The 72,089-nt window shown below is 38.0% G+C and overlaps 1 pseudogene; it reads left to right on the top strand.

Annotated features, from left to right (window-relative positions):
• The first annotated feature begins 33,658 nt into the window (after positions 1 to 33,658).
• LOC122738428 lies at positions 33,659 to 57,135 on the top strand (annotated as a pseudogene).
• The last annotated feature ends 14,954 nt before the right edge of the window (positions 57,136 to 72,089 follow it).

Below are 72,089 nucleotides of genomic sequence, written 5' to 3'. Positions count from 1 at the left end.
CTTGTTTATTTATTTTTTAAGTTGAGGTCTGCTCTCGGGGCACCAGAGTCCCTGTTTTGGGCTTCTTGTGCAGGGGTATAGGTGCTGTGTGACCGGCTTTTTACTCTGCAGCCTTTATGGTGTGTGGAGATCCCCTGCCCTGCACTTCCTGTCTGGGTGCGCTCGGCCAGCCAGGTGCCCACTCCTGGCGTCCGTTCCCGCCTGACCCGTTTGTCGCCCTCCCGGCTGGTGCAGGTAGGTTTTTCCACTGTCCTTCTTGACCACCAGATTTTTGAACCAGGTTTCAGGGGCCTCAGTTGTTCGGCTGTGGCCTGCAGCTCCTGCTGACTTGCCCTGACCCCCTCGGCGCTGGGTTGCTGCCCTGCACTGGGCCTCCCTTTTGCCCGAGTCAGACCGACCTTTTCCTGAAGTCTTCTAAATTATCTCTGGTTGGGGGACTATGTCTCTCTGTCCCTTTGCAGGTTCTGTAGTTTCAGAATCTGTCCAGAGGCTTGATTTAATGTTCTCTTTGAGGGAACAGAAGGAGAGCTCAGGCAGTTTGCTGCTTCCTCTCTGCCATCTTAGCACCACCCCTGTTATGTTTCTCTTAACTCCCTTGTTTGAACTTCAAAGTTTCTTGCAACTCTGCTCTTATCATCTGAAATACTTGGAAGTCCTATATTTCATTAAAGGTCCATTTCCTCCCACCCCCAAGTTCCCTTTGGATTATACTTAGTTTTTTGGGGCAACCTCTTTTTTTGTTGTAAGCCTATATCCTTTGCTTTCTGGAATATTTTATTCCAAGCTCTCCACTCCTTTAGAGTGATGGCTTCTAAATTGTATGTGATGCTGACTGTGCCTCTTAAGTATTTGACTTTTTTCTTTCTGGCTGCAACCACTATTTTTTTCTTTTACCTGGAAGCTCTGGATTTCTTCTTTAAGCTTCCTGGAAGTTTTTATTTTAGTGTTTATTTCAGGATGCGATTGAGAGATTTTTTTTCTATTTGTATTTTGACCCCTGATTCTAAAATATCTAGGCAGTTTCAGTTTATGATTTCTTGAAACATGATTTCTAGCCTTATTTTTGGTCATGATACTCATGGAGGTCAATTATTATTTTTCCTTTTTTTCTGTTTTCTAGGTGAGTTGTTTTTGCAATGAAAAACCTTACATATATTTTTTCAGTCTTTTGACTTTATCGTGATTTTTACTTGTTATCTCATGGAGTCATCATCTTCTATTTGGGCCTAATTGTCAAAGTTTATGGTTTGTTTGTTTGTTTTTTTGCAGGGCAATGGGGGTTAAGTGACTTGCCCAGGGTCACACAGCTAGTAAGTATCAAGTGTTTGAGGCTGGATTTGAACTCAGGTCCTCCTGAATCCAGGGCCGGTGCTTTATCCACTGTACCACCTAGCTGCCCCAAAGTTTGTTGTTTGGCTAAGCTTTTAAATCCCTTGTGTCAAGCTGTTAATTCCATTTCTCTCCTTTTTTCCATAGCTCTCATTTATTTTCCAATTTTCCTTTTGTATATTTATTTCATTAATAAAATGAAATTTAATAAATTATGAGTTAATATTAATACAGTGTTGGGGCAGCTAAGTGGTGCAGTAGATAGAGCACCGGCCCTGGATTCAAGAGGATCTGAGTTCAAATCCAGACTCAGACACTTGACACTTACTATCTGTGTGACACTTAACCCCAATTGCCTCACCAAAAATATTAATAAAGTGTTATAAATATTGATAAAATTAATTTCATTTATAAAAATAATTTAAAACTTTTAAGAAAATTCCTACTCCATGTCTTCTAGGAATTCTAGTTGAATTTGTTCTTAAGATATATTTTATTTAAGGCTTTTGCTTTTTTCCCCACCAGAAGTTTTGAGTAATTCTATTCTTCTGGGATTGTGTTGTTAGCATCCCTATCATGACAATATCTCTTTATTATAGGGTTCTTTTTTTGTTAGCCCATTCTTCCAGCCTACTTTCTGACTCCATTCTTTATGTTAAGGTTGGGTTCTACATACTTTTGGAGGGGATTTCTTGCTTTCTTAAAGTATTGAATATCATATTATTTCAGGATTTCCATGTCAGCCTATGCTGGGGAACTGCAAGCTTTCATTGTTCACAAGGTAGTCTGATTTGGGGCAAAATTTGAAAACTGCCTCATTAGCCTGACCTCTGTAAGTTCTTGAACTGATTTCAAGTCTGAGCAACATTCCTGTGGGCTTGCCTTGGTTGAATTCCTATAGACTGATACTGAATTGGACAGCTATCATCTGGAAAACTCTACTATTTCATAGTGACAGAACTGTAGGCTCCCCATTGCTTTGGGATTGTTGTGCTGCTTATTCAGCTGCAGATGTCAGACTGGGCTAGAGGCTACAACTGAAACTGCACTACTTCTGGGGTCAGAGCCACACAGCCACTGCTTGCTTCTGAACCTGCTACATGAAACGTGCTTAGCACAGTGTCTGGCATATAGCAGATGCTTAATAAATTCTTATTCCCTTTCCCTTCCCTTCTTCTAGATATATCCACATGCCTATCCTATTCTTAAACTTGCCCCTCTCTAGAGAGATCTTGGATTGGCTTACTCAGTTTGCATTCCTCTTCCTGAGACTCATTGTTGGTCCTGTCCTAGTCCTAACATAACAAAAATATAATCTAATTAAAACAATATACTTTTCTGGTGTTCATAACATAGGAGTAACAGATTAGATGCTGTCCTCTGCTATTTTTGAGAGGAAGCATGTTGTAGTAGAAAGAATATTGATCCAGGAGTCAAAAGACCTAGCTTTTACCCCTGCTTATACCTTGGTATGTGATCTTGTGTGAGCTATTTCATCTTTTTGGGCCTCATTTTTGAATCCTCATTTTTCAAAAGAGGTAATTGTACTAGATCATCTGTTACATCCCTTCCAGCTTTAATGATGCTATTTGATTCTAATGATTCTATTTGATGATGTATTAGTTCAATTTTTAAAGTGAATGAAGTCTAACATACCGCTTGGATTCTGTTGCACATTAAAGCCTCTCCCTCTCCCAAAACCCTACCTTTATTAGCTTATTCCAACTCCAATGCATGAATCTTATTTGTCTACAAGATTAACCAATGGATAGACCATTCCTTAATAATTCATCTTGTATGTCTTTGATACAGAGTTCAAACACCCCTCTCTGGTCCATAGGTTTGGAACTTCTGAGTGAAAATCATAAACTTACTGGTTACCAGCATCCTTAGAGATCATCTAGTTGAATCCTCTTGTTTTACAGATGAGCAAAGTAAGGACCAGAGAAGTTAACTGACTTGCTCATCCTCACACAGCAACAGCTGGAATCAGAGCTAGCTAGAACTAAAACTCAAGTCTCCTAGGTTTTTACCCTATTACTATTTCCATTACACTATCTTGCCTCTCTTCGTTGGCAGTATCACTAAAATTCTAGCTCCTTCCTGACTCATAATCATGTGCTTTCTATTATTTCATGCCTAGAGGTCCTCTACTTTTTTGTGACTTCCCTTCCCCAAAGCAGAGTGATTTAATGGTATTTACCATTGTGAATAGGATGTTTTAGAAGTATCTTAGAACCAGAAAAAGAGTAGACCTTTTGGACAAATAAATATTTGTCTGTTTGTGTTCTTAGGGTTCAAAAGTTATTTCCCTCATTCTTCTCTCTTCCCAGATGTATAGCGTAGGAAGGCCAGCGTCAAAACCTATTAAGTCATGTGTCATACTTTTCTGTTTTTCTTGGTAAAGTCTTTCTTGGTCTTGTGTTTGAAGGCTAGTCAAAGGAAGTCTTTTTTACTGATGGAAGGTTAAAGGTCTTTGGGTTTAGAATACACAGAGCTTTGCAAAATCACTTTGTCAAAAGACTATAATAAAATATTCTCTATTTCACCAGACTTATTTCGATATTTTCTCACTCCCACTTTCTGGTAACACCCCTCCAGACTCCTCCATGAAATCCTTTTACTTTTCTCATTTCCAATTTTTTTTGCAGAGAAAATCAAAGAATTTGTTAAGTGCCTACTGTGTGCCAGGCATGGTGTTAAATTCTGGGAATACAAAAAGAGGCAAAAGATTGTCCTTCCCCTCAAGGCACTTAGAATCTAATGGGTGAGACAACATGCAAGCAAATATATACAAAACAAAGTAATGTACAGGATAAATAGGAAGTAAGTAACCGAGGGCAGGCACTAGAATTAAGAGGAGCCTAATTGTGTTATCATTTGATTAATTTACTGGCATTGCTAATGACTATATTTGTCTTTACTTTTTTTTTTGCAGGGCAATGAGGGTTAAGTGACTTGCCCAGGGTCACACAACTAGTAAGTGTCAACTGTCTGAGGCCAAATTTGAACTCAGGTCCTCCTGAGTCCAGGGTGGGTGCCTTATCTACTGCACAACCTAGCAGCCTTCCATTTCCTTTTCCATCTCATTTTACAAGTGAGAAAACCAAGGCAAAGAGGGTTTAAGTGACTTGCCCATGGTCACGTAGCTAGTAAGAGTCTGAGGCCAGATTTGAACTCAGGAAAATGAGTCTTCTTGACTCTAGGCTATGCATTCTATCTACTGAGCCACCCATCTGCTGCTGCTCTTACAAGGCAATATTTCCCAATGCTTTCTCTGGATAAAATAAATCAGTTCTCTACCATGGACATTTATGCCTGTTCCACTTCAGCAACATGGATTTGGGGGGATTGAAGGTTGAGAACTGGGAGCTATGAAGAAGAGGGATCTAGGAGTAGGAGGAGTTTTAAAAATTTGTTTTGGGTTTTAAGAAGTATGAGCATAGGATTAAGTCTTCTGAGATGGAAGGGACCTGAGGATTTCTAGTACAACCTGCTATTTTTTAAAATAATGTTTTCCCCAATTATATATAAAGCATTTTAAAAAATTCATTTTTTGTTGTTTTTTATTGCTTGGTACAATGAGGGTTAAGTGACTTGCCCAGGGTCACACAGCTAGCAAGTGTCAAGTGTCTGAGGCCAGATTTGAACTCAGGTTTTCCTGAATCCAGGGCCAGTACTTTATCCACTGTGCCACCTAGCTGCCCCTAAAAATTCATTTAAAAAATTTTGAGTTCCAAATTTTCTCCCTCCCTCCCCTTCCTTCCTGAGATAGTAAGCAATTTGATATAGACAACCTGCTAATTTTATAGACGAGGAGAATTGTCAGAGGTTAAATGATTTCTCCAAGGACACATACATAGGTTATCAATGTGAGACTTAGGTTTTGAACTCGGGTTTTCTGATTCCAAAACACTTTTCACTATGTATTGGATGCATCCTAAGGACCTTTGCTGGTAAATGTTTTGTGGCCCATGGACCAGCAGTTGGGAAATGCTAATGACCCAAGGTATATGGAAGAGGGAAGAGAAGAAGAAAAGAGAGAGAAAAGTAGAAAGATCCCAGATTCTAGTTTGGAGATTCAGTTTACAAGAGCAGAGCAAGGTTCTGGTTACCCAGAGAGGAAATCTAGAGTAATTCTTTCCATAATATTTACTACACATGTGCTGAGCAGGGATTTAGGGAGCTGGTTTAGATCTAAGAACATTTTATCCGGAAAAGATAGTGATCCCAAATGATGAAATGGAGAGGGTAAACAAGGAGTCATGTGGAATAGATTGTTTAATGATCATACATTCCTAGATTTAGAACTGAATAGGACCCTAGATGTCATCTAGTACAACTCCCGGGCCCAATTTCATAGATTAGAAAACTGAGATGGAGCAAGGTTAAATTAATGTCTGGGGCAGCTAGGTGGCACAGTGGATAGAGCACCGGCCCTGGAGTCAGGAAGACCTGAGTTAAAACTGGGCCTCAGACACTTGACACTTACTAGCTGTGTGACCCTTGGCAAGTCACTTAACCCCAATTGCCTCACCAAAAAGAAAAATTAAAAAAAATTAATATGTCTAAGGTCACATGTGTAGTAAGGAGAAAAGACAGGATTCAGATTTCAAACTAGATCCTGTGAGAATATTATTATTACCAGAGGGAGTGGTTGAGGTAGTTAAGGATTTCCTATTCTTTCAGAGACACTTGTTCTCTCTTTGTTAACTTCTAATATATATATATATATATATTTTTTTTTTTTAGGGCAATGGGGGTTAAGTGACTTGCCCAGGATCACACATCTAGTAAGTGTCAAGTGTCTGAGGCCGGATCTGAACTCAGGTACTCCTGAATCCAGGGCCGGTGCTTTATCCACTGCGCCACCGAGCCGCCCTCTCTAATATATTTTAATAAATATTTAATGTCTAAACTGTTAAACTGTTTCCCTAGTTAGCTTTCCCCACAAGGAGACAGATAGAGTAACCACACACATTTAGTTTTACCTGTCACAATCCTCAGACTCCATATTCAGCACTTTTTCACATTTGACCATTTTGCCTACCTTTAATGCTTGGATCTTAGTCAAAATAGAATCTTAGATTCATGGAATATTGCTGTGTAAATAAGTTTTTAATCAAAAGCCATAGGAGTTTCAATATTCATTAGGGAAATTGGTCTATAATTTCCTTTCTCTGTTTTTGCTTTGCCTGGTTTTGGTATCACCACCATATTTGTGTCATAAAATGAATTTGGTAGAACCATAGACCAATTTCCCTAATGAATATTGATGCTAAAATCTTAAATAAGATATTAGCAAGGAGATTTCAGCAAGTGATCACCAGGATAATACACTACGACCAGGTGGGATTTATACCAGGAATGCAGGGCTGGTTCAACATTAGGAAAACTATTAACATAATCAACCACATCAATAAGAAAACCAACCAAAATCATATGATTATTTCAATAGATGCAGAGAAAGCTTTTGACAAAATACAGCACCCATTTCTTTTTTTTTCTTTTCTTTTTTTTTTTTTTAGTGAGGCAATTGGGGTTAAGTGACTTGCCCAGGGTCACACAGCTAGTAAGTGTTAAGTGTCTGAGGCCGGATTTGAACTCAGGTACTCCTGACTCCAGGGCCGGTGCTCTATCCACTGCGCCATCTAGCTGCCCCACCCATTTCTAATAAAAACACTACAGAGTTTAGGAATAGGGGGAGCTTTCCTTAAAATAATAAAGAGTATCTACCTAAAGCCATCAGCAAGTATTATATGCAATGGAGATAAATTAGAGGCCTTCCCAGTAAGATCAGGGGTGAAACAGGGATGTCCATTATCACCCCTATTATTTAATATTGTCCTAGAAATGTTAGCTTTAGCAATCAGAGAAGAAAAAGGAATTAAAGGAATTAGAATAGGCAAGGAGGAAACAAAACTATCACTCTTTGGAGATGATATGATGGTATACTTAAAGAATCCTCGAGAATCAACTCAAAAATTACTTAACAACTTTAGCAAAGTAGCAGGATATAAAATAAATCCACATAAATCATCAGCATTTCTATACATGACCAACAAAGTCCTGCAGCAAGAGATAGAAAGAGGAATTCCATTTAAAGTAATGGTAGATAATATAAAATACTTGGGAGTCTACTTGCCAAGACAAACCCAGGAACTCTATGAACACAACTACCAAACACTCTTCACACAAATCAAATCAGATCTAAATAATTGGAAAGATATCAATTGCTCATGGATAGGCAGAGCTAATATAGTAAAAATGAAAATACTGCCTAAATTAATTTACGTGTTCAGTGCCATACCAATCAGACTACCTAAAAATTATTTTATAGAGCTAGAAAAAATAATAACAAAATTCATCTGGAAAAACAAAAAAGTCAAGAATATCCAGGGAAATAATGAAAAAAAATTCACAGGAAGGTGGGTTAGCGGTACCAAACCTGTAGCTTTACTATAAAGCGGCAGTCATCAAAACTATCTGGGGGCAGTTAGGTGGCACAGTGGATAAAGCACCGGCACAGGATTCAGGAGTACCTGAGTTCAGATCCGGCCTCAGACACTTGACACTTGCTAGCTGTGTGACCCTGGGCAAGTCACTTAACCCCCATTGTCCCGCAAAACAAACAAACAAACAAACAACCCCCCCACACACACACACACAAGAAAAAAAAGAAAAAAAAACCAAACTATCTGGTACTGGCTAAAAAATAGCATGGAGGATCAATGGAATAGGCTAGGCACAGGAAATGCAGTAGTAAATGACACAGTAATGTAGTGTTTGATAAACCCAAAGACTCCAGCTTCGGGGATAGGAACTCAGTATTTGACAAAAACTGCTGGGAAAACTGGAAGATAGTATAGCAGAAATTAGGCATACACTAAGATCTTACACCTTATACTAAAATAAGGTCAAAAGGGATACATGATTTAGACATAAGAGGTGATACCACAGGTAAATTAGGAGAGAAAGGAATAGTATACCTTTCAGATCTTTGGAAAGGAAAACAGTTTATGACCAAACAAGAGATAGAGTATATTATAAAATGCAAAGTGGATGATTTTGATTACATTAAATTAAAACATTTTTGTACAAACAGAAACAATGCATCCAAAATTAGAAGGGAGGCAGAAAGCTGGGAAACAATTTTTATGGCCAGTACTTCTGATAAAGGCCTCATTTCTAAAATAGATAGGGAACTAAATCAAATTTATAAGAACCCAAGTCATTCCCCAATTGAGAAATGGTCAAAGGATATGAACAGGCAGTTTTCTGATGAAGAAACCAAAGCTATCTATTCCCATATGAAAAAATGCTCTAAATCTCTAATGATTAGAGAGATGCAAATTAAAACAACTCTGAGGTACCACCTGACACCTATCAGATTGGCTAAAATGACAAAAAAGGAAAATAATAAATGTTGGAGAAGCTGTGGGAAAATTGGAACACTAATCCATTGTTGGTGGAGCTGTGAAGTGATCCAACCATTCTGGAGAGCAATTTGGAATTATGCCCAAAGGGCGATAAAGCTGTGCATACCCTTTGACCCAGCAATACCACTTTGGGGTCTTTTTCCCAAAGAGATCATGGAAGGGGGAAAGGGACCCACATGTACAAAAATATTTATAGCTGTTCTTTATGTGGTGGCAAAGAATTGGAAGTTGAGGGGGTGCCCATCAATTGGGGAATGGCTGGACAAGTTGTGGTATATGAATACAATGGAATACTATTGTTCTGTAAGAAACGATGAGCAGGAGGATTTCAGAGAAACCTGGAGGGTCTTGCGTGGGCTGATGATAAGTGAGATGAGCAGAACCAGAAGAACATTGTACACAGTATCATCAACATTGTGTTTTGATCTACTGTGATGGACTATATTCTTCTCACCAATGCAATGGTACAGAAGAGTTCCAGGGGACTCATGATGGAAGAGGATCTCCAAATCCAGGAAAAAAAAGAACTGTGGAGTATAGATGCTGAATGAACCATGCTACTTTTTTTCTTTTTGGTGCTGATGTTTACCTATTTTGAGGTTTGTCATCATTGCTCTGATTTCTCTCTTATAACATGATTAATGCAGAAATATGTTTAATGTTATTATGTATGTGTATATATATATACACACACCTATATTAGATTACCTGCTGTCTAGGGGAGGGGGTAGGGAGGGGAGGGAGGGAGAAAAATCTGAAATTGGAAAGTTTGTATAAACAAAAGTTGAGAACTATCTTTACATGTAACGGGAAAAAAATACTTTATTAATTTTTTTTAAAAGCCATAGGAGTGGTATAAAAATCACACCAGTAAGAACTTTACCCCTCCAGAGACTAGAAAGGTGGCCCAACTGAGTAATGTGCGGCTGTGTATTTATTATGTATATGATCATCCATCCGTCTATCCATCCCTCCCTCCCTCTCTGCTTCCTTCCCTCTTTCCCTCCCTCCTTCCTTCCTTCCTTCCTTCCTTCCTTCCCTCCTTCTGAATTTTAGATTCCAGATTTGTGTTACAGTTTTTTGGAGAAAAGAAAAAAAGCCTCCCTACTCATGTTGATTTCTCTATAGTGGTCTTGGGGGAGCTGGAGTTCTGATGGATATTTTGAATGGTAAGACTTTGAGTCTTTGATCACATCTCCTTCTGGGTGCTTTATGTTTGCATTGGGTATGAACTGTTTGGTTTGAGTTGTTGTGGTTTGGGAGTTCACTCCCCTACACTAGGCCTATAACAAAGTGTTTTCATGGCAAACTGATCCATATTTGTCTTCTTCCCTTTTTGGAAGCTACACTACAGAACAACAGAGCTAAAAGTAGATCTGAGTCATGCAAATCTCTTTAAGCCTTTATCCCCCTATCAAAAACTACTAATATCTCCTTTTGTTCAGAGGTAGATGGTAGTTGCATGTGCTCTTAACTGTATAACCCAAGAGTGATTATTTGCAGGTTATTGTGAGTTTCTTACTTGTTTGCCTTGGTATTTTCTTTGGGCTAAAATAGTGGCTGACCTTAACTCAATGTACATTGTTATCTCTAGTGCTTGTTTGGGAGGTAGGGAACCTATTACTTATATCTATGGAGACTTACACTCTGAGCTATATTTGAGATATACTCTGAGATTTTCAAGAATAATCTATGCATTGGAAAAAGGAGCTAAATAGATATTATTTTGAGGTCATGTTCCAAGGATTGAACCAGTCTATACAAGATCAGAACTTGATACACTAAATCATGGGTTATATCTCCAATGTAAAGTTATCTCTTAGTAGTGGCAATGGAAACAAATCTTCTACTTGCCGGGCTGCCCTGGACTTTCCTAAACCAATATGCTGCTAAAATAGTTATAGGAAGGAAGATTTATTTCAGCTGAAACATTCTTTCTTACAATAAGAGCTGTCAAAAAAAAAATAGAATGAGCTGCCTGCTGAGGTAATGAATGCCTTGTCATTAAGGGTATTTAAAAAGAGTCTAGAAGATTGACAATTCATCAGGTATTAGAGGTGAGATTCATACATTAGCTCAGACTACATGACCTCCAAGATCTCATGATTCCCAAACTCCTTACAACTGAACTTTCTACATGGTACCTTTTATTCTCTATTGCCTACTACATCAACATCTGAAGACTTCTGGCTAGATTTCAAGGTTCTTTAAAACATGATTCTACCCTACCTACCTATCGTTACTTCACACTTCTTTCTACAGGAGTCTCTGCCTCCCCTTTCATCCATTCCCATTATCTAAATTTGACCTGTTCTTTAAGATCCAATTCAGATCCTAGTCTCTTTCATGAAGGCTTTCCCATGTAGAAGCTTATAATTTTGGAAGTAGACAGATTACAGAAATATATAGATTTTGACCTACAGGGAACTTAGAAGACATCTAGTCCAATTTCTTTTTGGTGGGGCAATGAGGGTTAAGTGACTTGCTCAGGGTCACACAGCTAGTAAGTGTCAAGTGTCTGATGCCAGATTTGAACTCAGGTCCTCCTGAATCCAGGGCCAGTGCTTTATCCACTGTGCCACCTAGCTGCCTCCTTAGTCCAGTTTCTTTAAACTTATAGAAAAGGAACATGAAGCCTAAATTAAGTTGGGTTCAATAAACATTTATGAAGCACTTATCATTTACCATGAATTATACTAAGTGATGGGGATACAAAAAGATGCCAAAGACAAGTTGTTGCCCTCAAGGAACTTATGATCCAATGCCATGGATTAGTAGGTATCAGTGCTAGGATTCTACACTCAGGATATCTGCCTCCAAATCCTGAACCTTTTCTTCTATAATAGAATTTATTTTTAGTTCAGACTAAATTTTTTCAGTGTGGGGAACTCAACCAAAATGAGATAATACTTGTAAAGGGGTTAGCACAGTGCTGGCAGATAATAGGCACTTGATAGATGCTTGATCCCTTCCTTCTTCTCTCTCACCCATGTGGAAACTCCTTCTTCTGATGCAACTTTGATGACTCATTTGTACATGGTAGACAGTTGTCGGGTGGCAATAAGACATAAATTATTTTATGCAAGGTCACATGGCTGATATGTGACAGGGTCAGGACTTGAACTCAAATGTTCTGACTTTAAGGTCAGGCCCCTATACCATTTTCCCTTTCTTGGTGATCATCTAATCCAATTACCTCAAATTACAGATAAGGAAACTGAGGCTGAGGGAGAGGAAGTAACCCCAAAGTTATGTGAAAAAAGTTTCCTTTCATAGGATTTTTTGTTGTTGTTTTTGCATGGGGCAATGAGGGTTAAATGACTTGCCCAAGGTCACACAGCTAGTGTGTCAAGTGTCTGAGGCCGGATTTGAACTCAGTTACTCCTGAATTTAGGGCTGGTGCTTCATCCACTGCACCATGTAGCTGCCCCCTTTTCATAAGATTTGCTGCTGTAAGAGACCTTTGGGAGGTGAAGTGCACAAGGTCACATAGATAATTAGTGGCAGATATAGGATTTGAACCCAGCTCCTCTGAGTCCTAATGCAAGATTCTTTCTACTGTGCCAGTTAGGTGGTGCAGTGAATAAAGCACCTGCCCTGGATTCAGGAGGACCTGAGTTCAAATCAGGCCTCAGACACTTGACACACTCAATAGCTGTGTGACCCTGGGCAAGTCACTTAACCCTCCTTGCCCCATGCAAAACCAACAACAACAACAATAACAAAAATCCTATGAAAGGCAACTTTTTCACATGACTTTGGGGTCACTTCCTTTCCCTCAGCCTCAGTTTTCTTATCTGTAATTTGAGGTAATTGGATTAGATGATCACCAAGAAAGGGAAAATGGCATGGGGGCCTGACCTCTTAAGCAAATTAAGAGAGCATGGAATAGTTTATCTGTCAGATTTATTGACAGAGGAAGAATTTAGGACCAAAGAAGATATAGAGAGCAATATAAAATATAAAATGTATCATTTTTAGTATATAAAATTGAAAAGCATTTGCACAAATGAAACTAATGTAACCAAGATTATAAAGGAAGAAGAATATTGGGAAAGAATTTTTGAAGCCAGTATTTTTGATAAAGACCTCATTTCCCCAATATATAGAGAACTGTGTCAAATTTATAGAAATACAAGTCATTTCCCAATTGATAAATGGTCGAAGAATACAGATAGTTTTCAGACAAAGAAATCAAAGCTATCTATAATCATATGAAAAAATGCTCTACATCACTATTGATCAGAGAAATGCAAATTAAAACAATTCTTTTTTTTTCAGGGCAATGAGGGTTAAATGACTTGCCCAGGGTCACACAGCTAGTAAGTGTCAAGTGTCTGAAGTTGGATTTGAACTCAGGTCCTCCTGAATCCAGGGCCAGTGCTTTATCCACTGCACCACCTAGCTGCCCCCAAAACAATTCTGAGCTATCATCTCACACCTATCAGAGTGGCAAATATAACCAAAAAGGATAATATTGGATGTTGGAGGGGATGTGGGAAAACTGGGATGCTAATCCACTGTTGGTGGAGTTATGAAAAGATTCAACCATTCTGGAGAGCAATTTGGAACTATGCCCAAAGGGCTATAGAACTGCGTACCCTTTGATCCAGCAATACCCCTCCTAGGTTTACATCCCAAAGATATCACCCAAAAGAGAAAAAGACAGATTTTTACAAAAACATTTATAGCAGCTCTTTTTTGTTGTGGCTAAGAATTGGAAATCAAAGGAATGTCCACCAATTAGTGAATGGATAAACTAGCTGTGATATATGATGGTGATGGAATATTATTGTGCTATAAGAAAGGACAAGCAGGATGATTTCAGTTGGAAAGACTTGAATGAACTGATCTCTAGTGAAGTGAGCAGACCCAGTAGAACATTGTGCACAGAGACAGCAATATTGTTTGATGAAGAACTATGAATGACTTGACTATTCTCAGCAATGCAATGATCCAAGACAATCCCAAAGGACTAATGATGAAGCATACTTGCCACCTCCAAAGAAAGAACTGATATTGATTGAACACAGACTGAAACATGCTCTTTTCACTTTCTTTCATAATTTTTCTTTTCTTCAAATTTTCTTATACAAAATGACTAATATGGAAATGTTTTACATAATTGTACATATATAACCTATATCTCATTGTTTTCTATTTCAGAGAGGGAAAGAGAGAGAGAATTTGGAACTCAAAAGTTTAAATAAAAATGTTTATTTTGTCTTTAGCATAGTTCCTGGCACATAGTAAGAGCTATATGCATTTTTGCTATTATGACACAGATTTAGCACTTTTATTCTGTCATGTTATTTGGCTGTGACTTGTTTGCTTAACCAGGTAGTGAACTCCTTATACCCAACTTGTATTTCTACACAGTAGCTACCCCAGAACTGGGCATGTAGTGAATTCTCAATAAAGACTCAGTGGTTGGTGAATTTACCTCCAGCTCTGCAGAGAGAACAAAGCCCCAGGATCTAGTTCTCTGTACGGCCACAACTCAAAGCCTGTTAGATTTGTCTTTATTGTTCCCACCAGCATCTCATAACATAAAGTTCAGCAAAATGAGGGCAATTTGGAATATGTGACTCCCTCCAGTTGTGAGAGTTCGTGGTGATATAGGAGGATGGAGAAAGGAGATTCCCCTCATTGATAGAGTTTTCACTTTTATATGGAAGGATGAATGAGAAAGCAGATCTCATCAATTGTCTCCCCGGTGCTCAGAAAGGGGGCAGGGAATGAAGAATCAGTTGATCAGCAATACCTATTAAACATCTTCCATGTGCCAGAAATTGGGGATATGAACACAAAAGTTAAACAAGCCCAGCTCTGAAGGAGTTTATATTTTCTTGTTGGAGACAATATGTACATATAAAGGTGTTATGAGGGCCATTTTACCCTCTTTCCTCTTGATCCCATGGGTCCTGATTGTGACCCTGTGGTAATATAGTCCTGAATGGTAAAAATTACCATTTTAAAAGGAAGTAGCAAATTGTGATTTATTCCTTAATCTTACTCCTGACCCTGATAGTGGAGTGTGAGGTGCTGCATCAGTCCAATCTGATAAATATTTATTAATCACCTACTATGTGACAGGCACTATGCTAAGTGCAGGGAATACAATTAAAAGAAAGACAGCTCCTGCCCTAAAGAAGCTTATGATCTAAAGGGGAAGACAACATACAAAAAGAGGCAAAAAAACAGGGACAGTAAGGAATGGGACATCAAGGGGTACATGACATAGGGGCATCTTGTTCTGTGTAGCAGAAACCAGGCAGAACAGCAGGTACAATGTGGAGGGAGCTGTAGTTCAGTTTCAGTCCTGTATAAAAGAAGGCATTGGGAGGAGTTTCTGGCTATTCATGGGAAGATCAAACTATGAGACTCACTGGAAAAGACTGGTGTTGGGAAAGATTGAAGGCAAAAAGAAAAGGGGACAGTGGAGAATGAGATGGATAGAGATAGTGTCATGGAAACAATGAACATGAATTTGGACAAACTTTATGGAGGATAGAAGGACCTTGGTATGTCTATACAGTCATGAAGAGTCAGATATGATTGAATGACTGAACAACAACAACAAATCTGGGAGGGACTTCTTGTTTCAAATTGAAACCATGCATGGAACTGTGAACTGATCCAACCATTCTGGAGAGCAATTTGGAACTATGCCCAAAGGGCTATAAAGCTGTGCATACCCTTTGACTCAGTAATACTACTATTAGGTCTTTTCCTCAAAGAGATCATAAAAAGAGAAAAGGACCCACATGTACAAAAATATTTATAGCTGCTTTTTTTGGTGGTGGCAAGGAATTGGCAATTGAGGGGATGCCCTTCAACTGGGAAATGGCTGAACAAATTGTGGTATATGAATGTAATGGAATACTATTGTGCTGAAAGAAATGATGAGCAGACAGATTTCAGAGAAACCTGGAAGTACTTACATGAAGTGTTGCTGAGTGAGATGAGCAGAACCAGGAGAATATTGTATCAACATCATTGTGTGTTGATCAACTGTGATAGAATTCACTCTTATCAGCAATACAGTGATCCAAGGTAGTGCCAAAGGACTCATGATGGAAATGCTCTCCAAATCTAGAAAAAAGAACTGTGGAATCTAGATGCAGATTGAACCATACTGTTTCAATTTTTTTTCTTTTTTGAGGTTTTTTCCTTTTTGCTCTGATTCTTCTTTCACAGCATGACTAATGCAGAAATATGTTTAATGTGATTGTACATATATAACCTATATTAGATTGCTTGCTGTCTTGGGGAGGGGGAAGGAAGTTAAGGGAGGGAGAAAATTTGAAACTAGAAATCTTATAAAAATAAATGTTGAAAACTATGTCTACATATAACTAGAAAATAATAAAATACTTTTATGATGAAAATAAAAACTCTTTAAAAATAGAAATCATTCAGAGGAGCAGATGCAAAATGGAATTGATGTAATTGATGCTCGATTTGTGTGGGTGTGTGGGTATGGGGGTGGATGAACAGGAGGATAGTAGATAGGAACTGATAATGTGAGGGAACAGAAAATGCTTTATGTAGAAGGTAACCCTTGAGCTACCTTGAAGGAAATGAAAGATTCTATGACCTGACAATGGGGATGGAAGATGACCCAATAAAAGAGGGGATAGGGTGGGGAAGAAAACCACAAGGAGAAAAAGAACTAGGCTGAATCAGAAAACAAAGGTGAAGAAGGGAAGTTGGGTGCAAAAAAAGGGTGAAGGAAGAAATAGTCCTAGAATGTTGTCCTAGAATGACAAAAAATTCATTACCTGCCAAAATACCTCTCACATTACCTTTTCCAAGTGGTTATTTGCTTGAAGGCACAGCACTCTTACCAGAGAACTGTTATTATTTTAGATTTAGGAATTTGCAGACTAATGAGTGCTCACCTGAGGAAGTCCTTTTGTGAACCCAAACAACAAGACTGCTGATTCAATTCTGTGTTTATCAACTGGAGTGGAGAGGAGTCTTTTATGATTTGTTCTAACAGTAAAAAGTAGTTATTTATTGCTGTGCAATTGCAAGTGCAGCTGTCACATGTGTGTGAATGTTATTAGGTGCCATTGCCTGCCAAATCCAGCCCCACCCTTACCACCAATCTGTCACTTTAATCTAATTTAATACTTATTTATGAAGCACCATGATGTACAAAGCACTCTATTGTGGCTGAGGGAGATGTGAAGATAAATAAGACAGATACTCTGCCCTTGAGGAGTTTTTAATCTAGTAAGGTAGATAAGCCATGTACACACAAAAAACTATAACACAAAGCAGGGTATGATGAAGGTAAGGAGAGGTACAAAGGGTGTTCTACCACAGAACCAATAATCTTGTTGATGAATCCTCCCATTATAGCTATCAGGGGCAGCATTGGGATAATCCTCCCATCCATCATTATTCTGTCTGTCCATTTTCAAGTAACTTAAGATAATGGGGAGGGGGAGTGGTAGTGGAATGATGGATGAATTTTCCAATATAGTAACATCATTTAAATTTACAGTATGAGGGGCAGCTAGGTGGTGCAGTGGATAAAGAAGCACCAGCCCTGGATTCAGGAGGACCTGAGTTCAAACCCAGCCTCAGACACTTGACACTTACTAGCTGTGTGACCCTGGGCAAGTCACTTAACCCTCATTGCCCCACAAAAATAAAATTTAAAAAAATTATAGTATGAAAGAATTGAGAAAATGCACCTCTACTTCCCTCTTTGCAGAGTTAAGAGCCTATGAGAACAGAATATTGCATCTACTGTTATGTATTAACAATGGTTTTGCCAAATTGTTTTTTGTTTTCTCTTTCTTTAAAACAACTTTGTCACAAAGTATGGCCCAATGGATATGGCGAAGAAGAATACATTTGGAAAAGATGATGTAAAAATAAAAATGTATTAAAATAAGATTAAAAAGAAATCTCAGGGGCAGCTAGGTGGCTCAGTGGATAGAGCACCGTCCCTGGATTCAGGAGGACCTGAGTTCAAATCTGGCCTCAGACACTTAACATTTACTAGCTGTGTGACCCCAGGCAAGTCACTTAACCCCAGTTGCCTCACTAAACTTGACCCCAATTGCCTCACTAAAATTAAAAACAAAACAAAACAACAAAAAAAGAAATTTCAGTGTCATTACAACAATATTTTATTTGTATGGGATGAGAGAAAATAACATCAACTTTTAAAATGAAATATCCTTTTAGGTGGGGCAAAATCAAGATGAGTCCAATAAAACAATTTGATAAATGTGTATAATGCTCTCCTATATATGCAAGACATGTTGCTGGGTGGTGGGGATATAAAGACAATCCTCTTCCCCATCCCTATTCTGAAGGAGCTTATAATCTCCTGAGAGATACAGCATATATATTGATAGGTAAATACAAGGTAATTTGAGAAATCATGTAGTTAGAAGGGATCTCAAAGAACAGCTAGAAGGGACCAGAGAATGGTTCCAGGAGGAATTGGAAGCAGAAGCTGAGCCTTGAGAAAAGATAAATAATCTGAATGGCCGGGATGAGAAAACTGAGTTTCTACCAAGGATGCTTATTTGCAAACATGGATGAAATTCTGAGTCAAATTAGTCTAGTTTTAATAGGTCATAGGAAATATGGCTGGGAAGGTACATTAGGGAAAGAATGGTTACACCACTTCAGAGCTCAACCAATAATACAAGAGTGTGACTGTCCTCTTACAACCAGTCTTTTTACTTTTGTGCTATCTTTGCCAATCTGAGTTTGAATTAGAACTGTAGAGTGTTTTCATGTTCATTTCTATTACTATTAGGGAGGCATTCTCTAATGTGATTGCTGATAGCTTGCCTTTCTTCTTGTGAGAACTACTTGTTCCTATCCTTTGACTATTCATCTATTAGAAGAATGCCTCTTACTCATATATTTGTATCAATTTCTGATATATCTTGGATATAAAAATCTGTATCAGAGAAAATTATTGCAAAGCCTTTTCTGTTAACTGTTTCCCTTCTAATTGTAATTACAGTAGTTTTGTTTGTGCAAAACCTTTCAGTTTTCTATAATCAAAATTGTTTATTTTCTCTTTTTGATCCTCTGTTCCTCATTTGGTCAAGACCTCTTCCTATCTCTATACTTTTAAAAGGTCTTTCTTCCCCCCTCCGCCAACCCCTCTGATATGTTTGTGATATATCACTTTATATCTAGGTCTTGATTTCATTTGAACCTTGTTGTGGTGTATGATAGGAGATGATTGTCAAAGCAAAATTTTTGGTCAGACTGCTTTCCAACTTTCCTAGCAGTTTTTGTCAAATAGTAAATCCTTACCATAAGATTTGGATTGCTTACCATTATTGAATACTATGTTACTAAGTTTACTGCTGGGTTTCTTGTACCTAATCTATTACACTAATCAACTTTTCTATTTTTTAAAAAGAATACGGGGCAGCTAGGTGGTGCGGTGGATAGAGCACCGGCCCTGGAGTCAGGAGGACCTGAGTTCAAATCTGGCCTCAGACACTTAACACTACTAGCTATGTGACCCTTGGCAAGTCACTTCACCCCAATTGCCTCACTAAAAAAAAAAAAAAAGAATACCAAATTGTTTTGATGACCATTGTTTTCAGTATCATGTGAGGTTCATACTTCCTTTCCAATATTTTTTTCATTATTTTTCTTTGGATTCTTGTCCTTTTGTTCCCCAGATGCATTTTGGTATTATTTTTTCTAGTTCTGTAAAGTAACCCTTTGGTAGTATTATTAGAATAGAAAAGGATCTATAAATTAATGGTGGTAGTATTACATTTTTATTTTATTGGCATGGCCCAACCATAAGCAATTAAGAGTTCTCCCGGCAGCTAGGTGGCACAGTGGTTAAAGCACTGACCCTGGATTCAGGAGTACCTGAGTTCAAATCCGGCCTCAGACACTTGACACGTACTAGCTGGGTGACCCTGGGCAAGTCACTTAACCCCCATTGCCTGAAGAAAAAAAAGAATGCTGTGTAGTTTTATTCTTGTTTGTATCCTAGTAGCTGAACTCACAGATATTTTATACATTCTATAGTTATCTTGATTAGAATAAATCTCTCTGCTGGGTTTTGTTGGCAATGTAAAGAAAGACTGTTGGTTATTCTGGTTTTAGTTTTTATCCTGCTATATTAGAATAAAGTTAAAAGATTGAAAAAAGGGGGTGGAGCCAAGAAGGGAAGGAAAGGGAGTCACTTGCCTGAGCTCTCCCTAAGACCCCTCCAAATATCTTCAAATAATGCCATAAAACAATTCTGGAGCAGTAGAATCCACAAAAAGACAGGGTGAAATCATTTTCTAGCCAAAGACAACTAAGAAGGGCAGCAGGAAAGGTCTGTTTTACCGGGGTGAGAGTGGAGCACAGTCCAGTGCAGGTCTGCCCCAGTGCAGACCCAGTCACAAACACAGCAAACCAGGAGCAGGCCTTGGGAATCTCTGAATTAGCAGTAGAAGCAGTTGGAACTCAGCTCACAGATGGTAAGAGGGTCAAAAAATTATCCAGAAGGAGATTACAGGGATCTCTTTGCCAGCACTGAGGCAGGGCCCTGTTTTTTTGTACATACTCAGATCCAGGTCACAGTTTTGGGTGGCAGTACCAAGCAGGGGGTGGGGGAAGCACAAACACCCTTGAACTTGTGGCCACAGTGGAGTGGGACTCTGTTCACAGTTTCAGGGCAGAAAAGCAGACTTGTGGTTGCTTGCAGACCACAGGCCACCAGGGTAGTAAGTATACTTCTCCTTAAATCATACCACCTTGGAAGAACTAAAAACATAAATTCCTAGAAGTATCTCTGAAAACAGCTACACAAACCACCTGAATTTTGACACAGTATGTCCTCTATCCTGGTGCCTCACTTTAACAAAGAGTTAAAAATCAAGAAATAGGATGGAAAACAAATGAATAAACAGAAAAGATGCTGACCACAGAAAGTTACTATGGTGACAAGGAAGATCAAAATATATCCTCAAAAGAAGATAACAAAGTCAAATCTCCTATGTCCAAAGCTTCCAAGAAAAATATGAATTGGTCTCAGGCTATAGAAGTGCTCAAAAAGGACTTTAAGTATAAAGTAAGAGAGATAGGAAAAAATGTAAACAGGAATAAGAGTGATGTAAGAAAATCATGAAAAAAAAGTCAACAGCTTGGTAAAAGAGACACAAAAAACTGAAGAAAATAACACCTTAAAAACAGAGTAGGCCAAATGGTAAAAGAGGTACAAAAAGCCAGTGAGGAAAAGAATGCTTTGAAAAGCTGAATTGACCAAGTAAAGAAGGAGGTACAAAAACTCTCTGAAGAAAATAACTCCTTAAAAATTAGGATTGAGCAAAATGCAAACTAATGACTTTAAGAGAAATCAAGAAACAATAAAGTAATATGAAAAGAATGAAAAAATAGAAGACAATGTGAAATCTCATTGGAAATACAACTGACTTGGAAAATAGATCCAGGAGAGACAATTTGAAAATTATTGGACTACCTGAAAGCCACGATTAAAAAAAGACCCTAGACATCGTCTTCTAAGAAATTGTCAGGGAAAATTGCCCTGATATTCTAGGTACAGAAGGAAAAATAGGAATTGAAAGAATTCACTGATCACCTCCTGAAAGAGATCCTAAAATGAAAACTCCAAGTGATATTATAGCCAAATTCGAGAGCTCCCAGTTCAAGGAGAAAATATTGCAAGCAGCCAGAAAGAAACAATTCAAGTATTGTGGAGTCACAGTCAGGATAACACAAGATTTAGCAGCTTCAACATTAAAGGATCAGATGGGGCAGCAGCTATTTAGTACAGTGGATAAAGCACCGGGCCTAGTTTCAGGAGGATTTGAGATCAAATCTAGCCTCAGACACTTGATACTTACTAGCTGTGTGACCCTGGGCAAGTCACTTAACCCTCATTGCCCTGCAAAAAAACAAACAAAAAACATTAAAGCATCAGAGGACTTGGAATATGATATTCCAGAGGGCAAAAGAGCTGGGATTAGAATCAAGAATCACCTACCCAACAAAACTGATTATAATCCTTCAGAGGAAAAATGGGATTTCAATGAGAGAGAGAACTTTCAGGCAGTCTTGATGAAAAGACCTGAGCTGAATAGAAAATTTGACTTTCAAATACAAGACTCTAGAGAAGCATAAAAAGGTAAATAGGAAAAATAAATCATATGGTATATTAAAACGTTAAACCGTTTACATTCCTACATGGGAAGATGATACTTGTAACTCATAAGAACTTTCTCATTATTAGGGCATCACTGTGGAGTATATTTAGAGGACACAGGTGTGAGTTGAATATGTAGGGATAATATCTTAAAAAAAATTAAATTGAGAGGTGAAAGAGGAATTCATTGAAAGAGAGAAGAAGGGAGAGGTGGAATGGGGTAAAGTATCTAACATAAAAAAGCAAGAAAGTGGTAGCTAGGTGGTATAGTGGATAAAGTACTGTCCCTGGATTCAGGAGGACCTGAGTTCAAATGTGGCCTCAGACACTGGACACTTACTAGCTGTGTGATCCTGGGCCTTAACCCTGATTGCCCTGCAACCACCCTCCTCCCCCCCCCAAAAGCAACAAAAAAAGAAGCAAGAAAAAGCTTATGGAGTGGGGGGGAAGATGGGGGAAGTGCTGGGGAGTGAGTTAACCTTCCTCTCATCAGGATTGGCTCAAAGAGGGAATAACATACACACCCAATTGTGTATAGTAATCTATCTTACCCTGTAGGAAAGTAGAAGGGGAAGGGGATAAGGGGAGGTGTGTGAAAGAATGGAGGGCAGATTGTGGGAGGGGGCAGTCAGAAGCAAAATACTTTTGAGGAGGAACATGGTAAAAGGAGAATAAAGTAAATGTCATGAGGAGGGAATAGGATGGAGGGAAATGCATTTAATAATAGTAACTGTGAAAAAAATTTGAAGCAAGTTTATCTGACAAAGGTCTCATTTCTCAAACATGAGAACTGAATCAAATTTATTAAAGTAAGAGCCATTCCCCAATTGATAAATAATCAAAAGATATGAATAATTGTCAGATGAAATAATCAAAGCTATCTTCAGCCATATGAAAAAATGCTTTAACTCACTATTGATTAGAAAGATGCAAGTCAAAACAGTTCTGGGGTTGGAGTTCTAAACTGATTCAAACATTCTGTAGAGCAATTTGGGACTATGGTCAAGAGGCTAAAAAGCCATGCATACTCTTTGACCTAGTAATACCACTACTAGGTCACTATCCAAAAAGAGATAAAAAACAAAAATTAAAGGACCTATATATACAAATAATATTTATAGTAGCCCTTTCTGGTGCAAAGAATTTGAAATTGAGGAGATGCCCATCAATTGGGGAATGGCTAACCAAATTGTGGGAAGAGATTATGATGGAACACTTGCGCTGTAAGAAATGATGAACTCTCAGAAAAACCTGGAAAGACTTACATGAGCGATGCAAAGTGAAATGTACTGAATACAAAGTAACAGCAATATTGTAAGATGATCAGCTGTGAATGACTTAGCTATTCTCAGCAAAACAATGATCCAAGGAAACTGAAGGATTTATGAAAAATGTGATCCATCTCCAGAGAAAGAACTGATAGTGTCTGAATACAGATTGAAGCATGATTTTTTTAGTTTCTTTTTCTTAAGTTTTTTGTTTTTCTTTAACAACCTGACTAATATGGAAATGCTTTGTATGACTACACATATATAACATATTGAATTGCTTGAGTTCTTAAGGGGGTTGGGGAGTGAGGAAGAGAATTTGGAACACAAAGTTTTTAAATGGATGCTAAAATTGTTTTTACATGTAATTGGGGAAAATTGAGATTCTAAAAAAATTGAAAAAAATAGAAGAAAATGTAAGATACCTATTATTAGAACCTGATCTGGAAAACAAGTCAAAGGGATATAATTTAAGAATCACTGGGTCCCCTAAAATCCATGGCCAAGCAAGCCACCTGGATAACATAGTTCAAAAACTTATAAAAGGAAATTACTTTATTTTTATATGAATAATTTCTTACAGTACAGTAATATTTTACTGCATTCATATATCACAATTTAGCCATTACTTAATTAATGGGCCTATGAGTCTATTCTATATAGCTCTACATTTGACATTCTGGATTAGATATCTCTTGAATACATATTCAGCCAACTCTCTTCTCTTTTGCCAGAATGTTCATTGCTTGAAGCTTCTTTGAACACTGTGTCTAGGTATTTCTGGTAAGAATCACATTCTACTCCTGGTCTTAGATTAACTCTAGAGACATGATCGATCTCCACCTAGTCAATAACCATCTGTTCTTCCAATTCAATCAGATCTGAACTTCATACTTCATAAGCAGGTGACAGGGTTTAAACAAAAACATGTTTAATGTTCATTAGCATAGTAAATTCTGTTATGTGCTTTTTAATTTCTCTTACCAGATCAACTATTGGGGAGAAGGTAATCATTTTTTTCTGTTTCTATCTATATGTATATCTTTCTGTGCCCATATCTATATCTACCTATTTTTTTGGGGGGGCATATAAGTGTTTTTAATGATTATAAACTGTTCATTACTATAACACTGATATTCTCCCTTTGAGGTCATATTGATGAAAATTATGGAATTTTATAATTTTAGAAGAAAGAAAGATTATAGGTAATTTAAAAGGCAAAGGAATATTGAATGATGAGCTATACTATTTTATCAACAGTGGCATATTAAGGAGTCCTGGTTAATTGTGCTAAATGATACAACATTTAAGTTTTTAAAAGAAAAGCTTACAGAATTACAAAAGGATTTTTTTGTCCTCTTTTTTTTTAACAAGATGTGTGATTTCATTTTCTTAGGAACCAGTAAGAAGGAAACTCCCTCTCATTGCCTATTCTACAAATATAACTTTAGAGAGTTGCATGAGGCACATAGCCAGTAATGTCTCAGAGCCTATACTTGAACCCAGGAACTTCCTAACTGAATAGGGCTCTTTATCTACTATATAATGTTGACTATTACAAAAAGACATAATAACAATAATTATAGGAGACTTTAATGTTCTTTAAAGTTTGGATAAATCTAATATAAAGATGAATAAAAGAAAACAACTGAACATACTGTTGAAAAAATAAGATTGAAATATGCTGTCTTCTGAATGACAATATAAAAGAATGTATATACTTCTTAATATCATATGATTTTGTTACATAAATTGATCTTATGCTCAGAAACAAGGTAATAATAAGTAAATGTAAAAAAGAAATGCCAAAGAATCTTTTACCAACTATAACACAATAAAATCAGTCAATAGAGGTAATAAAAGCAAAAAGATACAAATGGAGACTAAGTAATGGCATCCTGAATAAAATGTGAATCAAGAAGTCATAAAATTAATAACTGTGTTAAAGAAAATGATAACAGTGACATAACACTCAATTTTTGGATGAAACTCACATAATCCCTAGAAGAAAATTATTCTTTCTGAAAATGAAATAGAAAAATAAATGATTAATAAATATACAGTGATGGAATCTAGAAGATAAACCTAGGCAATTGATAAACCCAGAATAGGCACAAAAGAAGACTTCTTGACAATTAGAGGAAAAAGATAAAGTTAAAAACAAAACTACTATAGAAATGATAAACAATATCAAAAGCCTTTTAATAAAAGATGAACAAAACTGATGAATCATTATTCAACTTGATTTTTATAAGGGGAAAAATATGTTACCAAAATAAGAGTTAAATAAAATTAATTCATAATGAAAAGAGAAAAAAATAAAATTAATTAATTGTACAAAATTATGTGCCATGGGGCAGCTAGGTGGCACAGTGGATAGAGCACTGGTCCTGGAGTCAGGAGTACCTGAGTTCAAATCCAGCCTCAGACACTTAACACTTAATAGCTGTGTGACCCTGAGCAAGTCACTTAACCCCAATGGCCTCACTAAAAAAAAAAAAATTATGTTCCACCAAAATGGATAATTTAATGTCCGTGGATATTATCTACGAAAATATTAATAAATAGCTATTAGCAATACTTAAAACATTCAATCACAGGAAGATAAATAATTACAACTATAAATGAAGTACAGAAGAAAAAAAATCCCTGATTCAAATGGATTTACAGATGTGTTCTATCAATTAATCAGTTAACACCTATGTTGCAAAAAAAAAAAAAACACCCACCCAACTCCTGTGCAAAAAAAGCAACCCAACCCTCAATCATTTAAAAAAGCACTATAACAAATGTCTTTAATGATATCCCTATAATCCTAAAACCCAAACAAGGAAGGGAATAAAACTATGGCTAAGTTTCAGAATCAAATATTGCTGCAAATTTTAAAAATAAAATCTTCATAAAAAACTAAGGCAGTATATTGAGAAAATAATTCATTATTCAGATTCATACTAGAGAGAGAAGAATGGTTCAACACTGGGAAAATAATTAGCATCATCAATGATGGAAACAACAAAATCCATATATAGATAGACATAGAAAAAATTCTTTAACCTAACAAGAGAACTCATTTTTGTAAAATATCCCAAAAAAATACAGGCATGAAAGGGATAATCTTTAATATGATCTAAAGTGCCTATTTTAAAAAGAGCTAAGAGTATTTAAATAGAGAAACAGTAGAAGATTGCCTTATATATGCAGAAGTAGAGCAAGGATGCTACCTGACCTCATTATTATTTGGTATAGTCCTAGAAATATTATTAATAGAAATAAGATAAGAGAGAAATGAAAACTATAAATATGGGCAAAGAGACAGTATTATCCCAGTTTATAGATGTCATGATTATTAAATTAAAATATCCAGAGAAACAAGAAGCTAATTAATTGCTATAGTAAAGTAGCAGAATAAAACCACAAAAGTCTTCAGCCTTTCTGTAAAGTAAAACAATAATAAAATTCATTTGGAGGTACAAAAGGTTTAGAAAATCTAGAGTAAGAATTTCCTCCTCAGCAAGTGTTCACTTAATACTTACTCTGTGTGAGGCACTGTGCTAAGCATTTGGAAATACAAATAAAGGCAAAATCGTGGTCTCTGCCTTCAAGGAGCTTACATTCTAGTGGTGGAGAAAACATACAAACTATATACAGATAAGGTAGAGACAGGATAAAATGGATGTAATGGCAGAAGCGGGAGACTAACAGTGGGGAAACTTTCCTAATTCTCTTGTAGAAGGTTGGACTTGAGCTGAGTCTTGAGGAAAGCCCCCAAAACTAGGAAACAACATTTCTGATGTCAAAAATAGTCAGTGAGAAGACATGGAATTTGGAAAGGCAGTGTCATGTGGGAGGCAAGAAAACCAGTGTCCTTGTATCATAAAGAACATGGAGAGGAGTAATATGTAAGAAGACTGGAAAATTAGGAAGGGGCCAGGTTGTGACGGGTTCTTTTTAAGCCAAATAGAGGATTTTATATTTTATCCTGGAGATAATTGGAAGATACTGGAATTTACTGAGTAGGGGGATGACATATTCAAATCTATGTTTTAGAAAGGTCACTTCATCATCTCAGTGGAAGATATTTTTACTCGAGTGGGAGAGACTTAAGACAGGGAGACCTATCAATAAACTATTGCAATAGTCTAAGGGTAAAGTGATGATGGCCTGTCTCAGGGTGGTTGGTGGCTGATTGACCAGAGAAAGAATAAAAGAAACTAGGAGTAAAGGGAGGCTGTTATTACTACATTTCAAAATACAGAGTGGCCCAAGAGTCAGTGCATTTTAAACTTTATTAAAGTATGTTTAACCTTAAAACCTCAGTTTTTATAAGGTTAAAAAAAACATTTCCTCATTTGTAAAGTGTGGATAATAATACATGTAGTACCTGCTTCACAGATTTGCCTTGAGGATCAAATCAAGTCATGTATGTAAAGCACTTTGTGAGTTGTAAAGTACTGTACAAATGCCAAATATTTCTATTATGTCTTGAAATTGAAAAGCTTATCCACAGGACTGTTTAGATAAACTTTACTCAGAAGCAATTGAGAACAGGAAGCTCATGTTTGATAACTTGAATAATACAAATTACATGGAGATGATAAGAACTACTGGGAAAACTGGAAAGTAATCTGACAGAATGTCAACTTAGATTAACATCTCGCATCACATACCACAATAAGGTCCAAATAAGATAGATGAATTAAATGATTAGGGTTACATAATAAGAAAAAATTAGAGAGAACCAAAGAGGGATCTTTCACAACTATAGTTAGGAGAAAATTCTTAACCAAACCAGAGGTAGAAGAGATCAAAAAGAAGAAAGATGCAATTCTAGTTATATAACATTTTCTAAAAAGCTTTTTCACAAACAAAACCAATGTTCCTAGAATTGGAAGAGAAAATGTCAAGTAAGGAAAAAAATCTTTTCATCATATATCTCTAATAAACAAGATATGTAGAGAGTTCACACAAATATATGAGACAAAGAACATAAATAAGTGGTCAAAGACTATTAACAATTTTTGAAAGAAGAAATACTAACTTTTAGCATTATAAAAAATTCTAGGATCACTAATGATAGGAGAAATGCAAAAAAAAACAACCCTCTAAGGTTTCATTTCACACTCAGAACATTGATGAGGTAGATAAAGGCAAAAATAGTCAACATTAGAAGGGGTGTAGGAAGACAGTCACTTGTCCAAAAAGCAACTTGCAATTGTGTAAGAAAAGCCATTATTCTATTGACCTGTGAGTTCATTGCTAGCTATATACCCTAACAATGGCAAAGACAGAAAGGTTTCTTGTATATTATAAAATTTGTGATAATACTCTTTGGTAGCAGTAAAGAACTGGAAACAATTTGTGTTTCCATAAACTGGTGAAAGGCTGAACAAATTTTGATATAGGAATGTGATTGAATGTCATTGTACCAGTAGGGAGGATGAAAGAAAGGAATTCAGAAAAAAACATGGGAAGATCTATGAGCTGAGATGGGGCAAAGTAAGCAGAATGTGGAGAATAGACACGACCACAATAACATCAATGTAAACAGTACTATAAGGAATCCAAACCAAATTTCTATGACCAATCTAAATTTCAGAGAACAGATAACACAACACACCTTTCTCTTGGTAGGGAGAGAGAAAGCATGTTGGGTTCAGATTATTGCATATGTAGTTGGACAGTTATTTTGTTGGCCAATATTTTGCCTACCTGTTTTTCTTTATTACAAATAATTGTTCAATTTAAGGAGTGAATATTTTGGAAAATGACCGTGTAGAAAAGGGCATTAAGATTTTTTTTTTAAATTCTGTGTTTCCTCAAGTTTTTCCAAGCTTTTCTTTTTTTTGTTTGTCATTTTTATAGAAAGCGGTAGATACATATGTGTGCATGGTGCTTCACAGAGATATTATGACAAGCAGCTTGCTGCATCCAGGGTCATAAGGAGTTCTTGTAGATGGGCTATCTTCCAAGATGATTTTTTGCCTTTTATGTTGGAAATAATTGAATTTGAGGTCACTGATGTTTTCTTCACTGTACATTTGTGTTACTCTCACAAACTTCTTTGGTCCTTAAATAATATGCCCTCTCCTTGAAAAATTCTTCCTTTGTAATAGACACAAGTCAGAGGGTACTCTCAAGTTCCCACATCTTAGTACATTTTATTCCTTATTAGCTTAATTCACCGACTCAGAAGTTAGTGCGTTTGAAAGTAACCTGGACAGTGAACTCCTAAAACATTATGTCCTTTGATAATCTTAGACTGGAGTGTGTCTGTGCCAGTGCTGAAGTCCATGTTCCTTGTGGGGTGTCTCCCTTGTAGATGCACAATGGATGAAGGTCAAAGCTTTTCCAGACAGGATTCTTAAATTGTTTCCCCCAGATAGCACATTAACACACCTCAGTCAGATTTACTTGCTTTTCCTTTTAAAAGGTTCTTTGTCTCATGATTCAGTCATCATTGAATCACCATGTATCACCTTTTGCCCTTGGCAGGCAAATAAAAAGTCTCAACAGAGCTCATGTTTCTCATTACTACAACTCTGAACCTTTTGGGTTTGATGCTGGGGAAAGGCTTGAAGAGTACCCTTGTTTTCAATGGTAGGATTCAGATGGGTGTGAATGCATGGTGTATAAAAGCATCCCACAGTTTCAAGGCTATAGCATGACCTCTCCCAGTGATATCCTTGTGATAATAACTTTAGATTGGCCAAAAATAACTCTTTTGTTGTTGTTGTTGTTGTTGTTGTTTTTTTAGTGAGGCAATTGGGGTTAAGTGACTTGCCCAGGATCACACAGCTAGTAAGTGTTAAGTGTCTGAGGCCGGATTTGAACCCAGGTACTTCTGACTCCAGGGCTGGTGCTCTATCCACTGCGCCACGTAGCTGCCCCCCAAAATAACTCTTAACTGACTTTTGTTTCAATAATATGTTGAATATGTAGTGTTATATTTACTGTATATAAATGCTAGAATATTGCTTTGCATCAGTAGTAGCTCAATAGATGGTGGTTGTGCATCATGAGCCCACCTCAGATGACTTCTTTTTCTTTGTCCCATTTTTCAGTCTATCACATGCTAGAAAATGATCTCCCTCAGAAGCTGGTGGGCTCCCCCCATTAGGAAGTCTTCAGGCATAGGTTGTATAACCACCAATTGGGTGTGTTATTGGGGGTACCTTAGAACAGGGGTTCTTATCCTCTTTTGTCATAGACCACTCAGGTAATCTGGATAAGCCCTTGGATCTCTTCTCAGAAGAATGTTTTAAAATTCATTAAATAACCTCCTTAGGATTACAACGTAAACCAATTATATGGAAATATAGTTATCAACATATTTTTTAAAAAGTTCTTTGATCTCAGGTTAAGAATCCCTTGTCAGGGGCAGCTAGGTGGCACAGTGGATAAAGCACCAGCCCTGGATTCAGGAGTACCTGAGTTCAAATCCGGCCTCAGACACTTACTAGCTGTGTGACCCTGGCAAGTCACTTAATCCCCATTGCCCTGCTAAAATTAAAAAAAAAAAAGAATCCCTTGTCTACCTGGTTTCTAAGTTTCATTCCAACTCTGAGAAGCTGTTATTCTGGGAACTTGCTTGATGCCGTCTGATAATGCTTTCTGCCTTTGTCCATAATTTAATATTTTTATTCAGCACTTTTATTTCATATCTTACAGTGCTTTATTTTTAATATACATTTTTATTTATAGCTTTGGGTTCCAATTTTTATTCCTCTTTCCTTCCCTTCCCTCCTCCCTCCCTGAGGCAGCAAACAATCATATATGGGTTATACATGTATGATTATGTAAAACATTACCATATTTGTCATTTTGCACAAGAAAACTTGATTAAAAGAAAAAAATGAAAGAAGGTAAAAAAATAGCATGCTTGAGTCTTTTACATCATTGAAGTGAGCAGAACAAAAAGAACATTGTGCACAGAGACAGAAATTTTGTTTGATGAAGAACTGTGAATGACTTGACTTTTCTCAACAATACAATGATCCAAGACAATCCCAATGGACTATTGATGAAACATACTATCCACCTCCAAAGAAAGAACTGATAGTGCTTTAAATTTTTTAAATACTTTGTGCATATTATAGCACTTGAGCTTTTCAACCACCCTGTAGGAATTCCTATCAGTAATCCCATGTTATCAATGAAAAAAATAAGGCTGAGAAAAGTTGTGACAACTCAGGATTACATAATCAGTATGTATTTGAGACAAAATTCAAACCTTATTCTTCCTGACTCGAAGTTCAGTGTCCAATTTAATTCAATTCAAGAAATACTTATTAAGAATCCACTATGATGGGGCGGCTAGGTGGCGTGGTGGATAAAGCACCAGCCCTGGATTCAGGAGTTCCTGAGTTCAAATACGGCCTCAGACACTTGACACTTACTAGCTGTGTGACCCTGGGCAAGTCACTTAACCCCATTGCCCTGTAAAAAAAAAAAAAAAAAGAATCCACTATGGGCCAGGCGTCATGCTGAGTGCTTGAGATACAGATAAAAAACAAAACAGTTCCCATCTTCAGGGAGCTTACATTCTACTTGCTGGTGTGGTGGAACTTCCTTGCAGGGTGGGAAGAACCTCCCTGAGATATCTTCTGTGGGCAAAAGTTTAGTCCAATTTTGGAGATACCTTAATCAGAGATATTATCTGGGTGTCAGAAGGTGATGTCAACATGTGTTTCTAAATACCTACTACTGTGCTAAGCACTGGAAAAACATGAGAACTTAGAGCTCATCTTGTCCAACCTCATCATTTTATAGATGGGGAAACTGAGATCTAGAGAGATATAATGATTTACCCAAGGTTCCACAAGTAAGTGGTATAGCTGGGATTCAAATCTGGGTCTTTCCCTCCGAAGCCAACACTCTTTTCACCACAGTACAATTTTGCCCCTTCTTCTCCCAGTGTTCTTTCTTTCTGAGCTCCCATATCACTCCCAATCTCTTCCAAATATATGCCACTTCTCTACTGCCTTGTGACATTTCTTGTGCTGAACTTTTGCCTCTTGTTTTATCCTTAAGCTTCCCATGCACTTATATCCAATCTCTCTGAGTATACTGTAAATGTGGATAGGGCAGGGGCCAAACTTTGTCTCTTTGTGTCCACCAAAGCAACAAACATAGATAGAAAGCTCAGTGATTACTTGATTGATTTCTGAATTCTGCTGTGTAGTCATACAAGACTAGTCTGTTCTAGCTAACTCCTCTTTTGAGCTAAGTATAGCAATCAGTATTCATTATGTGGTTCCTCTCTGCCTTTTCCCCTTGGCTTAGGCCAGATAACAATGTAGGCCTAGTTTTCGTGAGTCTTCAAACAAGTCTATTTGATCCTTCAGTTTCTACTTCCATCTATCTGTGTGACCACTGGAAAGTCTTTTAATCCTTTTGGGTCTCAGGAAGTTAACCTCATGCATGTTGTGACTTTTCCAAAATAGCAGAGATATAAAATTACAGAGGAGACAAGGCTTTTACCCAGGATCCCTGACTCCAAAATCCAGGACAGTCCCAGATTTCTAAAAGAATGACCCAGTAGGCCACTGGCAAATAGAGAAGCCAGATCAGAAGGGATAAAGGCTAGAGAGATACAAGATGGAAAAGAACCAATTAGTCAACTAACCATTCAATTTACAAGTATTTGTTGTGTGCCAGCTACTGATAGATCCTGGAGAAACAAAGACAAAAATGAAATAATGCTTCTTCTAGGCGATCTTCTATTCTAGGGTTGGGGCATGCGCATATATAGGTTTGCAGGGCTTTTTTGTGGGGGACTGATTTGTGATTTCATGCATTTGGGGAACGCTTTCCATTGATTGAAATTAGTACCTGTGGTTCAGTTCATTATCTTGGACAATTTGGGGGGAGGTGCTGAAAGATTAAGTGAATTACCCAGAGTCACTGCCTATATGTTTTAGAGGCAGAACTTGAGACTAAGACTTCCTTATTCCTATGCCATGATTACCATATATGATTGTCTCTCTCTCTCGCTCGCTCTGTCTCTCTGCCTCTGTGTCTCTATATTTCTATCTATCCATCCATCCATCCATCCATCACACTCACAATATTTACACACACATATGTTAATATGTGTGTGTATATATGGAATTATATATAATTCTATACATATACATATACACAACACACACATATCTATAACTATCTATCTATCTATCTAACTGACAAAATAGATATAAGATGATGGTGGGGGTAGGAAGGCACCAGCAACTGGGCATAGCTAAAGTCACAGTTGCTGTCAGGGAAAAACTAGAGACCTCAGTACTTTTAAAAAAATCATTAAGCATTTAAATCATTTTTATATAGTTCTCTCCCCACAATGAAGCAGTGTGGCCTACTGGATAGAGAACTGACAGTAGAGCCAGGAAGACATGAGTTAATTAAATGAACTAGTCTTTTAACCTCTCATTGGCCCAAGTAAATCTGCAAAACTGAAAATGGAAGAAAAGGTGCTGGCCTGTATTGATGGAGGTGAGTACCTCATCTGGAAGTTCCTTATACAAATGAAATCACAATTCTAGTCCCTAACTGGAGGCAGGAAAACCTGTGTCCAAAGACACTTCCTAGCTATGTGACTCTGGGCGAGTCACTTAACCTCAATTTTTCTCCGTTTCCTCATCTATAAAATGGGGATAATAGTAACTTTCTAGTTTTGTTGTGAAGATCAAATGAGATAGTTGTAAAATGCTTAGCACAGTGCCTGGAACATAGTAAGTGCTATGTAAAAGGTATTATCATTATCATTATCATATCTCATTTCAAAGTAGGAAAGGGGATTAGTGGCCAATTAATTGAACATGGACTTGAAAAAAAAATCTCTCTAACCCATCCCTGATTAGCCATAGCTAGCCTCCACTTAAAAAGCTCCCTTACCTGACATTTCCAGTTACAGTTGCTCTGATCCAAGACAAAAGTCTGGGGTCTCTTGTCACTGCACAATAGTAGAAAATTAAATTCTGTGTCCCTGAGGTTTATGCTTCAAGTATCTGGTTGCAAAACAGCTGATGACTTAACCCTTATCATTCTCAGATGCAGGATAATGGGAAAGAAGATAGAAAATGGAATTATTAGTGTCTGTCTCTTCCTGATGGATGAATGAGTGATTGCTATTGCTACCCAGGAGATTGAACACACACAATGAGATCATCTTGGTGGATGAAAAACAGATGCTACATTTATGGCACCAGGGAGAAAAACACACCGAGAAAACAAGGTCTGAAAGAGGCAGCTCTCTCAAAGTTTTTAATCTGAAACAAAATAAATGCATATGAACTAGTATGAAGGAAGACATTGAAAAATGGAACACTTCGTAGCAATCTAGCCATCTACCTCATAGATTTCAGGTGAGGATAGTGCTTTGAAAACTGCGAGGCATTATATCAATGAGTTATTCCAAACTGGTCAGGTACAGAATAAATGGAAATATAGCTAGGAAGTGAAAAGACCTTTGGGTTTAAGAAGATTCCAAGCTCTATACAAGCCATTGGTGTGATGGAGAAAGCCCTAAAGCTAATATTATAATGGGATGTATCAGTAGAAGTATAGTATCCAGACCAAAAAAAGTTAATACTCTGCCCTGATCTGACCACATCTGTAATGTGATGCCCAATTTCAGTTACCACATTTCTGAAGAGATGATCACAAGCTTAAACACATCCAGAGGGAAAGTAGTGAAACTGTTTCTTAAAACAGTGCCTATAGAGGCTCAGTAGAAGGAATTGGGGATATTTTTTATGTCTTTGGGCAGAGAAGCCAGCAGTGTTTAGATATATGAAAGGGGTGTCTTGTGGAAGAGGGAGAGAACTTGATCTGTTTGGGCCTGGAGGAAAAAATTAGAAACAATGTGGTAGATTTTGCAGAAATGCAGATTTTGGCTGTACTATAATTAAAAAAAACCATGCATTGTATTGGTTCTAACTACTATAGGAGAAGATTGTGTGAGGAATGGGGGAAGAGAAGGACTTCAACTGAATCAGAAAAAAAGGAAATTGTAAAAGTAATTTGGAGGGATTTGGATTTATGAAAGCTAGGGATTAAACCGGAAGAGGCAGAATTTAGAAGAAATTGAGGGAAATTTGTAGAACAATCTCTGTTCAGATTTCATTTCTAGTTTCTGTGAGAAGTTGAAAGGGAAGTCACAGGGTTAAGGAGGATTAAGGAGGACTAAGTAGTAGCAAAATATAAGTAGAAGATTCAAGCAATAGTAGTTGTCAAAGTAAGAAAAAGTAAATGTGACAAATTAAAGGGGAAAACATTGGCAGGATGTAAAACAGATAGGAAGTTAATATAGGAAGTTGTGGAGAGTAAGAAAATAAAATTGGGTTTAATTATCAAATTATTAAGAGATAGTAATCGATTGTAAAGATTTTAGGGAAGAGCTTAGGGAAGAAGTATAACCCATACAAACTCAGGAGGTCTTTATCTTAACTCCTACTCTTATTGGCAAGGTATGCTCCTGGAGCATGAATACATCTCCCCCTAAGGATTCTAGGAGTATCCCTGAGGAATTTGAGGGGGATCTCTATTGTGCCATTGGTTTGAACATTTATTCCAATCCTTGCTGCAGCAGAACATTGTGTCTCAGGATCAATTGATTGCTAGGCTGGGTGAATCACTGGTGTCTTATTGGACTTGGCTACTGACAACCTTTGTCATGGACTCTTATTTCTGTACAAGAATCTGTACAGAAATGTCTGTACAGGAATCTGGCAGCTCCTTCGAGTGCATTGTGGGCTCCTCACCATGCATGACTTCTAGCAAACACTAAAATTCACTTAAATTTCCTGGGCCTCAGTTTCCTTATCTATTAAACTAGGACTTGGGTCAGATAACCTCTAAGATCTCTTCCAGCTCTAGCTTTATGACCTTGTGTTCCACTTGGGACTTGGGAGCTTAGCCTCAAATGAAGGGGATTAGCCAACCTTTTATCATTCTTTGGTTTGTTGCCAAAGAATGTGTTGCCTCATCCCTATATCTGAGTGTGAAAAATTTTAAAAAGTTTAGGTTTTGACTCATGTATAGGATATCCCCAAAGGGGAGAGGCACTCAAAAGTATAAATGAATTAGACATGGTACCATTATTTATTATTAATTTATTACTATATTATAATTATACTTGTAACTTATTTGCTATTTTATTATTCATTATTTTATTAACAAAATAAATGTTAACCACAAAACACCAGTGTATTGAGAGAAACACTTAGAACAGGATCAGATACTTAATTTATAACTACTGTTATACTCTTTTCAAGAGGTTGATAATAAGACTCATCAGAATACAAAATAATTTATGGTACTATTCAATAGGTATTCTGTATCCACATTTTACCTCAACTCTATATATCCTTCTGCACAAGAAATATCTTCTTTTAGTCTCAGTTAGGATTGGATTCATGTTCCTGCTAGTGGTCATCTTTTCTAAGAAGTGCTGGAGTATTTGCTGGGGACTTTTTTCTCCTGAGTACAACCAAAGGACTCATAATCTCATAGGATAAAAATTTAGAGCTGGAAGTTACCTAAGGAGACCAATAAATCCAACCTGCTCATTTTACACAGCCTCTAATCTAAAAGGTAGCCTCCAAGCCTGCCCTTGTCCATTTTAGAATTGATGTTCATTCACCTAAGATTAGGAAACAGAAATAACAAAAAAGGCAGCCTCAGACCCAGTATCAGGCTCACCTATGGCTTGGCTGTGATGTCCTCATGACCATATGACAGTCTAGGGAGGAACTAAGGCATTGTCCTTCCTTTCCCCATTGTCAGAAGCCAGTCTTGACATGATCTGAAGCCAGGAAATGAAGAGAATGATAGGGGCTGTCACTCCCTTTCTAAAGTTCCACTGAGTCATCTGTTCTTCCTGTTAGGTGGCTAATAAGGGGATAATTTCATCAGTTCATAGTGCAGCTGAGTCAACGCAATTCTGAAAGCATCTAGGGGCTCATCGTGCCTTAAGCACCCAAGTACTAGAATAGTATATATGGTCAGTTAGATTAAAAAAGGGTAGCTTTGGTTACACAAGATATGACAGGGATGCTCCCTAGACTAGTATTCCTGACTTCAGACCTGGCACTGTGTCACCTAGATGTCCCATGCATGCACCTTAGATTTGGGAAAAGCAGATTTCAAATGGTTCAGAGGAAACAGGGGTAGATTCTGATAAACTAAAAATCTATAGGAGAAATCAGCCCCTGTATTCTGGATACAAAGGGAAACAGTTCCAATGTGAAGGAAAAGGGGAGTTGTCTGTACATTTATGGATGCACATCCCTAATCCAGATTCTTTTAAAATATGTATGCAGAAGTTAGAAGTAAGGGTGGGTAACAGAGGATCAATACAAGAACATGTCATGGTCCTGTAAAAACAGTGTCAATAGTGCTAAAGTGAAGAATGAGGTGATACTGGCATGGGAAGCAAAGGGTGACAAAAAGGTTGTCATTGGGAGAAAATTTGTGTATCAATGAAGGGATAGAACTGATGCCTAGAGTGGATGGGGCATTTATAACTGATGACAAAGAGAGGATGGAGGAACTCAATTCTTATTTTGCTTTTGTTTTCTCAGTCAAGAATGATTTTTACAGTGGAGACAACAGAACCAGAATGTCTAACAGAGAGTTGATACCTAAGATAAGGATGGAGAGACTAAGAGAACACCTACTTGTTCCTGATTAATTTAAGTCATCTAGCCACAATGAGCAACGTCATGTGTAGAAAAAGAATGAGCAGATGTGACTATTGGGCCACTGTGGTGATGCCTGAAAGATCATGGAAAATAGGAGTGGTATTGAAGGACTGTAGAAGAGCATATGTCCTAGTTTTCAAAAAACAGGGTCTGTGAACTAGAGGCCAGGGAACTTGACTGATTCTTAGGAAATTTTAAAAGAATGGTTAGTAAAAATCTAGAAAAGGAGGAGGCAATTGCAAAGGGAAAATATGGTTTCATCTGGAACAGGTAATGTGAGAACAACTTTATTTCCTTTTTGACAGGGCTACTAAACAAGTAAAGCTTGGGAAGTTGTAGAAATGTTGACCTAGATTTTAGCAGAGCATTTGCAAAAGCACCTTATGCTATTCTTGTGGAAAAAAGCAGTGAGATATGGTTTAGATAATACAATTAGATTGATTTTGAACTGGTTGAATGGCTGCATTCAAAGTATAGTCCTTAATGGTTCAACATAAGCCTGGAAATAGTTTTCCAGTGGAATGACTAGGGATCTCTGGGCTGTTTAACATTTTTATCAATGACTTGAACAAACACATGGTGGAATGCATAGATGAAACTAAGCTAAGGTTTAGGGAGAGCTAAAACACTGAATGACAGAGTGAGGATCCAAAACGAATCTGATAGGCTAGAGCAGTCCTGAGGGTGACCCAAACTAGATGAAAATGTAATCGGAAAATATTTAACAAAATAAATAAAATATGCTAAAACATAGATCATATTGCATTTTAAAACTGTCAATATGCCACCCATAGGGTTTTGTGAATCAGAGTCTTATGAATGGCTCTGATTTCTATTTGAATTTGTCAACCGTGGGCTAGTGCTTTGAGTTGAATTCAGTAATAAATTATTTGATAATAAATTCCAAAAAATAAAATAAATTAAAAATAAAAAATGGAAATCCAATAGAGAGAAATATATAGTTGCAAAAACAGTAAGAGGAAAATGGCTGTGGAGAGTGTACTTACATGGGTTCAAGAAATAAACTGCATAGCTGCAAGTTGGGGGAGGCATGATTAGAAAACAGTTTGGAAAAGATTGAGGGATGTTAGTAGTCAACAAGCTCAATATGAGTCAGAAGTATGGTGTGGCAGTCAAGAAAGCTAAATTGCTTTGGGGCTGTATTATGAAAGTCATAGCTTTCAAGATTAAGGATTTGGTAATTCCTCTCTACTCTGCCTAGGTTATACGAAATCTAGAGTGTCATGTTCAATTCTGGGGACCAGACTTATAAAAGGACATTCATTGATAAACTAGATAGTATCCACAGGAGGGAAAGAAGCATGGTGAAGGGCCTTGTATCCATGTCATACGAAGATCACTTGAAGGAGCTGGGGATCTATACCCTCGAGAAGAGAAGGCTTGGAAGCCATTTTTAGATACTGGAAAGAGGTCATATGGAAAGAGGATTCGATTTGCACTTCTTAGTCCCATAGGAAAGAATCAGGAGCAGTGAATGGAAGATACAAAGAGCTAAGTTTAGGCTTGATGTTCTAACAATTTAGCTGTTGAATGTCTAATTCTGTCCACCATCACCCTGTCTAAGACCGTAAGGTCATTGAATGTGTGGATTGCGTCAGATCCAGAATTTGTATCTTCCTAAGTACCTAGCACATGCTCTGTCCATAGTAGGTATTTGATAAATTTATGTTGTACCTAAGGAAATTGGCAACAGCCCTAGATTCATCTTTGTCTAGTGCTTAAGTACACATTCATAGACTTGGCTCCAGAGATACCTGCTGAGTATGCCGTAGTCCTTCAAGTTAAATATTCACGTTAAACTCTAGCAATAACTCTGGATTATGTAGACACTGTATCTTTTCCTTCTATATAAAATATATTATCTAGGTGAATTTCTAAATTGTCTGAATTAACTGATATTTACAGGCTTTCCATTCTACTCTTTTGTGTAGAAGTAGTCTCTGGATAAATCTAATTTCTTACATCATTAAAGATTAGACATTTCAACTAGCAGATGTAGATAAGTAAGCTGTAAAGCTCTGTGATCAGAGACTAGTATGGTGCAGTAGAAAAGTTGATGACTTTGAAGGGAGAGGACAAGGGTTCAAATCTGGCTCTGTCACTTACTACCTTGGACTAGTCACTTATGATTTCTCTCATTCTCAGTTTTGTCTGTAAAATGAGGGTGTTGGACTAGAGAGCTTTCAAAGTTTCCTTCCTACTTGAAATCTGTGATCTTATGTTCTTCCCTAGATGAGAACAATTACAAGAGTAAAAGAGAGACCATAGTCTCCTATGAGCATATATCATCTCTGTGAAAGCAATTAAGAGGTAATTAGACAGATTTCCTCCAGTTGGTGTGGGTAACATGGTAATGGCCATGATCCAAAAGGGGAAATCAGAGCTCTCAACGAAGGTTTATCCTGTACTGGTAATATGACCATTGAAATCATATCACAGAAAAGATGGTTTTGTTGTTCAGTCATTTCAGTTGTGTCTGACTCTTCATAACCCCAGCTGCAGTTTTCTTGACAAAGATACTGTAGTGATTTGCCATTTCCTTCTCCAGCTCATTTTACAGATGAGGAAACTGAGGGAAACAGGATTAATGACTTGCCCCAGGGTCACACAGCTAGTAAATATCTGAGACTGTATTTGAACTCAGGTCTTCCTGACTCTGGGTGCAGTACTTTATCAACTGTACCACCTCACTGCCATAGGCGGATTCCTATATTTGGAGGACAATGCAGGGGTCAAAAGAAACCATAAAGGTACAATGAAAGGTTCAGACATCATGGGGTTGGTTGCCAAGGAGTATACTCACTTGTGGGCCAGGATTGTGCTGAATGCCACCAGCATTGCTTGATTCTCATGAAGAAGTTGTAAAAATACCTTATTAAAGTATCTGCCTCTCAAAAAAAAATGTGGGACCTATCCACTTTAGTTTTGTTTCTTGATGTCAGCTACACACCTTTACCACACCTACAGATTATTTCTTCCACAATTTCAATCACCTTCACTGTAGGAGGTGAATTGTTTTACTCTGAAACATTAAGGCTTCTGTATATTCCCCTCTCTATTTTCGGTAGGTCCAATTGGATTCTAAGCTTCTTTGTTGTTCAACTTCTCCCAATGACAAATGCTACCATAGTTGACCTTTCTAAAAGCCTTAAGGCTTACAGGATATTTCACACAATAAGGATATCTCACATTTCTATAAGGCTTTAAGGTTTGTAAAGCCTTTATAATTATTATTTCATTTGATCCTCCCAACTCCCCCCCCCCCGCTGTGAGATAGGTCCTATTAATTTCCTGACTTTGCAGATAATGAAACTGAGGTTCAGAAATGTTAAGTGGCAGAGGGAGGATTAAAACCCAGATCTCTGAATCCAATATCATGAAGATTGTAGAGAGCCTTAAATTCTGGGTTAAATAATTTTTATATATTTTTTATCAATTTAACAAATATTTGCTAAGGTCTTGCTATGTGCCAGATACTGTGCTAGGTGCTAGGGTTACAAAAAGCAATAAGAAGTAGTTTTGCCCTCAGGGAACAGCAACATACATACACTTAAGGAAAGAGTTATACTATTTCAAGAGGCAGAGTTTACTAATAATTGTAGATTTATGCCTTTCTCATACGTGCTGTGTCTCTCACCCTCCCTCTCTCATTTTCTCCTCTTTCTCTTCATTTTCTTTTCCTTTCCTCCCTGTGTTCTTCTTCATATTCTTCTTCATCTTCATCATCTTCATCGTCTTCGTCTTCCTCGTCTTTGTCTTCTTCATCGTCATCTTCTTCTTTCTTCTTCTTTTTCCTCTTCCTCCTCCTTCTCCTCCTCTCTCTTCTTTCCCCCTTCTCTCCCCCTCCCTCTACCTCTCTCTCTCTTCTCTCCTCACCCTGATTTTATTTTATTTCACTTGATTACCTGATATGCAATTACAATCATGAGGCAGCAAAAGTGTGCTTTGTTTAAGTGCTTTGAGGAGACCTGTGCATTTATCTGATTATTTTACATTGACTTAATAAGTGACACAGTGGATAAAATGTTGAAGACTGGAATTCAATCCTGCTTCAGACATCTACTAGTTGCATGACCCTGGGCAAGTCACTGAACCTCTTGGAGTCTTGGTTTCCTCATCTATAAAATGAGGATAATAGGAATTGCTTCATAAGGTTGTTACAAGGATCAAATGACATGATGCATGTGTAATGGGGTCTGGTGCATGGGCATAGTGGCTCTGATGGTATCTTCCCATGTGGAGATGCTGGAGAGCCTGCTTTTGGGAGAGCAGTGATGACATGGAAAAGAAATGGTGCAAAGAGACTATGGAGAATATATATATATATACACACATATATATACATATATATATACACACACATATATATACACATATATATACATATACATATATATATATATATTCTCATTGGTTTTTGTTAGGAAGGATAGTCTTTTTTCACTTGGCTTTGTTGCCCAAACTAGAAGTGTCTTTACAAAAGCTTGAGTTAGCCTCAGTCTAGTCTCTTTGGCCCTTTTTTCCTGCTGTGATTCCTTCACACATGATATCCAATGACAGAGAATGCTGTAAGAGGAAGAGGTCTTGGGACTTAGTCTCCTCTAAGCCACAGTGGTCCTGGGAAATGGGCCTCGGCTTTTGAATTCTGCATTTGTACTCTTCTGTTCTAAGTAAAGGCATTAGAGCCTCTCATAATATGAGCTTTGAAAGATCAGGAAGGTGCTCCAGCTTCCCAGAGTTCCAAAGTTTGGGGTTTGTGGTCAGTTCAATGTCAGCATCCAGAAGAACAAGGAATGACCTTTGGACTTGACCTCTGGGACCTAGACAGGGTAGCTGAGAAAAGGATTCATTTGGCAGTGAGGATGTATTAGGACATGAACTTGGTGGGACCAGTGTTATGTAGATACCAAGGTCACGATAGACTAAAATAGTATGAAGAAGAGTGTGCACCTGGGGAGAATCTGGGGAGGAGGAAATGTTTAGATGATATTTATAAAGAGCTACATAAAGGCTAATTATTGGTTATTACTTCTGTTATTGCTATATCTTCAAATATCCTTTTCTAAAAGTTAATTGATATTAAGTAGTTAAATAGAACTGGGGCATTATCACCAAATGATAGGTGCAGGGACATAGCTGGTGGAGGTTTGGTTGATAAACAAAGAGATACTTCCATGCTGATGGATAAGATATAGTCTGCCTGGCTGTGAGAGTAAGAACCAAAGTATATCCCTATCATATATAAAATGCTTTGCAAATATTAAACCACTAAATCAATTCTAGTTCTTATAATTACTATTATTTTCAAGAATTGCATCTTGTCATCTACTTTCTCATCAATCCTTTGCTATTTGGCCTCTGTTCCCTCTCTGCTACCATTACTGTCATACTGAAACTTCTAAAATCACCAATGACTTCCTTATCACCAAATCAATAACCTTTCTCCCTCCAGTCTTCATTCTCCTTGACATATCTGTAGTTTAATTAGTTTTTCATTCATTTCTCAGAAATGAAGGTTACATTCCTTCCCTGTGATCTTGTAATCCAATTACATTTAATGTTTAGTGGTTATGTGTGTATGTTATTCCCTATTGAGTAATTAACCCTGAGACTGGCAAGTCATGACCTCCTTACCTTGTTATGCAAAGAACATATCTTTGCAGGGCCATGAAGCTAAGAATAGGGTCAAGAAACAATCATTTGCACTTGGAAGTCAAGGCTAGAAAATTTAGTCTAAAATGCAAATTAACTGCAGATATAATTTGAATGCATTAGATAATTATCACATATGCTTTCCTAAGTCTCAATTCACTTCATGGCAGATTCTTGGTGGGGAGAGCATCATTAGGACAAGTGGAAATCCACAGATCTTTCAAAATTCATTTGTAAGGTTAGGGAACATGAATTTTTGACATCACAAGGAAGGGGGAACAGGAATCTTATTGGTATTTCAGGACACAATTTTATTTTTCTCCCCATCATAACTCTTACCAAAGCTGTGGACAAGGAATAAATATCGAAGCAGCTGCTCCTTGTCATATCCTTCCAGTTAACCAGTGAAACAGCTTAAAGCCAGGCATTGGCAGAAGAGTGGAAGAGGAGCAAGGGTCTTGGATGATTTTCAAGGGAAGAGGAGGAGATCCAGACTGGAAATAGTACCATGGTGGAAGGAGAGAAAGCACAGTGGGAGTGAATTCATTCCCCACCCTATCCCCAACCATAGGATGTAAGCTTCTATAGGTGATGGATTATTTTGGGTTTGTGTTTGTGTTCTTAACACTGAGCATGGTAACTGGCATATAGCTAATGCTTAATAAATACTTGAGTGAATAAATGAATGAATCTCTTTCATCCATAAGCTAGATGGTGCAAAGGAATAGAGCACTAGACCTGAAGATGAGAGGACCTGAGCTCAAATCCAACTTCAGTAACGTCCTAGCTGTGTGACCCTGGACAAGTCACTTAACTTCTGTTTGTTTCAGCTTCCTTAACTGCAAAATGGAGATAATAATAGCACCTACCTTTCAGGGTTGTTGTGAGGATCAAATGAGATACTATTTGTAAGATGCTTACCTCAGGTGCTTAATAATTGCTTGTTTCTTCGTTCCTTTTTTGGAGTTTTATAACAGATAAAAGGAAACCTGATCTGGGAGCATTCAGGGAAGTAAAATAAAGATGGGGGACCACTAGTCAGATGGAGCTGTGTTCAAGCAGGGCTGGCTCCAAATCCAGACCGTGAGGGAGGGGGAAATGAAGAAAACGGCTGGTGGTATGGGACATGAACTTTTCCATTTCTAACAGTAATAGTATTCCTTTACCTTAAATCATTCTCTTCCTTGGTTTCTTCTCATTAGAGATGAAGTGAGTAGCCTCTTGTGGGGAAAACAAAAGATCATGGACTCCCCCTCCTGACGATCATCCCCAGGAGCCCTCAAAGGGTTAAATCGGCTCTTTCTTCAGGATTGGTCTCACAAATAGACACAATATGATTTCCGGGAAACATGAATACTTCCACATCCCCCCGAATTCTGACTTGTTTATTTATTCTTGAAACTCCTTCTCAAGAGACAGCTTTCACTCCACAGTTAGAGACCACGGCTTAAAATACAAGTCCTGGGAAAATTAAGGCATAAAATCCATTTACAGGAACTCAGTGAAAAGTCAATAAGCATTTATTGAGTATTTAGTATGTGCCAGAAGCTATGCTAAGATCTGTGGATTCAAAGAAAGGAAAAAACATTATCCCTATCTTTGAGGCACTCACACACAGTTGAAGAGACCAAAGAACTTTCTACATATAAGATATACAGAGTGAATGGAAGGTAATTTCACAGTGCAGGCACTAGGAAATGGGATAGGGGTGGTGAGGGTGAGGGAATGGATGAGGAAATGGTGAGGGTTTAGAATGACAAAGGCTGGCTTCCTGTGCAATATGGGTCTTTAGCTAAGTCCTGTAGGAAGCCAGACAAGATAAGAAGTGAGACCAAGGTGTAAGACCATGCTAGGCACAGGGGACAGACAGCCAGTGCAAAGTCTCAGTTAGAAGGTAGAGTGTTGAGTTGGAGAAAAAACCCAAGTAGATTAGTATATAGCTAATCAACTAGAAGGACTGGAAAGATAAGAAGGAGCCAGCTTGTGAATAGTATTAATGATGGTAATGGGGATCCATTGGAGTTTATTGAGGAACAATAGGGGTGATATGGTGTTACCTAGAGTATAGCAATTATTACTTTGGCAACTCAGCAGAAAGTGGATTGGAATGGAAAAAGACTTGAGGCACGGAGACCAAATTAGAGAGCTAATTGTAATAGTTCAACCAAGAAGTGATGAGGGCTTGCACTAGAGTGGTTGGCTGTATGAGTAGAGAGAAGGAAGGGAATGCATATGAGAGATATTGTGAAGTTAGAAATGACAAAACTTTGCAACAGGCTGGCTATGTGTGGTGAGTGAAAATGAGGAGGCAAGAATGACACCAAGAGTTTTTAGTCTGAGTGGCTAAGAGGATGGTGGTACCCTGGTCAATCATAAGAAAATTGAAAAGTGGGGGAGGATTAGGATAAATAAAATGAGTTCAGGGGACAGCTAGGTGGCACAATGGATAAAGCACTGGCCCTGGATTCAGGAGGACCTGAGTTCAAATCCAGCCTCAGACACTTGACACTTACTAGCTGTGTGACCCTGGGCAAGTCACTTAACCCCCATTGCCCTGCAAAAAAAAGAAAAAATATAGAAAATGAGTTCAGTTTTGAACATGTCAAGTTTGAGATGCCTCTAGATTTGAGATCTCTAGAAGGCAGTTGGTGATGCTAGAGAGATGGGATGGTTATATAGATCTGGGAAACTTTTTCATGAAGAGAATTAAACCTTTGGGAACTGATGAGATAACCAAGTGAAGTAGGACAGAGGGGAAAGAAAAGATGACCCAGAATAGAGGACTTGGGGACAACCATGGTTAGTGGGTATGAAATAGCTGAAGATTCTGCAAGTGATACTGAGAGATAAGTGGTCTAACAATTGAGAAATATGGTTGACTAACTACATGACTTACAAGATCAGAAGTTTTCACAGTTGTGGGGAAAATGATATACAAGACATTTGAATCAACAGACATCATGTTATGGCAGGCAGAAATTTCATTCTTAAACTTCATTATAGGAAGCCTAGAATCTAGGACTAGGAAGGGGAGAGTCTCATCTTTACTTTTGGTCAGACCACAGTTGGAGTGTTGTATTCTTTTTCTGGATGTTTAGAAGAGGGAAATTAAAAAACCAAAAAGCATAGAAGAAATAGTTGAGGTGACTGGGATGATTTATTTGGACAAAAGACCATTAAAGGGACACATTAAAGCTAACTTTAAATAGATGAAAAGCTGACATGTAGAAGAGGGGATATACTTTTTTGTGTTGTATAGTAGAACGTAAGCTCTTGGAGGTCAGGAACTCTTTTTTTTGTTTGTTTTTGTAACCTCATCACATCTAGCACAGAGACTTAGACATAGCAGTTATTTAATACATGTTTGTTGAATTGAGTAGATTTGCTCCAGAATTCAGAACTAAGATCATTGAGATATAGACTAACCAGGCATGGACCTTCCCTGTTGGGGGAGGGGGTTGGGCATGGGGAAGATATCGATGGAACAACCAAAAAACAGTGTTGAATTGATCAAGTATGGCCCTTAAGCACAAAAGAAACTTTATCAATCCATTTGTTCTCTTAAGTGGCTTATTTATGCTTAATGTCGTGCAGGGTTGGGATATTACTCTAGATTGGAATATTTGTAAAGTGCACTGTAGTCTCTTATTTATAAAATAGTCCATCTTAGTAACCTATAGTCTTGGGCAGAGCTGCTAGATAAATGTTACTGAGAATCCCAGGATCAGGATGAAGAGAGTCCTATGGCTGTCTACCCTGCCATTAGACATATATCCTGGATATATCCTCTCTTTTTTTTGATATTGATAAATTGTAGTTAGGTAAATTATTTAAGAATTTGAGTCATTAACCAATCTGCAACATAATGAGTACAAATTATGGGCAAGCAAACTTTGATTTAATATAAGAAAGAATATTCCAACAATTAGGCCTTCCAGTAAAATAAAGAACTGCCTTAGAAGTAGTGAGATTCCCATGACAGGAAGGTATTTGAGGAGAGACTGGCCACTCCTCTGTCAAGGGATGCTATGGTAGATGTTTTTATGCTGGGTAGGAAGTTAGACCTCTAAGCCCCTTTTCTAGCTCTTTGCTCCTATGATTTTATTTTATTTTTATTATTTTTATTTTTTGGTGAGGCAATTGAGGTTAAGTGACTTGCCCGGGTCACACAGCTAGTAAGTGTTAAGTGTCTGAGGCTGGATTTGAACTCAGGTCCTCCTGACTCCAGGGCCAGTACTCTATCCACTGTGCCACCTAGCTGCCCCCCTTTGATTTTATTGTTACTAATCTTATGCCTCCCCATCCTAGTACACAGCCTGAATGCCAACTCATAAGTCTCTCCCTCAGGCTTCCTCCTCCCTGCCTGTAACAATCCATTTCTTTTTCTTAAGATTTCTGGATCTGTGAGGACTTAATTTCCCTCAGATTTGGGAAATCTCTGGATCTCTGTGTCAAGGGCTCAAAAAGTAATGATTTTTTTGGACCTGGTTTCTTCCCTCTGTCTAATGGTCTTCTTATTCTGATACCATGTCTTGAGTTTGTCCATGTTAAACAGCAGGTTGTGACAGATGTTGAATCACGTAAAGAGAGTGCTTATAAATTTTGTAATGTGGTTTTATCTCTCCAGGGGAAAAAAAATCTCTCTTTTCTGAATCCAGTGACAGAAAACTTATAGCAATTTATTTTCAGGGACTCAACATTACTGGTCCTTGGTTTGATTTTCTTTATATTTTTCCCTCTAAACTTTCACCACTGTCTTAACTCTGGCCAAAATGGTTTCAAAGGATATGTTGGTAATACCCCAATAAGCATGCTTTATGTAGAATAAGATCAATTAGTGCAGAAATAAAAGAAATAAACTCCCAGATCACTTTGATTAATTCCTTATTAAATTCCCACTTTTGTGCCAAATTTTAAATGATGTGTGTGTGTATTCCAAGTGACTGTCAGAGAAAACACACCACCTCAGCTAGCTAAACTCTATTAATAAAAGGACAAGATGAAAATTTCCTTTGAATTAAAATTTCAAGTATGGTTTTCATCAATTAGAGAGATGGGTAGGAGTAGTATTCTCAGTTAGGATTTTACTAGTGGGCAGAAGTGATAGATTTCAATTTTTGCAAATGTCATAAAATAATTTTTAAAGTCTCATTTTCTTTATGTGTTTCGGAACAGAGAAGAATCAACTGCACACTTTCCTAGTAATGACTTCCCTATTAAACTCCCCATGAATAATACATCTCCTGCTCAGTGTGAATGGAACTTCCTGAACCAAACCAGTAATGTGGGTTTTTTTTTCTCCCTGTAACTTTCAAAAAACCATGGAAATGATCTTCCCATTAATTATTCCACTTCCTGATTAATACCATCTTCTATCGGTTGAAGAGCTTTTTCATTATTTTGTTCTAAAGAACTAAATTGGAGTAAATGTTAACGCTTAAACTCAATGTGAAGGTCCTCTCTAATGGCTTCATTTCAGGATGAAGTGTTTGTATTTAAAATTTTCAGAATTGTGTTTCTAATTTCTTTTGGGGCAATGACTCAGAGCCTGTTTCATCAGTGTTTGTAGAGTGGAGGCTTAGCAGGTAAATAGACAATAGAGCATCATAGAATCTTACATTTCGAAGGGATATCAGAGCCCATAAAAAACGGAGCTAGGATGTAGGGAAAGAACACAAGCCTTGGAGTTATAAAGTCTGGGTTCAAGTACTTACTCTGACATTCAGGAGCTGTAAGATCAACTAATCTCTTTGAGTCAGTGTTTTCTGCAAAATGAGGCTCATATTTGCATTCCCTTATCTCAAGCTGTTTGCCCTTGATTCTATGATTTAGCCTTGGTTTCCTTGTTCATCTCCTATAGAGTTGGTCTTTTAAATAATACAGACACTTGGATCTCTAATTGTGTTTGTCAAGAAACCTTCTTTCCAAAACCCCCTCAATCATAAGGAAACAGGTTACATGTCTCTGAACAGAGATTAGGAAACATGTTTTTAATACCTCTGTCCTTTCCATTTTTAACCCCCTAACAGCCTTTCCTGATATCCCTTCTCCCACCTCTTGATCACTGCCAGTCCTTAATTATTGCTTTTAACTTCTGCTCTCAAAGAGCTTATTTTCTATTGAGGGAGACAGTATTCACATATGTTCTTATTTTCTACTGGGGGAGACAGCACTCACATATTTAAGAATGATTATAGACGAAATAAATGACGATATACAGAATAAATATAAAATAGATACAAGGTAGGTAGGTGAAAGTCTTTCTGTTTTTTGTGGGGCAATGAGGGTTAAGTGACTTGCCCAGGGTAACACAGCTAGTAAGTGTCAAGTGTCTGAGGTCAGATTTGAACTCAGGTCCTCCTGAATCCAGGGCCAATACTTTATCCACTGTATCACCTAATTGCCCCAGGAAAGTCTTTCTTATATATAAAATAGAAATAATATTAACTTAGTAACAACATCACTGCGTGGTTGTCTGGCTGAAATAAATGGAAAGTACTTTGCAAGACTAAAACTGTATAGATATCAGTTATTATTGTTGTTGTTTTCTTGCATATGTGAGCTATCCAATCAGTTCTTCAGGGGGCTTCCAGAGGGAAAACCAGAGTGAGCTGACTCACTAGGTTGGTTGCCAAACTTCTTGTAAAGGATGAATGGGTTTGAGTGAGGTAATGTCCTCCCTCCACCCCTAATAATCTTCATTTATACTAGATCTTTCTTCTTGTAAATTTATGGACACCTTTTGCTTTTACATCACATTAATTTCCAAATATGCCTCTCTCAATAGTCAATGCTCCTGGTTCAGCCAAGATATTCTAATAAAAATGATAATGCTACCTAAATTAATTTACAATTTAGTGCTATGTCAATCAATACCAAGCGGGTGTGTTATAGAGCTAAACAAAATGATAACCAAATTTGTTTGATTTAACAGAAGGTCTAGAGTCTCAAAGGAATCAAGAGGAGGGAGTAAGAATGAAATAAGAAAACCACTTTCAGGTCTCAAATTATCAGGTCTCAAATTATACAATAAAGAACTAGTCACTGAAATTATTTGGTATCTGTTAAAAATAGAAATTAGAGGGGCAGCTAGGTGGCGCAGTGGATAGAGCACCGGCCCTGGAGTCAGGAGTACCTGAGTTCAAATCTGGCCTCAGACACTTAACACTTACTAGCTGTGTGACCCTGAGCAAGTCACTTAACCCCAATTGCCTCACTTAAAAAAAAATAGAAATTAGATCAGTGTAACAGATTAGACAAAAATGAATCATAAACAAATGAACTCAACAAACCAGTTTTTAACAAACAAGAGAATGTACAGCCCTTAGGGAAATAACTCCCTTTTTGACAAGAACTGCTGGAAGAACTGGAAAGAGATCTGGCATAAATTAGGTATGGAAGAATATCCTTCAGCATATAATACAGTCAGGTCAAAATCAAGATGTGAACTGAATGTTATAAATTATACCATAAAAAATAAGAATAGAGCTACATCAGGTAGTTTTCACAGATAGAAATGCAATTGGTAAAAACTTCAAGTTAAGACTAGCACTTGTAAAGAACAGGGTTGTATAAATTAAGAGACAACTAATTTTTTTTTTTTTGGTACAGTAAAGGATACGTGACTTGGCCAGGGTCACACAGCTAGTAAGTGTCAAGTGTCTGAAGTCAAATTTGAACTCAGGTCCTCCTGAATCCAAGGCTGATGCTTCATCCATGACAACTAACTATTCTTAGTAGGAATCAAACTTTCCCAGATCTTTTCAGGTAACAACCCAAGGGTGTAAAACAGTGCCATGAATTTGTGTGTTGATGGTGGGTATTTTGATAATATTTCCTAATAATTATGGGCCATATATCCTCCCATGTTCTGAATTCTTCCTTCCTATTCACTCTCCATTTGCCCAAGAAAGCATGCTATTTGGACTTTCCAGGACTTAAAAAAGAACAAAGCTCCAGTTAGGGCTGTTTTTTCTCATTTTTAACTAGAACCGAGTCCTAATCTAAACTTAGCCTCTGTTGTGCTGAGGGACTGGGGCACGTAGAACAGTCAATCCAAGTTCACCATAGTATCCATTAATAACTACTCTTAGGGTAGATTCAGGAAACTAGTTTTGAATCTGTCTAACTTGAATATCATCAATCAACCAAATAAGAAGTCATGATTCAACAACCACTCTGTCCCAGGCACTGTGCTAGATATTAAAAAAAAAGGAAAAGGCAAAAAAAAAATCCCTGTTGATAAGGAACTTATTTTCTACTGGGGGAGAAAACAACCACATATAGAAATAGATTTAAGAATGACTACAGGGGGCAGCTAGGTGGCACAGTGGATAGAGCACTGGCCCTGGAGTCAGGAGTACCTGAGTTCAAATCTGTCCTCAGACACTTAACACTTACTAGCTGTGTGACCCTGGGCAAGTCACTTAACCCCAATTGCCTCACTTAAAAAAAAAAAAAGAATGACTACAGGATAAATGTGAAGTAAATACAAGAGAGGGAGGGATGAAGGATACTAACATTTGGGGGAGATCAGGAAGGTCTTATAGAAAGAAATTTGGGGGCACATCTTGAATGAAATGAAGGATTCTTTATGGCAGTTAGGTGGTACAGTGGATAGAGTGCTGGGTCCAGCTAGAGTCAGGAAGATCTGAGTTCAAATTCAGCCAAAGCCAATTACTAGCTGTATGACCGTGGACAAGTCTTTTAACATTTTTTGCCTCAGTTTCCTTAAGTGTACAATGGAGATAATAAATCATTTACCTCCCAGAGTTATCAGGAGAATTGAATAAAATAGTTTAGCACAGTGCCTGGCATGTGGTGAGCACAATAAAAATGTTATTATTATTACTTAGAAAGGATGAAAGAGTATGTTCTAGTTCTAGTCATGGGGCATGGGTAAAGTTTACTTTTTATCTTGGAAGCAATAGGGGGCCACTGGAGTTTCTGAAGAAGGTGGGTTGGTGACAGACCTACACTTATAAAAATCATTTTGGCAGCTAAGTATAAGATAGATTCTATTCTATCCTTTTCTGTAGGATAGGAAGAGACTTGAGGTAAGGAGATCTATTAGAAGCCTATTACTACAGCCCATTAAAAAAGTGGTGAGGGCCTGTATGAAGATGGTGGCTGTGTAAATGAAGAGAAGTTGAAGGAAATGGGAATAAAGGGAATCTAATATTACTAAATCTCAAGTTTACGTAGTAGGTGATGAGGACTTGGATAAAGGTGGAGAAAAGGGATTGAAGATGTGGATTATGTGAGGGTCGAAATGGCAAGATTTGGCAGCTGATTAGACAAAGGGGATGGGGTTAGGGAGAATGAGGAGACAGACCCTGGAAAGATGCTGGTACCTTTGACAGAAATAGGGAAATTTTAAAAAGTGGAAGACTTAGGGGGATAGTTTGAAATGTCCAGTAGGATATTGGTGACTCAGGAATGAAGCTTGGGGACACACTGGGGCTGGATATATAGGGCTTAATCATCCACATAAAGAAGATAACTAAATCCATAACAGTTGATCAAGTCATCAAGAGAAGTGTAGAGGGAGAAAAGAAGAGGGTCCAGGACAAATCTCTTAGGAACTCCCACAGTGTAATATGTTGTGAATTATGAATTAGCAAGGGGCATTAAGAAGTAGAGGTCAGATGGGTGGGAAGAAGACCAGAAAAGAATAGTGTAGTGAAATTCCAGAGAGAACAGTGTCCAGGGTCAATTGTGGCATAAAGGGTTAGAATGATGAGGGAGGAGAAAAGACCATATGATTTTACAATTGTGACATCATTAGTAATTTGTAGAGAGCAATTTTTGTCCCTATCTCATATCTCTCAGTGTTTCCACAAGAGTATCATGAGCTGTTGGCACATGATCACTGGAACCTACAGATGCTATGTCCATGGAAATTGCCTTGTCTTGTTTCCAGATACAAAGGAAGTGAAGTTAGTCTGTCATGATTTGTGTGTGTTTTTATAACGTGAAATAATTTAACTGTTTTGAAAAAAAGCAAAAAAAAAAGTAAGCAAGAGAATTATACTTCAGTTTGCACTTAGAGTTTATAATTTCTTTCTATGGAGGTAGATAGCATTTTTCATCATGAATCCTTTGGAATTGTTTTGGATCACTGAATTGATCAGAGTAGCCAAGTCTTTAACAGTTGATCATCATTACAACATTGATGTTAACTGTGCACAGTGATCTCTTGGTTCTGCTAACTTCACTTTGCATCAGTTCATATAGGTTTTGCCTTGTTTTCCTCTGAAACCACCCCCTTGTTATTTCTTAAAGCATGATAGTATTCATCACAATAATATACCATGATTTATTCAAGTCATTCTCCAACTAATGAACATCTCCTCAATTTCCAATTTTTTGCACCCCAAAAAGCTGCTATAAACATTTTTGTTCATATAGGTCCTTTTCCTTTTCCTTTGTTCTCTTTGGAGTACAGATGTAGTAGTGGTATTGTTGAATCAAAAAGTATTCACAGTTTTATAGCCCTTTGGTCTTAGTTGCAAAATGTTCTCCAGAATGGTTGGACCAGTTCACTGCTCCATCAATAATTCATTACTGTGCCTAGTTTACCTCATCCCCTCCAGCATTTATCATTTCTGATAGTTATGAGATGGTACTTAAAAGTTGTTTTAATTTGCCTTTCTCTAATCTATAGTGATTTAGAATATTTTATATGACTATAGATAGATTTGATTTTTTCTGAAAACTGCCTGTTTATGTCCTTTTAAAATTTCCCAATTGGAGAATGATTCTATTTTTTATAAAGTTGACTCAGTTTCCTATATATTGGACAAATGAGGCCTTTATCAGAGAAACAGTGTAAATTTTTTGCCATTACTTCATTGTCTATGATACATTTTAGCAAAATATAATTTCCCTGATTATCTCTTTCAATTAGATCTATTTTTGCTTTTGCTTTGTCTGAGATCATAATAGCTACTCCTGCCCTCTTTACTTCACAACTGAAGCATAATACAATCTCCTCTAGCCCTTCATTTCAACTCTGTGTGTGTATTTCTGTCCCAAGTATGTCTCTTCTATACAACATGCTGTTGAGTTCTGGTTTCCAATCCAGTCTGCTATTTGCTTCCATTCTAAGACTTAGCTCATCCTATTCACATTTACTAACTATGCATTCCCCTCCATCCCATTTTCCTTTATTTATCCTTCTTTCTCTCTTTTTATCCTGTCCCTCCTCAAAAGTCTGTCTTACTTCTGACCACTGCTTCCCCCATCTGCCTTCCTCCTTATCATCCCAGGAAGTTCAGACCCTGCAGCACCAGGCTTTAAAGGTGTCCCAAGGTGGGTAGGTCTGGATGAGTCCAAGTCTGGTGAATTTAATTGAGAACATAGTGTTTCAGGAAGGAGCAGGTAGTAGCGGGTGTGTACTTGTGCAAAGAGACCCATATCATCCTTTTCTCCTCTTATCTCCATATGTGTGTATATTTGTTTGTTTCTGCCCTCTTTGAATCAAATTCAATAAGAGTGAGGTTCAATCATTGCTTCCCCATTTCCCCTCCACTATAAAAGCTCTTCCTTTTATGCCTCCTTATGTGAGAAAATTTGTCCCATTCCATTTCCCCTTTTCCCCTTCTCCCAGTGCACCCCTCTTTCTTACCCCTACATTCTTTTTCGGAGATCATCCCACCATAATTGACTTAAAACCATGCTTTATGTCTATGCAGACTCCTAACTCCTAAAGAGAAGATGGGAGTGAATGGTAGCCCAAGATGAGGTGGATGTTCTATAAGGAAATTTAGATTTCCAGGCCATTAGGGTATTTTGAATCTTCATGTGCTAATTCTTTATGTGAGCAATTATTCAAAATTTAGTGTCATTATCCTTATCCAAGTCATTGATGAAAATTTCTAATAGAACAGTGCTGAATGTAGAGAAACTAAGCATAATGTTGCACACTTCACTATTAGATGACATTGATTAACTCCTTAAAGTCATCCGTGTTTCATTGTGCTTCTCTTTATTGCACTTCACAGATATTGTGGGGGTCTTTTGTTTTACAAATTGAAGGTTTGTGGAAACCTTGCATCGAACAAATCTATTGTGGCCATTTTTCCAACAGCATAAGCTCACATTGTATCTCTGTGTCATATTTTGGTAATTTCCATAATATTTCAAACTTGGGCAGCTAGGTGGCCCAGTGGATAAAGCACTAACTCTGGATTCAGGAAGACCTGAGTTCAAATCCGGCCTCAGACACTTGACACTTACTAGCTGTGTGACCCTGGGCAAGTCACTTAACCCTCATAGCCCTGTCCCCCTGCCAAATATAATATTTCAAACTTTTACATTATTATCTTGTCTGTCATAGTGACCTGTGATCAGTGATCTTTGTATTCTATTGTAATTGCTTAGGGGCACCATTAACTATGCTGATGTAAGATAGCAAACTTAATCAATAAATGTTGTATGTGTTGTGGCTGCTCTCCCAAATGACTATTTCCCTGTACCTCTCCCTGTCCTCCTGCTTCCCTAATCCCCAAGACACAACAATATTGAAGAATATTACAGAAACTTAGTTGATACGGCGGTGGTAAAGTTTGAGAGGATTGACTCCAATTTTGAAAAAAGTTTATTGTGGGTAAAATGCTATCAAACAGTATCACATGCCACAGAAAAGTCTTTTTTGAAAGGAAGTCAATCAATGTGGCAAACTTCATTGTCTTATTTTAAGAAAGTGCCACAGCCACCCTAGCCTTCAGGAACCACCCTGATCACCCTGATAAGTCAGCAGCCATAAACATCGAGGCAAGATTCTCCATTAGCAAGATTACAACTGGGCCAGAAGCGCAGGGAAGAGGAGTTGCTTCGGTTTCCTGCTTCAACAGTGCTTGAATGGAACCCGCTGCTTGATTCTGGAGCCACCCTTAGCCACCTCTCCACCTTTACCTCCACTAAGCAACACTTCTCCATCCTACCATTTGAGCAGCAGCCATCTGCCTCAGCCACCCTGGGCGTCGTCACTGCCGCCGCTGCCACCTGCAGCCACTATCTCCCTCTTAGGTGCAACAGAACTACCCCCAGGACTCTGAGGCCACCATCAACCAGCAGATCAACCTGGGGCTTTACACCTCCTACGTCTACCTGTCTATGTCTTACTACTTCGACCACGATGACATGGCCCTGAAGAACTTTGCTGAGTATTTCCTGCACCAGCCCCACAAGGAGCAGGAGCATGCTGAAAAGCTGATGAAACTGCAGGACCAACATGGTGGCTGCATCTTCCTGCAGGACATCAAGAAACCAGACCTCTATGACTGAGAGAGCAGACTGAACGCAATGGAGTGTGCTCTGCACTTGGAAAAAAAATGTCAATCAGTTGCTACTGGAACTGCACAAGCTGGCAACTGACAAAAATGACCCCCATTTATGTGATTTCATTGAAACCCACTACCTGGATGAACAGGTAAAGTCCATCAAACAACTGGGTGATCACATAACCAACCTGTGCAAAATGGGGGCCTGATTCTGGCATGGCAGAATATCTTTTTGACAAGCCCACCTTTGGAGACAGTGACAATGAGAGCTAAGCCACACCTGGCTTCCCCCATACCTGGCTTCCCCCACACCTGGGAAGTGTGGACACCACTCCTCCTGTCTTTCAGTGCATACATATTTTGGTTATCTGACCTTTTCATAATCTGTACCAAAAAACTACCACCATTTACATCTCAATAAAATAATTTGGTAGTGATGAAAAAAAAAAGAAGATTACAACTCACGGAAGGCTAAGATGCTGGTTAGCATTTTTAGCAATAAAGTATTTTTTAATTAGGATATGTACATTTTTAGACATAACACTATTGCACACTAAATAAACTACAGTATAGTGTAAACATAACTTTTATGTGCACTAGGAAACCAAAAAATTCATGTGACTCACTTTATTGTGATATTAGCTTTATTGCAGTAGTCTGGAACCAAACCTCCAATATCTCTAAGGTATGTCTATAAAGTTGTTTAACTAGTCATGGATCCACACAGTTGTACTATTATTTAGCATACATTTCTTCATTTTAGCCACCAGGTTATCATTAAAGAGTTTATCAAATGCTTTGTTGAAATATCGAGACAGTATAGTTTGAGCATTTCCCTGGTTGACTAATCTAATAGTATAAGGACTTGACTAGTGCTTTCATTGATGTAGGGAACTCTCAGATGAGGAAATCCCCTCTACAAATGCAGGTCAGTATGTTCTCTGCAATTTATTGTCTTAAAGAGTAGTCTAGAACCCTAAGAGGTTCAGTGACTTAGAGAAGATCATATAGATAGGGTGGGTCAATGGTAGAAAATGAACACAGGTGTTCCTGACTCTTAAACCAGTCCTTTATCATTACAGCATACTGCTTCCTTTATCAAAATCTTTTTTTTCCCCCTTTATCAAAATCTTATGGGAAACTCTATCATTTGTACAGTCTTTTACAAATTTCAAAGTCTTTCTTTTTTGGTCCTCACAATAATCCTGTGAGATGAACAGAGACATTATTATTTCTCTTTTATAGATGAAGAATGATAAGGACATAGCTCTAGAGTTAGAAGGAATTTCAGAGTCAGTCCATCTGGTCCTGCCCCTTCATTTTTCAGGTGGAGAAATTGAGGCTTGGGGAAGTCAAGTAATTTATAAGGTAAACTTACCAGTACATTTACATTCCTGATAAATGGAGTTGGGATGAGGATCTGGATCTAATGATTTTTAATATAGTAGCTTTTTCACCCATAATTTGGCATCACTTGTTCTCAGTAAACATCTCCTGGTTTCTGTTGACCACTGCTATCTTTTCTAGCTGCTCGCAACCCAGATACTCAATAATTCATTTAGAAGTTTATTGGAGGGGCAGTTAGGTGGCGCATTGGATAGAGCACCAGCCCTGGAGTCAGGAGTACCTGAGTTCGAATCCGGCCTCAGACACTTAATACTTACTAGCTGTGTGACCCTGGGCACTTAACCCCAATTGCCTCACTAAAAAAAAAAAAGAAGTTTATTGGAGATCAAGCTTTTGTTTTGTTGTTCAGTTGTGTCTGACTCTTCCTGCCCCCAGTTGGGGTTTTCTTGGCAAAGATACTTGAGTGGTTTGCAAATTTCTTCTCTAGCTAATTTTATAAATGAAGAAACTGAGGTAGAGTTAAGTGACTTGCCCAGGGTCACACAGCTAGAAAGTATCTGAAGCTGGATTTGAATTCAGTCTTCCTGACTCCAGGCCTGGAGTTCTTTCTACTGAGCCATCAAGCTTACTGGTCCATAATACCTTTTTAAAAAAAAATTATTAAAAATTTGGTTTGGTTCATAATATCTTTTTTTAAAAGAGTATATATTATTATTTTTTTTTTTAGTGAGGCAATTGGGGTTAAGTGACTTGTCCAAGTTCACACAGGTAGTAAATGTCAAGTGTCTGAGGACAGATTTGAACTCAGGTCCTCCTGAATCCAGGGCCGGTGCTCTATCCACTGTGCTATCTAGCTGCCCCAGTCCATGATATCTTTTATTTTTTTTTTGTGGGGCAATGGGGGTTAAGTGACTTGCCCAGGGTCACACAGCTAGTAAGTGTCAAGTGTCTGAGGCCGGATTTGAACTCAGGAACTCCTGAATCCAGGGCTGGTGCTTTATCCACTGTGCCACCTAGCTGCCCCCTAGGTCCATGATATCTTAATCATATTTTTTCTTTCCTTTAAAAAAATTAGAACAGAAAGACAGCTTGGCATAGAGGATAGACCTCAGAGTCAAGAACACTTGAATTTGAGGGTTAGCTGGGGGCTCAGTGAATTGATTACTGGTCCTAGAGTCAAGAGGATATGAGTTCAAATCTGGCCTCAGACACTTACTAGCTCTGTGACCCTGGGCAAATCACTTAACCTCATTGCCCCCCCAAACAAACAAACAAGCAAAAACGACATGAATTCAAGCCCTATCTCTGATTCTTACTACCTCTGTGACCCTGGGCAAGTCACTTAACCTCTCAATGGGTCAGGCAACTCTCTAAGCCTCTAAGTTTCAGAGCTAGTTACTGGGAGACAATGAATCCACATGACTGTGACTCTGCAGGGAGTGGACCCATTAGGGGAATTAATTCATTTGTCTGTGAAACAAGTCTAATTCTGGAAAAAAAAAAAAAAAGAAGTTGGTGAGTTAAGTCTGCCATGACAGTTTACTTGTCTGGGGCATATGCCTGCTCAAAGTTCTAAGACAAGCTGTTAACTAAAGATTTTCAGTTCATTTTTATTAGACAGCAATTACTCATTTGATTGTGACAAGTTGTAAAATACTGGAGCAAATAGGGATGGCAATGTGCTTTAGTAATTTTCATATGATGAACTAGAGAATTTTAAAATAAATAACTGAGGATATATAGACACCACTACTGTTTTATGATTATGGGAAAATGTCATTTACTTGATCATAGAAGATGAAAAGTTGGTTACTATGCTAAAGTGTTTTCCTTCAAAGAGAGGATTCAGAGCTTGAAGACAGAAAAATAAGCAAGGGAAATGAAAGGAAAGATTTCATAACAGAAAAAAATGAATGATGGTAATTCTTTATACTGTTACTTGTTGCTGGACAGATTGACCAATGAGGACCTGGATTACTATACTACTTGCTACTGAGAGGAAGAAAGAATATAGGAAATATAGTATGATCTTTATTGCTGCTATGGGGAAAAATAAAAAGTAGTAAAGAAAATATACTCTTTTCCATTGTGATTTTCTGCTGAGAAAAAATAAGGGAAGACAAAAGGTATTTCTCTGTATTGCCACCTCTTGTTACTGAGAGGTGGAGAGAGAGAAGAATCCTATAAAGAAAGAGTTGGAGAAACTTTCAACAACTTTAGGATAAAGAGAATTTTTCTTTTCCTAAAAGAGGGCAAAACAACTTTAGCTGAAAGCATCATCTAAGTCTGAGGCTGGAAATGATGTACGCTACAGTTGCTGTTGAGGAGTTAATCCAGCTAAACAGAGGAACAGCTTGGGAGCAGAGAATCAGAGAAATCACCCAGTGGATCAACTAGTTTAACTGAAATCCACTCTGTGAGGTTTTAGTCAAAGTGAAGCATGGATCAGCTCCGTTTAGCAGTGGGAGGACCTGTTTAAAACATTCTTTAAGGAGCTTTAGTGTAATGTGCCAGGATTATGCGTGTACCTTCTCTTCCTCATAGGCACTGAGTGCATCGGTGGGAAAGAACAACCCAGATTTATCTTTGGATTTTGATGTCTTTACTATTCCTCAAACCTATGATGTTGTTACTTTTTACCTTATTGTGAAAGAAATGGTTATATTTAAAATTTAATAGGCATCATTTTGAATGGCTGGTTTTGTATAAATGAGAATCACACTAGGAAGGTCTTGAAGGCTATAGTAGTGACTGAGGAAGAGTATCACCTTACAACAGAGGACCCTTAGGATCTTTAGAGAACTTGCCAGGAGCTATGTGGTGATCATCTAGCTCTAAGATTCTAGACCTGCCAGTGTGATGGCAGATTGAAGTGAGTGAGCCAGAACAGAGAGTGAATGTGGGAGGGAGGGTCTATGTTAGATGTTAGAGGAATCACATGCAGGTGTTACATTGGTAATTTTTGTTTAAGTTAAAACAACATCTTGAGCCTTTCCAGTATTCTTGTACTTTACTCTCCTCCATGTACCCTACAATTCAATGACATAATGCCTGGCATATAGTAGGTGCTTAATAGCTGCTTCTTGACTTGACACTTTCCCTTTACTGTTACACAAAATACTTCTAGGCAGCTAGGTGGTGCAGTGAATAGAGTGTTAGATATAGAATCAGCAATACCTGAGTTCAAATCCTGCCTCAGACATTTATTAGCAATGTGACCCTAGGTAATTCACTTAACCTCTGTCTATTTCAGTTTCCTCAACTACAAAATGTGTATAATAATAAGACCTAGTTGTCAGGCTTGTTGTGAGGATCAAAAGAGCATTTGGAAAGTATCACAGTATGGTAGGTGCTTAATAACTGTTTACTCCCCTCCCTTCCCTTTCCAAATCCCAACTCCATGCATTTTCTTTTTTCTTTTTTTGCAGGGCAATGGTTGTTAAATGACTTGCCCAGGGTCACAGAGCTAGTAAGTGTCAAGTGTCTGAGGCTGGATTTGAACTCAGGTACTCCTGAATCCAGGGCCCCAACAACTCCATCCATTTTCACTGGCTGTTTCTCATGCTTGGAATGTTCCCCTTCTTCCTGTTTTTCCTGGCCTCCTTAAAGTCTCAGTGTAACTCCTACCTTCATAAAGAAGCCTTTCCCAGATTAGCATTAATGCTAGTGTCTTCCTTCCAATCACCTCTAATTTACCCTTTATATATGTTTTTGGAGATACATGGTTGTTTGCTTGTCTGGCCTATTAGAATGTAAACTCCTAGGGTTAGAGATTATTTTTGCTTTTCTTTGTATCCCAAGTATGAAATAGAGTGCCTGGCACACAGTAAGTACTTACTAATAAATACTTAGAGATAGATTGGCTTTGGAAATCTTTGTTAGTCTCTTCCTGTCATTAATATGATAGATAGGATAGTCAGGTACTGATTGGATTGCATCGTATATGAAACCTGTTTCAGCACAGAGATTCTCTCATTCCGTGATTTCTTTATTATTTCTGATAAAAGTATTTTATTTTTTCCAGTTACATGTAAAGACAGTTCTCAACATTTGTTTATACAAGCTTTCCAATTTCAGATTTTTCTCCCTCCCCTCCCTCCCCCCTCCCCTAGACAGCAGGTAATTTGATATAGATTTTATATCTATCTATCTATCTATCTATCTATCTATCTATCTATCTATCTATCTATCTATCTGTCTGTCTATAACATTAAACATATTTCTGCATTAGTCATGTTATGAGAGAAGAATCAAAGCCATGAGGAAAAACCTCAACATAGAAAAACAACAGCAGCAAAACCAAAAGAAATGGTATGGTTCAAACAGCATCTATACTCCACAGTTTTTTTTTCTGGATTTGGAGATCCCCTTCCATCATGAGTTCCCTACAACTCTCCTGTACCATTTCATTGGTGAGAAGAATCTAGTCCATCACAGTTGATCAACACACAGTGTTGATGATACTGTGTACAATGTTCTTCTGGTTCTACTCATCTCATTCATCATCAGTTCATGCAAGTTCTTGCAGGTTTCTCTGAACTCCTCCTGCTCATTGTTTCTTACAGCACAATAGAATTCCATTGCATTCATATACCACAACTTGTTCAGCCATTCCCCAATTGATGGGCAACCCCTCAGTTTCCAATTCCTTGCCACCACAAAAAGAGCAGCTATAAATATTTTTGTACATGTGGGTCCTTTTCCCTTTTTTATGATGTCTTTGGGAAAAAGACCCAAAAGTCATTCCATGATTTCTTAAAGATGATTGGCAGTGATTCTGTGATCACACATGGGGCTTAAAAATATATAAGTAGGGCAGCTAGGTGGTGCAGTGGATAAAGCACTGGCCTTGGATTCAGGAGGACCTGAGTTTAAATCCAGCCTCTGACACTTGACACTTAACTAGCTGCGTGACCCTGGGGAAGTCACTTAGCCCTCATTGCCCTGCAAAAAAAAATAATAAATTTAAAAAATATATAAGTATATTATATATATAATTTTATATAATATATTATTATATGATACTTCATATATTATAAATTTTTATCCTTATATATATGTATACACACAAACATATAAGGTTGCCTGGAGACTGGAAACAATATTTAACTCCTACTAGACTATAAGCTTCTTGAGAGCAGGAGCGTTTCTTATTTACTGAGTGTTTGAGGGACAAAAGTTGCCTAAAAATGGTGAGGATATCTTCCAGTTTGGCATGGATAGAGCTGCTGTGACTGGTGGTTTGGTGACCAGTCATACATGAATTTCCAAGATAGTAGAGACCAGAGCTGCAGGACAGAGTCCATGACACAAAAGAGCTGGGTGAAACAGAGCTAAGTAATTTGACATGATGGTGTATCTATTACTTTGTTACATACATTCCCAAGACATCTTGGAGTCAAAATTTTTATATCATGAAAAAAGTAGGTAAAAAGAATTTTTGGGAGAGGAGTTATTGTGGAGTTTGGAGGATATGTGAAGGTAGAGTATTAATCCAGTACCTAGAATCTGGGAGTTGGGCAGAGGGAGGGATGTGGGCTCCCTCCAGAGTCTGAAGGAGAAAACTGATCTCAATATAGTGTATAATGCATTAAATCCATGTGGCAGATATTTTGAGAACTTTTAATAAGCATTTTTATTTGTATGAGAAAATCACCAACTTCCTTTACTAAAGTTATATCATATTTTGAAAATTAAACTAAAGAACTTTAAGCTATCCATAATCCATTTCATTATTTCTAAGCTTCATGGAGATGGGAAATTCATGTAGGATGTGATTAAATCTTTGCAAGGCTTGTTGGAAAGCATAATGTGGAAAATGAACTTAGAGGCTTCTTTGGGGGTTAAGAAGGCATCATTTCCATAGTGTTTGTAAATGTCACAACTAAGGCACAGAGATGTTACCCAGCAATTGAGAAAAGAAGCTTGGCTTTCCAGAGGTTTAACCACTAAAAGTCTAAACTGCCATTTAATTCGTTGAATAGCCCTCCTTTAAGTTTTAATTGAGAGCCTACTATGTGCTATGTGCTGTGCCAGGTGCTAAGTGGTCTAAAGAGAGTCTCTTGTAAGATTTTTCCATTTTTACAGTGAGCAAGGGGAAATGAAACGTATACAAGCAAATATAATACATAGTAAAAGTGTGAAAGTACACGGATGATATCAAATGACATGAGAGTTCAAAGGAGAGAGATATCATTGCTGGCTGAGGAAATTAGGAAAGGTAATATGGAGGAGGTGGCTTTTGAGCTGGTTCCTTGATTGATGGGTAGAGTTTTTTTTTAAGTATTCATTTATTTTTACAAGCATTTTATAAGCATACCCCCTTTCTCCTACTCCCCTTCTCATTGAACAATACTTTTAAAAAAAGAAAGCCCTTATAAAAATATGGAAAATTCAGCAAAACAAATCCTCATACTGACCATGTCCAAAACATATGTCTCATTTTGCATTTTAAATCCATCACCTCTCTGGCAGGAGGAAGATTGCATGTTTCATCTTCAGGCCCTCTGGATCTGTGCTTTATTACTGCATTGATTAGACTTCTGAAGTTTTCTAAAGTTGTATTCCTTTATAACTTCAATGTCATTGTATAAATTTTTCTCCTAGTTCTGTTCACTTCACTTTGTATCAGTTCATAGATTTCTTTCCAGTTTCTTCTGAAACTGTCTACCTGATCATTTCTTATGGTATCATAGTATTATTACAATCATATAGCATAGTTTGTTTTATTTATTTATTTTTTAGTGAGGCAATTGGGGTTAAGTGACTTGCCCAGGATCACACAGCTAGTAAGTGTTAAGTGTCTGAGGCTGGATTTGAACTCAGGTACTCCTGACTCCATGGCCAGTGCTCTATCCACTGCGCCACCTAGCTGCCCCTCTAATTTCTAAAAGGAGGAGTTTATATCCTTGAGGCAAACTGGAACTTCTTGAGTAGAAGAGTCACATGGTCAGAACTGTGCTTTAGGAATACTACTTTGGCATCCATGAGGAGGATGTACAAGAGATGGGAGAGACTTGAGGGCACAGGGGGAGGGCATCTTGGATATGGGGAGCTAACAAAAGTTGTCTTTTTGTTTTTGAAAGATAGGGATGGGGGCAGCTAGGTGGCACAGTGGATAGAGCACAGGCCTTGGAGTCAGGAGTACCTGAGTTCAAATCCAGCCTCAGACACTTAACACTGGGCAAGTCACTTAACCCCAATTGCCTCACTAAAAAAAAAAAAAATAGGGATGGGGATGGGACCTGGGATTTCATTGGTATAGGGAACTCTTCTATCCAAGAACTTCCTCTACCAGTGAAGGTCAGCACCTTTTCTTGTAACTTAGTGAAATACCTAGAAGGGCAGCTAAGGTGGCTCAGTGGGCAGAGTACCAGGCCTGGAATCAGGAAGCCTTGAGTTTAAATCTGGCCCTAGACACTTACTAGTTGTGTAACACTGGGCAAGTCTCTTAACCTCTGCCTGCTTTAGTTTCTTTGTAAAATGAAGATGATAATAATAGCACCTACCTTCCAGGGTGATTTTGAGGACCAAAGAGATAATATTCATGAAGCATTTAGAACTCTGTCTGGCACATAGTAAGTGCTGTGTAAGTGATGATGGTGATTATATGTCACATGAACCCACATCTTCACGGTTTCAAGGCTGGCTCTCTAGTTACTATGCCAAGACACCTTTTAAATTTTTTCTTGGCATTTACCGCCTCTGGCTTCTTTTTCTGCCATACTTTTGGCTTTTAATCAATCAACAAGCCCTGGCTATTTGCTAGGCACTGGGCTGGGCAATAATGATACAAAGACCAAGATGAAAAAAAATCTCTGTCCTCAAAGAGCTTACAGATCTCCCTTTTTTTTTAAAGAGGTGATAATTTTTATTTTATTTTATTTTTCAAACATTTTATTTAAAGTTTTTTTGTTTGTTTCTTTGCCTTTTTAAATTTGTGGGGCAGTGAGGGTTAAGTGACTTGCCCAAGGTCACACAGCTAGTAAGTGTCAAGTGTCTGAGGTCAGATTTGAACTCAGGTCCTTCTGAATCCATGGCCAGTGCTTTATCTACTGTGCCACCTAGCTACTCCCTATTTAAATTTTTGAGTTTCAAATTCTATCCCTCTTTCCTTCCCTCCTCCCCCACCCCACTCACTGAGGTGGTAAGCAATCAGGTATAGATTATACACGTGCAATTATGTAAAATATTTCCATATTACTCATTGTGTACAAGAAAATTTGAATAAAAGAAAAAAAATGAAACAAAGTAAAAAATAGCATGCTTCAGTCTGTGTTCAATCAATAGCAGTTCTTTCTTTGGAGGTGGATTGTATGCTTCATAATAATTCTTTGGGGTTGTCTTGGATCATTATATTGCTGAGAATAGCTGTTATTCAAAGTTCTTTATCAAACAATATTATTGTCACTGTGTACAACATTCTCCTGCTTCTGTTCACTTCACTATACATCAGTTCATGTAAGTCTTTCCAGGTCTTTCTGAAATCATCCCACTTGTCATTTCTTATACCTTAATTATATTCCATCACCACCATATACCACAACTTGTTTAGCCATTTCCCAATTGATGGGCATCCCTTTGATTTCCAATTCTTAGCCACCACAAAAAGAGCTGCTATAAATATTTTTGCACAAATAGTTCCTTTCCCCCCCTTTTTAGATGTCCTTGAGATAAAAACCTAGTGGTGTTATTATTGTATTACAGGGTATAAACAGTTTTATAGCCCTTTGGGCATGGGTCTAAATTGCTCTTCAGAATGGTTGGGTCACTTCACAACTCCACCAACAGTGGATTAGTGTCCCAGTTTTCCCACATCCCCTATAACATCCAACATTTTCCTTTTTTTGTCATATTTGCCACTTTGATAGGTGTGAGGTGGTACCTCAGAGTTGTTTTAATTTACATTTCTCTGCTTAAAAGTTATTTAGAACATTTTTATATGACTATAGATAGCTTTGATTTCTTTGTCTTAAAATTGCCTGTTCATATCCTTTGACAATTTATCGATTGGGGAATGAGTTGTATTTTTATAAATTCGACTCAGTGCTCTATATACTTGAGAAATGAAGCCCATATCAGAGATACTTGTTGCAAAAATTTGTTTCCAGTTTTCTGCTTTTCCTTATTTATGGATTGATTCTTTGATGCTTGTGCTAATTTTGACTTAACAATTAACAAAAAGAAAATATAGGTGCTCCATTAGCCAGCACCACACCATCCATCCATGAAACCATCAGTTACAGCAGCAATTGGAGAAGTTTTGAATACTGTGGATAAGTTTATTTACCTCAGCAGTACAATTTTTAAGGATGTACACATTAATAATGATGTTGACACATGCATTGCCAGAGCTAGCTCAACATTTTGGAGACTGAAGAAAAATGCGGGAGAGACTAACTACTAAACTTAAGGTCTACAGATCTACTGTGTTGACCTCATTGTTATATGCCTGTGAAACTTGGACAGTATACCAGCACCATGCTGGGAAACTGAATTACTTCCATTTGAATTGTTTTAGGAAGATGCTGACGATCACCTGGCAGGATAAGAAAGCAGATACTGAGGTCTTCTCTTGAACAGAGCAGAAGATAATGAATCATTTTATGGTGTTAAGTTTGGATGTCTTTGCGATATGCAGATTGAAATGTCCAATAATGAGATGCTGCCTATTTCTTTCCCTTTTGAGTTTCTTTGAGAACACATTTTGTGCATTAGTTGACTCACATCTGGAGCCTTTTGAGATGTAAGTGGATGATAGAAAAGACCTCAGCCAGTTCTCTGGAGCCTCAATTAGGTTCTAGGCAGGGCATTATTTTTAAGAAAAGCACATACAACTTTGAGAAGCAAGCAATCTTTCACAAATGGACCATTAGCTGCCATAGTCAGATGGCTGTTCACTTACCACTTGATTCTGCTAACTTGTTGCCTAGCACGGCTGTTTCCCAACCACCTGGTCTCAGAATATATCCCTAATGCAAAGACATTTTTACTCACTCTGATTTTCTCTACCCAGTCTCCTTGTTGTCCTATTCTCCCCTCCCCAGTTCTCCCTTCCTCCCCCAAATTCCTAATAACAGTTTTTAGTCCAAAGATAACTCATCATCACAGTCTGATTCTAGAAGGAGAAATGTCAATGGAAGCTGGCAAGCACAGATTGCCTTTCTGTCTGAAATAGAAAAGCAGCATTAGCCTCACTGGCATTTCCTTGGCATTTTCCATCTTGTGATTGCAGCCTTGAAGAAGGGTGTGGAAATTAATCTTACTCCTCTCCTGCTTGCTATAATAACCCTTCTGTGAGTTGAAAAGTAACTGAAATGGGTCCAATGACAGGGCTACCTGGGCATATGGGAGGGATGTTCCAATCAGCAGGCTTTCCTCTGGGCTTCACTTCCTCAATGGGCATGAAGCAAATCAAGCTAAATCAGATAATAAATGTGACTTGGCTACAAATGACCACTTCAGGGACACATTTTTCTTTCCTACATGGAGGACCTTTAGGCAAAATTCATTTTCAAGGCTACATTTCTTTTGGATAAGCAATGAATTGAAATGAAAGCCAGTCTCGGGCCATACTGGGGCATTTGGAGGCATTGTTCCACTGAGGGATGCTTGAGCTCCAGTAAGAAGCACTGTGTCTTCTTCTGCCCAATTATTTATATTTTTTCAACAGAACTGTAACTAGGAAAAAATCAGGCAGTACTTGGCTGGCTTGGGGCTCTTAGGATAGTAGAAGAGTCAGGGGTGGGCAGACACCATTCTCCATCCACCTACTTCTTCCCTCTACCACCATCAATCATATACCATGCAGGTAAAATCCCGAGCACTCTCTCTCATTCTTCCTACCAATGATGGGTGAGACTTGGCCCCAGGCAGAATATAGAAAAGGACCAGAATCCTTAGCAAATATGTAGAGATGGTGGGAGTGCTAGCTTGTGACAGCGTCATGCTAACCTTATTAAAGCCAAGCAGTGTTTTTACTTAGTGGTCTCACCTCTTCCATGTTGGCAGAAGGGAGTGTCTTGACTGTGCAACTTAAGGACTAGAGAATATGTACTCTGTTGCTTCCCATACTGATTCTAAGACTTTTCTGGGACTTAAAGAGTATGTGGAGACTTATAATAGTAGTGCCCCCTTGCCACTTTCCACCCTTTCCCACAGTGGCAAGCTCTCTGGGCTCTATTTCTCTGTTGGTCCTCTGATCCTGGTCACTCTCCCCACCACCCAATATGAGCATTCCTTCCAATATAAGGGGTAGGCTTTGTATTGGCTTATACATGGGATGGGTCCAGGGAAGGCAAATACTTGTCCATGACCTAGCACATACTTGTGTTGGGATTTAAGGCTTCAAGGGATGCCCACTTTCCCCATCCTTTATATCCCCCTCCTAGCTTTGGGTTGATTTGGAAGCAATGACCGTGCTGAGACCCTTGCTAAACTTGGGAAAGAAGAGATACTTGGTTCTGTCCTTAGCAGGTGGATGATGCTAGTCCTCGGCAGGCCTGGCCTTCTGTGGCAGGTGAACTGTATCTGGAAGGGGCTCTGATAGTGTTGGCACAGGATTTATAAGAGTGGTTATGGCTTCATATACTTATGGGGAGACAGTATCGGGACTCCTTTGTCTCTAGCTGTCACCCTATTATGGGTGAATCCATAGGTACTCCCAGTAGATATTGTCAGGGTCCCTCAAAATTTGGCACCCTCTAAGTCATGGGCAAAACCCTGAATGTCCTACCGATTGGGAGATAACTATCATAGCTGAGCAGTTTTCACTTATATTGATCCAAAATCTTCCTTTCTATCACTTTCATGCAATCATCCACTCTTACTCTCCGGGGCAAAGCAGAGCAAACCCAGTCCTTTTTCAACATAATATATTAAACGTCTGAGGACAGGGGACATGATGCATCCAGGCCTTTTTCATCCATAGGTCCTTCAACCATTTCTCGTGTGGCATGCTCTCAGGTTCCCATACTAGCCTCTAGACCACTTTGCTTATGGGTTTTATTAGAATATTTTGCCATGTTTCAGAATAAGGAAACAATGCTCCAGGTATAAATGAATGAGAGCAGAATGCAACAAGGAGTTCAATTTTTTCTTATTCTGCTCACTACACTTCTACAGGCACTTCATCATTTCCAGTTTAAGGTAAGACATAAGCTTTTGGGGTGGCCCCATCGCACTGTTGACTCATAGTTGTAATACGATGTGGGATACTGCTTCATATACTTGATCTGGTCCAGTTCTGCTCTTCCCATCTTTACTTTCTTTAGCATCATTTCTATAGTCTTACTGCAGAGATTTCAGATGATCTGCTTTTTAAATCATAATCACCTTGCAGTGGATTGAGTGCTGACCCTGGAATCAGAAATACTTGGGTACTGATTTAGCTTCAAATACTTATTAGCTGTGTAGTTCTGGGAAAGTCACTCAAGTTTGACTTGCCTCAGTTTCCTCAGTGGTAAAATGGGGACTATCATAGCATCTTCCTTCTAGGGTTGGTATGAGTATCAAATGAGATAATATTTGTAAAGCCTTTTGCAGACCTTGAAGTATATATAAATACTAGTTAGCATTATGATTGAGATTTTTGGATTCAAGCACAGAACATTAGATTTCTCAGAATTAAGATGTCATTTTAATACACCAGATCATTCCATGAGAATTTAAGTTTAAACTAGAGGGAAATAACAGATAAAAAGTAGAAAATATTTCTCAACATTTCTACAAACAAATATTTTTTTCCATCAATGGTAATGAATGAAACAAATTAGGATTTTAACATTATAGTGCCCAATGTGTTGCACTGATGTAGAAATGATATTAAAGAAAATAAACATGGTGAAAGCAGAAGCTAGATCAGATCAAATATATAGAGAAGAGGTCCCTGCTGGAGGGGACACAACTTTGGGGACAGTGAAGGACTGATTTTTTTATATATCTGAAATGAGGGGAAGGTACTGAATTACTGGGGAAAAATCACAAATGTTATTGCTACTGAAAAAAGGCAATTGCAAGAACATCAATAACCACCACCAACCCATATCCCTATTTTCTCGGCTCTACAAAATCTTTATGAGAATCTGTATCAAGGGCATCCTTGATAAAAAACATGAGAAGGTAACAGACTTTGGAAAAAAATATTCTACACAAGAGCACATTTTTATAGTCACATAATTGTTTTAAAAATTCAAAAAATACAAGATGCTGCTGTGTGTCTACTATTTTAACTGCTCCCCCCCTCCCCCGCAGCCTCAAAAGCTTACCAACAACAAGGGGTCTCCTATGCATATAGTAAGATATAGCAACTGAGATAACCTTGATGGATGATCCTCTGGTTATTAATACCAAGTGAGCCATAAAACAGGGAGGTATATGTTCACCCATAATGTTTGCTACTCTCCTAGAAGATGTTTTGCACAAAGTTCAAATGGATGGGAAACTCTGTGGGGATAGTAAAGTATTTTCTGTTTACAGAGGACTTCGTTCTGATTACATAATGCCTTGGAGCACTGCAGGCTTAATAAATGACATCCACAATTACTCAAAAGAGATCAGCTTACCTACACATAGGAGAATTCAGATGGAAGAAAAATACATATTGTATTGACTATCATATATGAATTTGGATGGATAGTTCATAGAGCTGGCATATCAGTTCATATACCTTGGATTGGTGATGCAGATAGACGGTGAGCCAGAGCTAAAATTCAATATAATGGACTAGATTGCATCTGGGAAGTTTCATAGAATTTTGGATGATTTGAAAGTTCTCTTGGAAACATAAGCCAATATTTTAAATTTCACATGGCACTCCCATTCTCAAATGGACCCGTGATTTCATTGCTATGGGTAGTTCATCCAATAATGCATGCCACAAT

This window comes from Dromiciops gliroides, chromosome 2 (assembly GCF_019393635.1).
Source record: "Dromiciops gliroides isolate mDroGli1 chromosome 2, mDroGli1.pri, whole genome shotgun sequence".
In the NCBI taxonomy this organism is placed as follows: Eukaryota; Metazoa; Chordata; class Mammalia; order Microbiotheria; family Microbiotheriidae; genus Dromiciops; species Dromiciops gliroides.
Note: the sequence above shows the minus strand (reverse complement) of the source record. Positions and strands in the feature narration are given on the sequence as shown.